Source organism: Melanaphis sacchari, unplaced genomic scaffold (genome assembly GCF_002803265.2).
Source record: "Melanaphis sacchari strain LSU unplaced genomic scaffold, SCAv2.0 Contig1988_pilon_pilon, whole genome shotgun sequence".
Lineage (NCBI taxonomy): Eukaryota > Metazoa > Arthropoda > Insecta > Hemiptera > Aphididae > Melanaphis > Melanaphis sacchari.
Window position 1 is genome coordinate 714,557 of NW_020270968.1, and position 72,089 is coordinate 786,645.

The 72,089-nt window shown below is 25.3% G+C and overlaps 4 protein-coding genes across 4 annotated transcripts; 3 read left to right on the top strand and 1 right to left on the bottom strand.

Annotated features, from left to right (window-relative positions):
- The first annotated feature begins 14,790 nt into the window (after positions 1 to 14,790).
- On the top strand, positions 14,791 to 38,355 carry LOC112592866 (MAGUK p55 subfamily member 6). Its single transcript, XM_025337026.1, has 12 exons — positions 14,791 to 14,887; positions 17,393 to 17,514; positions 34,419 to 34,568; positions 34,631 to 34,801; positions 35,387 to 35,620; positions 35,711 to 35,809; positions 35,965 to 36,123; positions 36,402 to 36,612; positions 36,723 to 36,925; positions 36,987 to 37,118; positions 37,198 to 37,272; positions 38,179 to 38,355. The coding sequence occupies exons 1-12, from the start codon at positions 14,791 to 14,793 to the stop codon at positions 38,353 to 38,355; spliced, it is 1,830 nt and encodes a 609-aa protein (XP_025192811.1).
- Positions 38,356 to 53,667: 15,312 nt separating this feature from the next.
- LOC112592870 (plastin-3) lies at positions 53,668 to 61,271 on the top strand. The gene is made up of 11 exons (XM_025337033.1): positions 53,668 to 54,117; positions 57,901 to 58,065; positions 58,144 to 58,406; positions 58,547 to 58,766; positions 58,839 to 58,993; positions 59,056 to 59,161; positions 59,477 to 59,690; positions 59,805 to 59,943; positions 60,291 to 60,430; positions 60,689 to 60,942; positions 61,024 to 61,271. Exons 1-11 carry the CDS (start codon positions 54,025 to 54,027, stop codon positions 61,201 to 61,203), a joined length of 1,929 nt encoding a protein of 642 aa, XP_025192818.1. The 5' UTR covers positions 53,668 to 54,024; the 3' UTR covers positions 61,204 to 61,271.
- A 2,758-nt stretch (positions 61,272 to 64,029) lies between these two features.
- On the top strand, positions 64,030 to 65,842 carry LOC112592884 (general transcription factor II-I repeat domain-containing protein 2B-like). Its single transcript, XM_025337045.1, has 3 exons — positions 64,030 to 64,115; positions 64,297 to 64,574; positions 64,725 to 65,842. The coding sequence occupies exons 1-3, from the start codon at positions 64,030 to 64,032 to the stop codon at positions 65,840 to 65,842; spliced, it is 1,482 nt and encodes a 493-aa protein (XP_025192830.1).
- A 3,612-nt stretch (positions 65,843 to 69,454) lies between these two features.
- LOC112592885 lies at positions 69,455 to 70,728 on the bottom strand. Its single transcript, XM_025337047.1, has 4 exons — positions 70,636 to 70,728; positions 69,988 to 70,401; positions 69,745 to 69,862; positions 69,455 to 69,654 (listed from the first exon to the last, which is right to left on the bottom strand). The coding sequence occupies exons 1-4, from the start codon at positions 70,726 to 70,728 to the stop codon at positions 69,455 to 69,457; spliced, it is 825 nt and encodes a 274-aa protein (XP_025192832.1).
- Between the last annotated feature and the right edge of the window lie 1,361 nt (positions 70,729 to 72,089).

Below are 72,089 nucleotides of genomic sequence, written 5' to 3' on the forward strand. Positions count from 1 at the left end.
AATATAATAGGTATACTAATATACGTGTAGTTAAATAAGTTTTACTTAATTATATAAATATTTGTTTTGTGTTTGTATCTGTTAAATAAAAAATATTAAACGTATTTGTTACAATTTCGTGATATAATTTAATAAGTAAAACAAATTAATATACTTCATACAAAATTATATTAGATTTTGTAGAAGATTAGAACCTAGGGAGCGTAGAGCTCTATATCTTAAATGTATGTTAAAAATATTAACTTCACCGAAATTTAATGGATGTCTGTCTATGCTCACACTCTATGCATAGCATATTGGTAAAGCGTGTCTAAAACTAACAAAAACATTTTGACCACCAAAGTTAAATTTTCTCTTGTGCGAGTAACGCCCCAACCGAATTGCATTTATAATGAGTTCCACCAAACTTAGTACAATATAAGTGCCCTATAAATTACAGCTCTTAATTTTATGCTATTTAACTTCAAAAAAATTAAATATATTATACTTGATAATATCATAACCAGTGCTCAAAACAGATCGTAATGAATTGGAACAAATTTAAAAAGACGGTATTCACTGTAGTCATACCAAATTTTTACCATAAATTTAGAAGAAATATATACATAATATGTATTATATCGTTTTTATTTTGCTAATAATTTAAAAAAAAATCCAATTTATTCTTTCGCGCGTATTATTTATGTTTTTGTTTTTGTTTTTAGTTTAATAATTAAATATTATTAGATATTTATTGATAAAAATAAATAAATAAATAAAAACTTCATAACATAGATACAGTTTTCTTTTATGTAATGTCACAATTTCGAAAATCTGCAATAAATAATGTATTCATGAGTTTGTCTTATATGTGAAACGAATTTTTTATAGAATTTCTTTGTTACCTATAAACTATTGTCGTTACCGACATAGATCCACTTTTAAAACTCTTAAAATTGTAATCAAATATATACATTCAAGATTAAATATTCCAATTTTTTCAAATTTGCATTAAAATTGCATGTATTAAACTTCTTAAATTCTCATAAAGGTAAAAATATTACTTGTATTTTTCTCGTTAGGTTTTATGATATTTTAATTACTAATTGAATTATTAAAATTTTTAATTGTTAATGTTGTATACATTTATAAGTCATAAATCCCTTAAAAATTAAAATATCGTAAAAGAATCAACAAAAATAAAATACAAATAATATTCTTACCTTTAAGTCTTATAACAGGTTAAATATTAATACACACTAATAAGCAGTTTTAAATTTTAACTTTAATGTGTCAAGTTAATTTATTGGATAACTAATACGTGATGATTTAAAATATGCAGACACGATGCACAAACACATTAAATTATAATATAATCAATTGTAAATATTACAACAAATTGTAATCTATTATCTAATTAATTATAATGAATGGTCTATACAGTTGAGTTGTAATAAAAATCAATAAAAACTGACATCTATACTGTACAATTCCAGAGCAGTTACCTTCTTCCCTCTTTTTTTTAACAGTTTTTGATATACCTATCATGATGTACCTTGATATATTGAATTGTGATGATATATCTGTACTATTTCAAACTTATATCGATTACTTAGTATTGTTTTGAAAAAAATAATTATATTTTTTTAAAGATATTTCAATTTATTCATAAATCAAAAAATTCTTAGTATTATCAATTTAAAACAAAAATAATGTATTAAATAAAATACATTTTGACATCAAGAAAAAAGTATTTTTTTATAATATCTACTTCCTTTAATTAATGTTGTCAGTTGTCACTGACTGAAATTTTTTAAAGGCCAAATAAAATAAAACTTTTCTAGTTTTCTAGTTTACAATCATTTTTAGGAAGACATATTAATTATTGAAAAATATGCGTGACAATACATAATTTCTGAATTAAAAATGTTACGGTGATAGTACCTATTTGACATAATATGCTACAATGCTACATGAACAATATGAGTATTATGGTGATTTTTTTGATCAATAGGTCATAACTAGAGATCAGATTTATATGTACAAAAAAATCCACAAAATATGCACTAAAAATAAAATTGAAAATATTTTTTTTTAAATGATGTAAAAAACAAGTATTAATTATTTAATTATGTTATAAAAAATAATAAAAAAGTATTTCATCATCTTTGCCATTTAACATTCTTTATCTTCAATCTATAAAATATTAACCCACATTAAAAAAAAAATTAAAACAAAGATTGATCTATGTTAATATATTATATATAAGTATATATTGCATATGAGTAGGTATGTCATCTTATCTTTGGCAATAACGACCGGTCGTAATTTTATCGATATTATGTGGCTGTGAATGTGAAAATACGACAAAAAATAAATATATCTGCTGTAAATAATAATATGCACTATAAAACTACTAATATGCATTTAATGGTAAAACCGTTGGAATATGCAAAATAAATTAGTTTTATTTTAATAGGAATAATCTAATTCGGGGACAATTTTCATCAGATTTCAAATACATATATGTATTTGCATATAAATCCGGTCCCTAGTCATAACTAAAAAGAACGAATTTCTTCTTAATTTTTTAAGTTATAAGTTATAGCTTATATCATAGAGTTGCGTTTATGCAAACATTAAGTTGGTAAAAACATATTTTTGATTTTTGAATTCATTTATTCTATATTATGTTATACCATATTAGCTCATTAGGTGTGTGCTGTGTATTAGATATTATTTTTATAATTTATATTCGATTACAATAACATAATATTAACCATGGAAACCACTTCCTTCACTTCATTACCTCTTCTAACACTGTTCCACCTCTATCACGATCGACATCAGATAGAGTACAGTGCCAGATATATTACAAAACGAAGTCGGAAATCCATTGGTCACGGAAACGGTTTGCCTTATTAGGTATCATCCACCATCGATATCGGTCTTACCTAAAGCGACTACCTATAAACACATATAGTATATAATATACAGAGAGGGAGTTATGACGCTTTTCCGTTTTCTTATACGACAGCATCGTATTAGGCTATCGAAAATCATAGCTCACTCTGTATGTCCACAAGTCATGCGTAATACATTTAACTAAATAAAGGTACTAAAATATTATATACAATGCAGTTTTAAATTTGTGTGTGTATGTGTGTTTGCCTGTGTAAACTAAAGCCGTCGTAATATTAATATTATTATATATTGCACGGGACGATGATGTTACTATAACTTACATTTACCTATATCGGCTACAGAGCGATTTGTTTACTATTAGGTAACAAAACAAATTTTTAATATCAATTGTTATGTTTTAGTAGAATTTAAAGCAGATATTTATAAATAATAAATTAAAACTATAATTTTACAGGAAAAAACTTTATTTTTTAATATTTTAAATTATTTTTAACGACAAACTATATTTTAATAGTATAATTAGAAGCAGAATATTTTTATAAGCGTATTCGTCCAATATTCGATCAAACAAAATAAATAGAAAAAAAACAAAAGAAAAGAAATCTGCTTCTAAAATTAAAAAATGTGAGATGTCATCATAAATCAATTAAAAACAAAATAATTCGATATGTGACATAACATTTGTATCGTGTACGATATATGTACGTATAAAAATGTATTTTAACAACAAAAACCTACTTGTAAAATAAGTATAACCTAATGGATCACTCGGTATATCACTCGTATTTATGTATAGGTACAACGCGTAGTTGTCAGACTTAACGTATTTACCTATTAGTGTCGGTAGGCAATAGCCGTAACCGCGCGTTCGAATCGTCGTTTTTTTGAACATGTAAAAAAAATTGCTTATAAATAATGAAAAGAAGAAGAAGAAGAAGAAGAAGAAGAATAAGAATAAGTTCTATAATAATGTTATAAATAGGTAAAATGGTAGGTATCTAGTCTAGTTCTAGTAGTGGTATAGTAACAGATCGTACTACACGCGCACGATAGTGATACGGTTATAACTCGTGAATATTGTATTGTTATTATCTGGCAGAGGGTTGACGAACGACGACGAATATTCAGCGGAAAAGTGTCAGGTGACGCCGCCGCAGTAATATTATATTAACATAATATTTTTATTTATGTTTTGGCCGCCGTCGTGCGGAATCCGTACAACAGCGCAACCACGGGCCGCCACCGTGTGTGTGATTCGCTTTTTCATCGTCGTTATTGCTATTGTTATTATTTAAATCCATATTCCAAACCGAGGGCACCACCGCCGGGTGGATATTAAAATCGTTTTCTGCCGTGGACATAATGGTCTTTCCCCACGTAGGTGCGTCGTCCACACGCCACTATTGCACGGATAAACTGGGTAAGTAGGTACAAACAAACTATAATATTATTAATTATATTTACATAATATGTTACTGCGACATTTGTGTAAGACAATAATGCATTGTTTTATTATCAAATATTAATATATAGGTATACTTCAGTAGGTATAAATCGAGGGTCTCATTTTAGGATCTTCCGAGAACGCAAAAAAAAAAAATATATAAATAAATAACCAATAGTCAATTATAATTAGGACCACTCACAAAATAGAAATTATAAGATTTAAGAATGGCCAGGTGGTTTGAGAAGTCATTCTACTGAACGAAGGTGTCAAGCGTACCTCGTCATTGAGTAGTTAACTATGATAAAAGTATTAGATATTCATTTAGAAGAAGTATACGGATTTATATGAATAGTTTGCTTTTATTCTATTAATTCAAAACGAATTTAATCAAAAGATTAAAAAAGAATAAATTTATATTATTTTATTTTTTGGGCTATAGTTTACTGTTTAATACATTTTATAATTTTTAATCTTTAATTAGTGTATCAACTACTTTTATTACAAAATATATTTATAATATTTTTGATTTTCAATCTCAAATAAAATTGAAATCAAGTATAAATAAAATTATTAAAGCTATTTATTATAACATAAAAATAACATAATTAATAAAAATATTTTAATAACCGATTGTACAGTTAATAAATCAAATTTATAGTAATAACATTTTTTTTTTTTTTGTAAGTTGTTTTAGAGTTGTATTGCCTTATTTTTAATACTTTTTTGCTATATTTGAACATTTCTAAGGATAATTTAAAATATATATTTATGTTTTAAGTAATTCATTTTTCTATAATTTACAAGTAATAAAATAAGTTTAATTAATTTTTTTCAAAAAAAGTCGTTACAAACTTACGTTATATATTGGATAATAAATTTAGTTATTATAATATTATTTCTCTTTCATATACTATTATAACCAAGCACTTATTAACTTGTAGCAAATATTATAATAATTAATGGGTACCGACGTATCGTAGAACGGTTTAAATAGGTTCGACCTACTATAAATAACTTTAAAGTTATCTAATTATTTTTAAAATTGCATTGTATATATAGTAATTAAAAATATATGTGTGTATAGTAGTGAAAAGTTTAAAGTTACAATGAATAATAATTTTTGAATTACAAAAAAAATGTTAAACATTTTTTTTAACATCTAATTTCGTTGTATTTAATTTAAATTTTACGCGTTTATAAAAATAATATAAAAATATACGTACTTTTATTTTGAGGTTTTCAAATTCTTTGATTTATCTTTTTATTCAAATTATTATTTTTCTACTTTCTATTGAATTATGAAAGTCAATAGTATTGTCATAAAGATTACAGATTACAAATAATTACTCCCTAAAGCAAAATAATAAATATAATAATGTTTAATATTTAATATAATTATAAATTATAGTGTTTTATTATCATAAAACAACAGTTTAATTTAATATTATTGTTATTATTTTAATGTTTAAATATTCTTATTAAGTATATTACAGTGTATTAATACAGTATCATACGAGTACATGTCCTAAAAGTCACATATTGCACTTTGTATCATCGTAAAAAATTAATATATGTAAATTCAAAGATTTCTTACAGTAATTAAAAAAATTTCATTTAATCGTTTATTGTATAGTATAAGTTTTAAATTGCGTTTTTTTTTTTAATAAAAAAAAATAACGTTACGCTGTTTAGTTTTTAAATTTTTAAGATAGTTATATTCGAGAAAATATTTATTTTTTTAAAAGCTTTTAAAAAAATGCATTGAAAATGAGTAAAAATTGATAAGTTAAAATAAATTAAGCTTTTGATTTTGTAAGAACAACATTTATAATATTAGCATACTTCATAGTACGAATCACATTATGTAATCAATATACATTTGTAGGTGGGTTTTTTCATGACAATCTATAAATACCTAATTATTTATAAAGCAATTAAAGATTACAACTGTTAATGATTACAATTTAAAATAATATTAGTAATCTTTATTGATAGTTTAAAAAAAAATATTGGTAAGTTAAAAAAAAAAAATATGTTTAATTTTTTAAAAAGTGACCTTATGTGTTATTTATAGCACAAAGTTGAAGTTTTTTGACTAGAACTTTCTCAACATTTTTTATGCTTTTTAATCTACCTGACCTATTTTGATTATTAACATTACCTTAAAGTAAAAATTAAGTTTTTTATAACATAAACATTTAAATAAATTTTGCTACTAAGCTAGGTCAATATATTTTTAGTCATATAAACCTATACATTTATGACATAGGTACTATTGTTTTTTTACACTACTATTCAAATAAATCGATTCATCGAAATGAGTACCTATTTATTTATATGTTATAACAGTAATGGTAAATTATTGTATGTACTTAAAAATTATCTCTGGCCAGAGTTTTGCAGTTAACTAACCTAAAGATGGCTGTTTTCATTGTAAAAATATGTTTGTTTTTAGATCATAGGCCTTCAAATGCTTTTTTTTAAATTATAATTAAATATTAAAGAAAAACCCATCTATCCATATCTTTATATCTAATATTTATAACATGCTTTCAGCTTTTTTACTGCTCCAATGAGTTTTCTGGTATGGCTTCAAATAATCACATAAAGTATCATAATCTAAACTTTAAGTAACCTTATGTAATCTATAGATAAATTTTTGAGAACATACATATCACGCTTTGTCATAAACATAGCTACGGTTGAATGACCGTATTCATGTAACGTGTTTAATATGTTGAACTGCAATTTTTGTAAATTAAATTGATATTATTTTTTTAGTCATATACTTACTAATATCTACTTGATTTTCATATTTTTTTCAACTGATTTAAAAAATATGATAAAAATATACTATAAATAATATGTGAATAAAAAATTAATACATAATATGAATTTAGTATTATTTTAGTTAAAAAACCACATTTAAACATCGATTTGTCATGGAGATAATAAGAGCGATACTATAATCTTTGAATACGAATAAATTTTAAAATAATTGAATTTTGTTTTATTATAAATTCAATATAATTTTTACTTTGTTTTAACTACACATAAATTAAGACTAGTGTATTACTGAGGAAATGATAATATTATGTTTTCTAATAATATCTAATATTATAATACCTCAATTTTTAATAATTCTGAAATGACCATACATTAACTTGATGAATTGCATAAATTAGAAAATTGCTGTAACTTTGAGTTAAAATAATTTTTCTTTTATGAATTTTTTTAGTGTAAGTTTAAATATCAGTATAATTTACAAAAATTGCAGTTCAACATACTAAACACGTTACATGAATACGGTCATTCAACCGTAGCTATGTTTATGACAAAGCGTGATATGTATGTTCTCAAAAATTTATCTATAGATTACATAAGGTTACTTAAAGTTTAGATTATGATACTTTATGTGATTATTTGAAGCCATACCAGAAAACTCATTGGAGCAGTAAAAAAGCTGAAAGCATGTTATAAATATTGGATATAAAGATATGGATAGATGGGTTTTTCTTTAATATTTAATTATAATTTTAAAAAAAAGCATTTGAAGGCCTATGATCTAAAAACAAACATATTTTTACAATGAAAACAGCCATCTTTAGGTTAGTTAACTGCAAAACTCTAAAATTTTTAAGTACATATAATAATTTACCATTACTGTTATAACATATAAATAAATAGGTACTCATTTCGATGAATCGATTTATTTGAATAGTAGTGTAAAAAAACAATAGTACCTATGTCATAAATGTATAGGTTTATTGATGTCAAAATTCATTGAAATGATATATTATTTCACATTACAAGTCGTGATTAATTGTAGTTGTATTTATAATATTTTTAACGCGTTTAACTTGACATGCTGCCTTTTTAATATTTATTATTCCAACTCCCAGGCCCGGCTAATATTGTATATGCATTACTTTGATTGTGATTTTAAATGTACAAATACGAACTACGGAGCACTCTTTCCGTGACGGGCTTAGTTTACAATGTAATAAATAAGTTGGCGTATGGATGTTTCTGCTATCTGTTATTTTTAAAATATGTCAAGACCTCAAAAGTATTTAAAGGTGTATTTATATTTTAATTGATTAGATATTTACATTATGTAATCTAAAAATATTGTCAAAGAAGCAATTAAACATAGGTACAGAAAAACAGTTTGATGAAATTATATGGCAAATTAAAGAGAATATGAATGTTGTAATCTTAAAAAAAGCTTCATGAAAAACTTTAAAGTCGTAACTTCGACACCTACTGTACAACAGAACGACATCCATTTATCCATCTTTTTTTAACTATAATTTTGTTCAAAAATAGTTTTAATTTGATCTCTTTAACTGTGCATTTAATACTTTTTAAATTCACAATAATATAGTACTATAAATTTGTATTGTAATTTTTATTAGGTATAATTTATTTAAAGAAAAACATTTTAAATTTGCATATTTTGATGTTAATTGAATATTTTTAAGATAGTAGCAGAAGGATATTTATAGATATTTTTTAAGCATTATATTATTTCCAATTTTTTTATTTTTTTTTTTTGAATGCAGAAATTTAAAGCCTAATTTAATGGTTCAACTAAACTTTATAAAGAATTTACTATGTTATACTATTACCCGATTATCCAAGAAAAAATGACCAAATATTTAATATAAAATATTGTGCTCGGTGATTCGATTTGACGTGTTTGAATTACTACTTTAGATAATAAAATTGATAAATGGATCGCTAAAGCTAAGTGAAGCACTAAACATATTATCGGCTTTTACACCAACGCACAGCGCTCTCTAGATGATTAATATATTAACTTGGCACAATAATAAGCACATTATTTTAAAACAAAATTGTTTTAATAATAATAATAAAGTATCATCTTTATTAATTTTATTTATTAATTATTAACATATAGTTTAGTATGATAATTAAAATTCATCCAAACTAACTAATTTTTCTTATACTTGTAAAATCGTAAGTATTGATTACTAATTATTTGATGTTTTTTGAAAGTGACGTTTTGTAACATTCTCTCACTGTGCAGATATTATATACAAATTATAATAATTATATACGTCGTTGTACGATATACTAATATAATATAATTAATAATTATATAGAGAAACACACATTAGTTATTTAATTAATCACGGATTTATACTTAAGTATTTAAATACAAAAAAAGGCGGGTATAAGGGTTCTGATTTGCTTTACAGTAAGTGTCCATTTGGTAGTTTAAACTAAAATGTATTTCATAACCTAACGATTGTGTAAATAAAATATTAATTTTGTATATTTTTGAATTTTTTTATTTCCCGAACATTTTTTAGTTTTAGAATCTTCAACATTTTTAAGACATTTTTAACATAATAATCGATAATCATATTGTTCAAGATTTATAAATATCAGCATTCAGTATGCCAGCTAATAATACATATATTATAGATACCTGTGTTTTAGACAAAAAACTTAACTCAAATAAGTTATTAGACATTAGTATGTATTGCTTTTATTATTATTTATTAAATACATCAAATATTTTTATTTGGTTTTCAGATAAAGATAAATTCATATACCGTAATACCATACTCTTATTTGTTTATAAATAATTTAAATCATTTTCAGTATAATTTATAAATATTATTTAATTGAAAAAAAATCAACATTTAGTATTTTTTTTTTTTTTAATTATACTTTAAAAGAACACCTATGTTAGTAACTTTTAGGGTATAAATTCATACATAGTTAATAGGTTTTAGAGCGTATAATTATCAGCTCTTGTAATAATTAATGCCTAGTCATTAGCCACATAGCTATTGCATAGGTATGAAATGCAATTGCACATATTGCTAGCATAGTAATATGTAACTCATTATTTCCGTCAACTCGTTACACTTCATATACCCTTTTAAATGTTTCCGCTGAAAATTCTCACCGATTTCTGTGAACCACTGAACATGTTTATGTAGATTGATTACTATTTTATTAAAGTTGTAATATGTAAATTGTTATTTTAAACAATTTATTTATTTAAATAAAAATTATTTGCATTTTACATACATTTTTAAAATAATAGTGAAATTATTATACACGAATGGAGTTTTTATGATTCACTTAAAAGTATTAAAATGATATGTAATAAGCAATAATTTTTCAAATTTTACGAAAATAGTATATGTTTTTTTTGTATACATATTAATTACAAAGTAAGAGTAAGATAAATTAGTAAAATAAACATAGCATATGTACTTAATGAGAATATTATAAAAAATATTATAACCCAATGAGCAATGATTAACAAGGCTTATTAGTTAATTTTTATAAAATAACATAATATACTTTATTGATTTCTACCTAACATAAATGCTAGTATTGTAGAATAATATTTTTTTAGATTTTTAACGGAGCGATAAATGTATGGATTTCATTAAGATGTGTTTTTTTTTTTTTTGTATAAATGTACACGATTTGTGGTCAATTAAATACTTCAACTTTCAATAATGGGGATGGTTTTGAATATCAATTTGATCTAGTTTGTACTTTACAGAGGTGAAATTTAAAAATTCTCAACACTTATTTTTATAATTGAGAAAAACAAACAACGATTAAGAAAATACATAAAATTGTCACAAGATGTTTAAATTATTGTTTTTTATTAACAATAAAATTTTCAAATTCTTCAGTAAAGCTAAATTGCTAAATTAATTTCTTATGATAATTTTAAGTTCAAATGTTTACGAAATTTGATATTCACCAGTTAAATAATTATTTTTTCTCAAAAATTTTTAACTTTTTATTGTATTCAAAAAAAAAAATAATAATAATATTACAGATACCTACTTGAAATTTTCATTAAATATTGATTTAATTATATTCTTTAAACGATACTATTTCCAAAACAGTTTAACCTCTTTTTGAGTTATTAATAATAGGTATAAGAAATTTCAACTTTTTTTTTTGTTTTTTTCTAATCAATTTCGTTTAAAAACTATTCGCTAGGTCAACATTTCTGAAAATTTAATATACAATACAACAAAAGTTATTTTTATATTTGTATAAAAATATTAAAAATACATGGGCACAATTTTTTTTATACAAGCATTTAAGTTAAAATTTCGACGAAATTCGTTAAAACCGCAAAAAAACTACTAACTATTTTATAGTTAAAAGTTCATAAAAACTTTACTTTTGTATATTAGTTTTGAAAATTTAGTACAAGATTCTTCATAAGTACTTCATACTCAAACCATAAAATCTAAATTACGTATAAAGACAATATTATTCTTTATTGACATTTTATGTTTATTTTGAACTTGCTAACGGTATGTTAATTATTTTATTATAATTTAAAAATATTATTTGAGGAAACTTAAACTTTTATATGTTTCATATCATAGTTAAGAAATTCTCAAAAAAAAATTTCAGAAGATCGTGTATATATTAACATAAAAATAAAACTAATTTTTGACAAAATCGAATGATAAACCATTAGGTTTTTTTAAAGATTGTTTTGAAAAATAAAATTTTAATTTATCATGGCAGTGATTCTTTAATCCATAAATTATAAATATATACTTTCTGTGCGAACTCACAACTCGTATTTACCTTACACTCGTAAATAGTATATAATGTCTTGATTTTTTACTGTAATATTGATATCAATGATATCACAATGCTGCACGCACATATTGTTTTAATATTATACGTGTACTTGTGGAGTGTGCGTTTATGGTTTCAAAAAAAACTAACAGATGGTTAAATGGTTTGTAAATAGAAAAGCAAGAACAACGATGCGATATCGAGTTTAATCTGAAATGACAACGATATCGTTTGCAGAATGCAGACGATTTGTTTTTATTTTACCAGTAGTATTAGATCTGATAGTGGCGGTAATGTTAATGACGTATAATTAAAGTAAATCTTTAATAAAAAAAAACTATATACCCGCTCATAGGCATATCGAATATACGAGTAATTTATAGTATAAACTATAATATATAGTAAATACTTATAGAAATGTAAATAACGTTTTATCTTAAAATAATTCACAATATTTAGTCAAATAAAGAATATTTAAAAAAGTATATCATAATATTATTTTTTTTACACTTTATGTTTATGATAATTAATATTTGCTTTTAATTTTTCTAACTTAACCTAACCTAAATCCAGTCATAGTGGGTTTTTGTAATTTCTAACTTTCTTAAAAATTATACACAACCAAAAATATTTTATTCTTTTAGCAAGTTAAATGTATCTAAATATACATTACAATTAAACATATATATTGATTATTTATGTTTATTTTTTAGATGGCGTTTTGATCTTCTAGTTTGTTTTTAGATGTTTGGTTGTAAACGAAATTTTGAGGAATAGATTATATTTTCGTTGTTTACATACAAACTTTAATTTATCACTATAATTTTAATTATTCGAATTAAAATACAATATTTATTTTGCATACAAAAATTATGATAGGTAAATATATTTATATTTATATATATATATAGAATACGTATTTGAAATTTGAAAATCTTTTTTGTATACCTTATCTTAAATGTGTTCAATACAAAATGTCGGAGAGCTGGCTCTGTTATATAGAATAATTAAGTTTTGAGTCTTTCCTTGTCATTGAGTTAGTCACTGTAGTTTGCCGTGTAAAATGTTTAAAATGTTAATTCGATGATAAGTTATTTTTATAAAAAAAAGATTCTGTTGAAGAATATGACTATGTGTTAGTATATCACTTACATTTGTGAGCATATATTTTATGATTTATTTATATTACTATGAGTAATTTATTTTTTGTATTAATAATAACTACAGTACCTACTCAGTATGACAGTATATTATTATATTATTTTGTAGGTACATTTTGTTTATTGAATGATAATATATGTAACATATATAACCCTAATAATGGAATGTTCCATGTTCAAAGCTTCTGTAAAAATTAATCTTTTTATTTAATAACAACAAAATAACTAAAATTGCTTGAGAAAAAATCTTTATTTTTTTTTATTAATTTTGTCAAAACTTCAAACACTTAAAAAAAAAAATTGTGCCTAAGTGCCCTAAGTAAATAATTTTTATATTTTTAACTATTTAAATGAGGAACCTTGTCGTTGTCAAGCTTTTTGATAGAAAATAAAGTTTTGACATAAAACAAAAAAACATGTCAAACATTTCAAACATTTCAAATATCAACAAATAATTCAAAACGAACCAAAATATTTGAAGTAAAAAAAAAATTAGTTGTTATTTTTGTAAAAAAATCAAAAATGTCCTACACTTACAATTAATTTCATATAGGTACAAGTTAAGTAATGGGCGATTTAAACGACAGAGCATTACTATAGTATTCTTTAGATATTACGCGACGCGTAGAAAATGTGTGATCGCTTCGGAATTCGTAAATAAGTCTGGTGTTAATCCCATTCGATTCCGTTAGGTTGGATTTTACCGAAGGCTAAACTCTTATAAGGTACCTAATATTATATTATAGTATGTTAATTATTAAGAGTATACCTAAAAATAAACTGTTTCGGTTAGTCTTCGTGCGTGATAATCCGATAACATAGTTTATTGAACACGCCAAATAGGAACAGTGATCAAAATCGTGAGCGTACCCACCGATCGTATATGGCTTTAAATAGTACGAATTCGTTCGGAGAAAATCGGTCTGTAAACCGTTAAAATTCCGTTCAAACCCCGTTCGGAGCGTGGCGTTATCAGGACAGTCGTTTCAAAACGACGGCGGACCCACCTCAATCCTTTCCGTCGGCTACGGTCGCGCGAGATCAAAACCCGCGCGCGCGTCGCTATACGTCGGACGCGGACCGCCGCGGTCGGGGAGAAGGAACGATCAGCATTCGAGTGGCGGCCGCGTGGATCCCGCCAAACCGGCTGCGGCGGCGGTCAACGGCGGACGAGTCCTGTCCGTGTCGGCGGGGAGCGGCGAGGTGCTCGTCTGCCGCCGCGCTCGTTTTCACCGGTTTCTCCAATACTGTATACCCTCCCCGTCCCACACGCGCGGTCACCACCGGAGCGCAAAGCACACACACGCACACACGCACCGGCACAACCGGTAACGGCGACTCGACCACGTCTACGTGGTGTGCACAAACACGCACGCACGGTCGCTTTTCGGTTCGGTTCGGTTGATGTTCTTCAACGCCGCCGCCGCCGCCGCCGCCTCGTTCGGGCGCAAGTCCGACCGTGGGTAGAAACCAGCAGGTAGTCGGTGCACGTTCGCCGTGGCGCGCATATCGTACGTACGCCGCCGCAAGTGTCGTCTTTACCTCCGCGCGCGTCGTTCGCAACTTGGACGCCGACCGACTGACGTTTCGGCGCGGCTCGGTCTCGTTGTTCGATAATATTATATTATATATTATTTAGTGCGCGGTCCTAGTGACGTCGTGTGCGAGATTATGGTGTTTTTCGTCAGGAACAAGTCGGACCGACGCGAACTGTTGGCCAGCATGGCCAGCGTCGATCACATATCGTCGCACAAGATCCACGACAACGGTATTTTTTATTTATTAATTTCTTCTACTTCTTTTTTTTTTTAACGGAAAACGTGTACAGATATTTGTACACCCCGTCGCCTCATAAACTATCGTTTTGGGCTCATGCAGGATCCTCGTAACAGCTCCCCTGCAAATGACGTTTAGGAGATTATAATATTTTAAAAATGCGTCATAATTCGCAATCGTTTTCTGAATCCCGGTAGGTAGGTACAGATGATATAAGTATGTTTTTTTCTTTCGCGCCATCCAATTACAAACTTGTTCGGTGTGCTTCGGTGTGCAGATTAAGGATCGATGTTTTTTTTTTATCTGTTTAATTAATTTTAGGTACCTAGACAATTTACATATTTTTATTTTCGCTTGTTCGAGTAAATTTTAATCTTTATGATAGAAACTTTTGAGATATCGTCCAACCATAGACATACTGAAATATATGAAAAAAAATAATGTCTATAAAATGTATTAATTCTTCTACCCAAGTCAGAGATGTATTGTATAACGTACAGAATCTATTAAACGTGGGTGTTTGAATTTTATTATAATCTTAACGCGTATTACTACGACGAATGACTAAATAATTTAGTTGTATCGAACAATGTCTCTTTCTAGGTACAAAATTAAAATAACCTTTTTTAGAATTTATAATTTGATTATTGTGTGAATTTGAATTTGCAAATTCGTTGTTAATTTTATAATAACATTTCTATTTCTTTTTTAAACATATTAACATATATCTTTTTGTTTTATACAGTACATAAGTTATTAATTGATTACCATCAATAAGTCTTATATGTGTTGGTTCTAAACGTCTAATCCTAGAACACGCAATGATGAAAAACAATAATTTTTCGATCCTTAAGTCCGTTGAATCATTATCAACGTTTAGACAAATAAACAGCAATTCATACTATATAATTATTTTAAAGTTTAGGAATCGCCGAATTTGTGTATTCGTTTGTAGTGCGATAAATTGTCATATTTTGTGAACTACTCAAGTTAAATGTCGCTTAATTGGCTATCTACAAATTACAATCCACGTATTTTTTAATTTACGTATACATTATACAAGTATAACTATTAACTATATATATTATACAGGTATAGTAAAACCTATGCTAAGTAAAAAACATGTTTCGTAACGTCATATAAGATTATGGTTATTACTTATTATTCTTGTACAAACATTGTTTTCAAATGACAATAATTACTTACAGATATGAGTCTAACTTAAGTATTTCTGTGTGCGTTTAACTTAGTTGTTTTATGTCACTATAAAGTAAATTTATAATGTAAAGTTTCAGACATTATTATTGATAAATTATAGTGTGTTTTGTAATTTTGTAATTATTGATTAGATATTTTTTAATTTTTATAAATCATTTCTGTTCATGTTTTTTTCATAGTTTTGATGAATCTATCTTAAAATTAATAGCAAATAACATTATAATAGGTACATAGGTAATAATTATCAAGAGAAATTTATTTGAATAGCATTGTAAGAAATTCTATGTTTTTAAAATTTTATCAAACAATAAATAACTGAAAAGGAGGTAATGAAATTGTTTAGAAGCTATTAGTTATTAGTTATTACTAATAAGTTATTAGTAATAACTATTTATAAGAATAATATTATTCATACCTATTGAAAACAATAAAAATAGTATTTGAGAGTGGTGTTTAATTTAAGATAATATAATCCAAACATGAACTTATATTTATATATTTATTTATTTATCTTAGTTCACGGTTTCCCAGCTTTTTGGAGTTGTTTATAATTTAAAGTTAACCTAAGATTATAAGATTATGTATTGTATACATTATATACACTATACAATAGGTATTACAGTACATTAGAATTTACATTTTATCTATAGTTATAATATTTTGAATTTTGTATTTAGTAATAGGTATTTAGCTCCATTTACATGGTTATAATATATCTTACAACATACCTTAAAATATTGTAAGTTTTATAAAATATTTAACCGTGTGGACGAAACTTTACAGGATTAATAAGAGGTCAAGAGGATAAATGTATTGATGAAAGTAATTATTTACGTAAAACGATTATTTATTGCAAAAGCACGTGTTTTTCCATATCATGTTTACTAAATAGATTATTTGTTTGAACTAATAATATTTAGTGAACATTATTATCTTAAACCATTTTATCTAGAAAACCTATTATTAAAATCAGCCGTTTCACTGCCCCGCCTTGTACAAACTATAGATACTTCATACTTAAACATATTTGCATACCTAATTAAGGTTTAGAAAAAATATTCATATTGACTGAATAATGATTTTTTTTCTTTTTTTTTTTTACTTTATAATAAGATTATTATTATTGATGGAATAATACGTAAAAAAGACGTTTACTCATGAAATTGTTCAGAAATTCACCACCATAATATGCATACATGCAATATACTTGTTAAAATTTATAATAATTTATTAATTCATGATTTAATTATTAATTTAACAATTTTTTTTCTTGATACAGCTGCATTTCAACATGTTCGTGATAATATAGACGAAATCAATTATCATGTGAAAGCTAAAGAGACTGATATAATATTTTTGAAAACTTTGATGGATAATCCTACTGTAGAATCATTAATTAAGGTAAGTTTAATTTATTGATTTAAAAAATAAAATATGATATTTTAATATTTGGATGATAAGTGTTGATATACCTAAATATTATAGTAAGAGCATTTATAATTCACATATTATTGATAAAAGATACGTAGTACAACACTATCTAATCCGTATTAATTATACTGAAGAAAACGTTTAAATTTAATCTTATATGACAATACATACCTAAATTAAAATGCTAACTTTTCACCAGTTCAACGAACACTGATATTTTCATTGGTATTTATACTGACTGTTTTTAGTATTATTGTACGCTTATCTACTTACCCCTTATCACTCGTAAATAATGTTAAGTATCATTAATAATAAAATACAACATCTCATTGATAATTTTCTGTTGTTTTTTTGACTGTTCATTCCGCAAGACTTCGTCGCTTCGATTACTGGAAAGTAATACCATTGAGTATATATACTCAATGGTAATATGCATATTAATAATAAATAAATTAATATTAATATTATTAATAATACACATATACTGTATACTATATAAACTCAATAGTAATACACATAAAATTGACCGGAAATAACATATTCTATATACCTATAGTTATATTATTTCGTTCATTTTTTTTTCTTTTTATAATATTCATGTAAGAAGAACTTAAAGGTATCAAATTTTCAAACATAACTTATTTTATGAATTCATTTTTTAAAATACCAAGATAAAATATGTTATTCAAAACCATCTTCATAGTTAAAAATTAAATATTTGTATCTCTCCAAAAGGCGATGACTGATTACAGATTAGTGGTATAATCATATAATCAAGAAGGAACATAGCGTAGATAGTATCAGGGCTCGGGAAACCAAAAATACGTTTTTCTTTTATTAATTTATTATTTAAAATTTATTTTAATTAAATGAACCTTAGTAATAAGCGTAGATAATAGGAAATTGCCAATTAAATTTTGTGTGTACGAAGTATTTATTGCATTATTATAGTATTTATTAGAAATTTAAAATGTATAAATAAAAACTTTGAAATGTTTATACGTATTTTAAAATAGCCAAGGTATGGATACATATTTTTAAATCATGATTTCTTTGCCATTTTCACTCAAAATAATAAATGTACATCTATATATATATATACTAGTAATGGGCAACGACATTAATAATTCGATACGATATTGATATCTTGGCAAATATTCGATGCCGATATCGATTAATAATGTCCCAATATATCGCGATTAAAAAAATTTGTTATTATTATATTATTTTATTTTTTCAAGAATCGCATTTTATTTTAAAATTCTAAGGAACCTAAGCTATAATAAATTAAATTGTATCGTTATACTAATATGTACTAATAATATCTAGGTATTAAAATACAGCATTAATAGAGTAAACGAGTTAAACTTCTTAGTGTGATGTAAATTTGATTAAGTGAAAACGAAAAAGGCATTTCGATATCGCGATAGATATCGGTAAATTTTGAACGATATCGATATTTGAAATTTTATAGTTGCTCATCACTAATATATATTACTTTATTATGCTGCCTACTAGTTAATCTTCATTAAATTATATACATATTGTACATAATAAAACATGTAATAATATTAAAAAGTGTATAAAATAATTTTAGTAAACAGATGAATACTTACCGCAAGGTCTTTTGGATATTTGTTTCCCTTTGGGTTTTGACATTTTTAATTTCAGGCTCCAATTTTGAGTTATACCATAATATACAATAAAAAATAAGTAGGTAAAAAAATTTATTATTGTAAAATAAAACGAAATATTTTCGTTCGAAATTCAAAATAAGCTATTTTAACTTTTAGGTTATGGTGACTTAGATACTTTTTAGATATTACTATATTTTCAAACATTTCTCTAATATAAAACATATTATTGTCCTTAAAATTGTTTAAAGTTGCATACAAACATTCTGAGCAGTAATGAATGTATTCATTTTATTATGATGTATTTTATTTTTACATATTATTATTATTTTTGTTTTGTATAAAAATTAAAAAAACACTTTTTATTAGTAGAAAAAAAGTTTTAATGTTAAACATTGAAAATAATATTTGGTTTTAAATTAGTTACGGTTATTGATACTTAGGTAGGTCAGTTAATATACTATAAAATGCTTAATGCTTTTCAAAATCATAAAAAAAATTAATGTAAAACAGTAATTTTTACACAAAACCAGTTTTTGACTTAATTGATTTTGTTTTAATAATTTTTTTTTCTTTTTGTTGTTATTCGAAATTCATTATTATAGTCTTGAAATTTTTACCGAATATTCATATAGGCATTCAACGTTTTATAATTTTTTATGCAAGTTGACTATTTTTCTTAGTTAATTATACAATACATTTGAAATTGTCAATTTTTTAATTTGTGTTGATATCATTTTTTTTTTTTTTAATTGCATTCATTTAGCATAAAGTCACATGTGTATCTTATAAGAGATTAATGTTCAAATATTGACGACATTAGCAATTTAAACTAAAAGTAACAAATTCTCCTTAAAATTTTTTTGTTATTTTGTAAAACTTGAAACATTTTATTATATAATTTTCAAAATATTTAGATTAATTTCAAGCATTTTAAAGGTTTTTTTTAGAAATTAAGAAATTATTTCAGTTTTTCTTTTCATAATTAATGATTAAAATGTTTATTTTTTGTTTAAAAGCTTAATCCTATAATACAAGATTAACATACGTTTTTCTCATAGCAATTTAAAACTAACAAAATACACTATGAGTACAATTTTTTTATTACACATAAATTACACTGATCTACTTAATAAAAAGTTGTTCACGAAATCTACTTTAGAGCAGAGCAATTTCTTAGTTTTTTTTTTATATCAAACGACATTATTTGTTAGTAGTTAGATTTTATTTTATTTGTAGAACGTACTGCGTGTAAATGGGTATCATATTTGTCTTGAGAAACTTTATAGGTCATTTGCTTTATTTATTTATATTATAAAAGTATGACTAAAAATCTATTCTTTATAGTTATTTCTTATTAACGTTGTATAATTATAATTATTAAAACCGTATAAATAATATTTTATTAAACCTATCTAAATTTCATGTACCTATTACGAAACTTTGGAAGGTAGGTATTTATGTAAATTAAATAATATTATTTTTATTATTCATAAATGTCCTAAATATTTTTTTTTTTTGTTATCTCATAGATAGTGCACTAAAAAATAAGTTTGTGTATTTGTGTAGTTTACTGCATTAATAATAGTCAATAGGTAGTAATGTATAGGTACGTGTTTTAATTTATTAATTTTTACTTATATCGTATAATAGAATTTAATTTAATTTGTTATTATAATCAGATTTAAATTAAAAACGATGTAGCAATATTATTATATTAACATCATAATAGTTTTAAATACCTAAACACAATTCATCATATTTTATATGTTAAACGTTAAACATACTATTTCATACATATATTTTAGATATAAGTATTGTAAATATAGATACATGTAATTTACATTATACATACGTTTTCTTACATAAATGATTTTATGGTTATACCTATTGTACGTGTTCCCACGCCCCAAATTTAAATATCTAAAAGTATTTTTATATTTTTGTAAATATTTAGCACGCATTTTTATTTGTAGTAAATGTAAAAATATATTTATATTAAAACGTACGTGATTATATCATCTATATGTTTTTAATCAAATTAAACATGTATTCTTAAATTTCACAAATGATTATTATCTTAACAATTATTAATACATACGTTTATGTTACAAAAATTGTTTTTGAACAAAGTATTATCAACGCAATGTCTAGCAAACTAAAATAATATGCTTAGACAATAAATACAATATAAACTATGTGATAGTTTTTAGCAATAAAATTTGACCAAAAATCACAATTATGATTTATTAATTGACTCTAGATATATTATTTTATAATTTTTGATTGAACAAATAAAGCTGAATGCATTTTAGATTTTTTTTTTAAAAAGATTGTTCCATTTTTAATAATACACTATATAAAAAAAAACTCATTTTTAAAAAATTCTTAAATTTACGATATACCCGTTCTCAATTATTTTTAAGTATAATAAGCATTAATTATGAATAATATCGAATTTGTTAAAAACTAGTTTTGAGTAAAAACTTTCGTTTTTCCCTAATTTATTTGTTTATTTTTCTAATTATTTTGTAAAATTATCTAAACTTTAAATTTTGACCTCTAAAAAGTAGATTTAGTTTGCTGACCATCATAAAAAATACTTACATTATTATAAAATTAATACATTTATCGCTCTACTCAGAATTTAAAATTTGTTCCATTTTCCAATATAAAAACAAAAAAATAATTCTATTTCTGTTTTTTCTAAAACTAATTATACATGCCATTTTTATAATTTTTTAAATGAGACTTATTTTACATAACTCAAAATACACCAATCTTAGGCGACACTCACTGACATTTAAGTATTTTTTATTTATAACAATGTATTTATCATCGAATTTTATTAAGGTGTAGAATCAGTGTAGATATACATTATTCACGGAAAGGGATTGACTTTAAACTATTCATAATAAGCTGACATAAAAAACAATTTTGAAGTTTGAAAGTTTATATATTATAGTGCATATTATTGTGCATTTTTAACTTTTTTCTACAAATACATACTGTTAACATTTATTGATTCTTATTGTATATTTTAAAATTTTACATAGTTTTGAACCCAATTTTAATGAATGTATAGCTTGCAATTTATTTATATTTATATTTTTGTAAAGTACTTACTATATATTGTATATAGTATAGACCTCTGATAGTTTAAATTAAAATGCCTTAAGATAAATTGAAAAATTATACACTTTAAAAATGTCATCTCATAATAGTAAAATATTCATAATATTATGTAAAAGTCTCCACTGATTATGTTTTTAAATAATATAAAAATAATTAATATCAGTATTCGTATTATAATAAGGGACGTCGCCCGATTGCGGCCTGTCCATAGTAGGTAGGAAATACTATTTAAATGGTTTAATATTTGACTAGATACCTATTTATTGACAAATTAATTGTACTTCATATCTCTTTTTATTGTAAACAATTTATTTTATTATATTCGTTGAGAAAGAATTATATTATAGTATACTTGTCATGTGTTTAAATATTATTTTTATTTATAATTATTTTATAATAATTTAGGTATATCGACGTACTTCATAATATTATAATAAAAGTTTGAATTTCAAACACAAATACGTCCAATACACATTTATACAGTATTTAAAATATTGACTTTATTTTATTAATTATAAGGTATTTTGTAAACCAATGCGTCTTTGGACGCAATCGGGATACTTATATTTGGGATAAAATACGACTACCTGTATTCGGGCCGCAATCGGGCAACTCTGAAAATAAGTAATTAAGCCCAAATTTGAACTTCTAATATCTTTAAAAAATAATCTTGTTTATATTTTCCATCAGAAACCACCTTTTAAAATTGAAGGTCGAAGCATTTTATTGACTAATTATCACGTAGATAAGTAAGATCTCTGCTCAGAATCTAAAATTAATATTTCTCTGTTATACAGAAAAACAACGAATCAAGGATATGATTTTTTTGCAGTTAGTACATATTCTTATTTTTATTTTTTAATTGTATTTATGAAGCTAATATAACAGAATTTAAATAATTAAATTTGATATGATTTAAAAAAAAAAATGTATCAACTTAGACTTAAGAGGCAACTCTAACATGAAATAGGTCAGAAAAAAAAGCTATACTCAGCCCAAAAATATTTCTTTTAAGGAATTTTAAAATTAATACATTCCTTGATCCAATTTAAGTATAAAATTTCAATATCGAGATTCATTTAAGACAATTTTTATGACTATTGTACGTAGAGCAACCTAAGTTGTTTATTATAATTAGACATTAGTTATGACTTATCTGTAAAATTTTGGGTTTTATTTATGACATTAATATTTTAACATAAATAAGTAATTAGAAAACAATTATTTGAATATCAATATTTCTCAAACATAATTATAATTTTATATTTTGTTATTAGGATGTTCTATGTAATAATTAAATCTAAAATAACACTCTTCATCGTATTAATAATCAATCTATCCCAGTATTTTTATAAACGCATATCACATGTATTTACTACCTTTGTATAAAAAGTATCTACTTTCGAAACTAGCAATTGAAATATAATATACAAAGAAACCATACGCATAAATAATAAAACAAGGAAAACGTAGTTGAGAAGGATACGCTATAGTTATATATGTAACTTCTTGAACTTCTTTCATACTTACAACGGCTATTATATAGTCGTTTAATTCAAATACCATGTTTTTCTACGATTTGGTTTAAAATTTACATTGGTAGACGAGTTTTTTTTTCTTCGCAAATTGTATAATGTTATATTGACTGTTATATAATACTTAAATAGATGATTAATAATTAATAACTTAATAATAAATTGTATTAGTTGTGATATGGACGTATATTCTTATATTTCATAATATGTATATTGTACTCGTACATTTATACATTATATTCAACTATAAAGTTTATGGTTGTGTATTGTATTTAATAATATATTAGTTATTTATTAATAAAATTAAAGATTAAACTAACTCTCTGGACTCATATGTGAATTAAAAGTAAAATGCTAAGTAGGCATAATATGAAAGTTCGTATTATCATTCGGTTTTATTTATATACCTATGTGACATATATGCATAAACATAAGTATAATATACTAAGTAAGATATACTTAGTATATATTTTAAAATCCTGAGTGGCGGTGAAAGTTTTTCTTGGATAAATATCATAGACATGTTCGCTCACTCATACAATAACACATTGTTTGTTAACTGTAAAATGTATAGTGCAATACACCATACAAAATGTGTTGGTTTTACAATGTACCTATTTACCAGTTTTTAAAACCATTATTTGTGTCTGATGATCCTTTTTATAGTAGAAAAATGTCTTCTATTTTTAACTTTAAGTATAGTTTAAGGTAATAAATTGGATCTAGTTAGTATTTTGAAAGGTCAAAAGTAAAAATTCTTTGTATTAAATGGTACGTAATTCTTCAAAATCACGAAAATGTAAAAACTATTTAATGTTTAAATATTTATCAAAATTTAACTTTATGACCTAATATGTATGAAAATTTAACACAAAATTCTCCATACATTTATTTTTTAGAATTCAAAAAGAAAGTTCAGTATAAAGAGATAAATACTTTTTATAAGCGTTCTAAGTTTAAATTTTAGTGACATTGAATATTTAAACGTATAACTCATCTAATAACGATTTATACATTAATGGTTTTTATTACTGTATTACTATATACCAAAAATAAGTAAAAGGTTGGAACTTAAAACATTCAACTATTGATTAAATTATAATTTTCTATAAACAACAATAAAATTTCCAAAATATTCAGACCAATTTTAATCTATTTATAAATATTTGAAATTTTTTAATTTTTTTTTTTTCAATAATTTATGTTTAATAAAAACTTATGAATAAAAAATCGTTACATCTAAATTTAAGGGTCCTTATAAATTGCCCATACTGTGCTATTTGAAAATATCGAAACTTAATACATAATTTTTTTTCTTGAGTGTTTAAAATTAAAACATTAACAAATATTGTATATCTTAATGAGAAATAACGAATATAGATATTTAGTTGTAATTAAAAAAAAAATGTTTTTTATAGGGACTTTACCTTTCCATTATACGTATATTATTAATTGTTATATACACAATGCAAGTTTTAAAGTCTTTGGATTAATTTTAAGTTATGTATAACACACACCAATTATTTACACTACCATTCTGTGATATAATAATAACTATCTAATATATACAGTTTATTTTTGAAAAAAAAAATGGTTCAACCTACTGTATTGCTTAAAGTAAAATAATAATATAAATTTATAGTTAAATATCCTCAGAAATATAAGCTGTCTCCGCTCAACATGAGCAGTTTGTTTTTTATGCAGTGATTAAGTTCAAAATTAACACATGCATTATACTATGATGTTACACTTGACATCTATATTGTACCAGACTAACTTCATGGATTTTTTAAAGAAATTAATTTAATAATAAATTTATAATTAAATATCAAATATGAATTATGGTAAATTGAAAAAAAAATAATAGTTTTGAATATTTATATAATGAGTACGAAATTGTTCATTATGAAATATGTGTGATATACAAAACTATATTTAGAACATTTGCATTGATTATTTTTAAATTTAAAAGTATTAATTATATTTAAGTTATAATAATATGTACGTTTTTATAAATTTTATTAAAATTTCCTATTTTTTATACTTTTAAAATTGTATTATGAGATAATGTGGTATGATATTATTGATTTTAAATTCAAAATAGAGCCTCGATATCCATATTTTATAAATATTTTTTAGGGCATAAAAAATAATTAATAACTTTTGTAGATCGCTAGACATAGTTATTTTTTGAACACAATGTATATTTAGCTATTATGAATGAAGATAAGCAAAATAATAAAATAGTGCCTTGCCTAGTGTATAAATCCAAATTATGAATCGTAATTTTTGTTCTCACATTGTGTAAGTTTTATACTTTAAAAATATGTATTTTCAATTTTTTAATTGCAATATGTTACAGTATTACACTATTACCTAATACTTAATAGGTATAACTTTACTATAGAAGTATATATTTCAAACGTAATCATGTGATGATATAATTATATTTCTAAGTAACAATATTACAAAAGTATTATTTTCATTAAGCTTATTTTTTGTTTATTTTAAAACCGAGTTTAAATAAACATTGTATAATATTTAGTTATTACTTATTATTGCTGAGAGAATTTTAAACAATACATTCATTACTGTTCAATAAATTCATCTGTATTTGAATAAAAATAATTTATTCATACCTATAAAAAATAAGAATGGATATTTTTAATTTAGGTTAGGTAGAGGAATTTGTTTTGTTTATAACACGATCAATAATATATTTGGACATAATACTTTATTTCAAATGTTTCTGGAGGAAATTAATTGGAAAAAATCTCTGTGCGTTAATAACTATAGCTACCATGTTTTTATTATTATTGCGTAATAACCAGGAAAATAAAATTTCTATATAATATCGTTTTTAAGTTCTGCAATATTAAAATAGATTATTTTTTTAAACGTATAATTAGTGTTGATGCATATGATTAATTGGAATTTTGTTAGTACCACTTTCTTGCTTGATAATCATAACTCATAAATGTTATAGTTAAGTACTAAAATGCTATTAAAATTGTATTTATCAACGGTTTTACCTACTTTCCTACCCACAGATAATTTTATTTCGTAAAATAAATAAATGAGTTTGATATATAAACATAGCAATAGTATAGTGGCTATTATTGTCAATTTAAACCAATTATCAGTTTTTATTAAACATTTTTAGTATTTTATTTACTACAAATGTTGATATATTAATATATATACAAGGTGTATTAGGTACCTAAATAAGATTTTTTCATACACAAAATAGTATTACATTTATTATTAAATATGCATACTTTTTAAACATTTAAGATTTCAATATTTAAATTAATTCAATCAGAAATGAGATAACACAGAATCAGCCACTATGAAGATAGTTCTTAAAACTATATTTCGTCATAAGACAGTAAAATTATTGACCTACTAACTCAATAATATAAAATATACTAAAAAATGGTTTTTCAAACTTAAATACTTTATCGAAAATTGATAATTATTATAATGTATTAAAGCCTATTTTACTCAAAAGTAGTTTTTGTGCTAGCTGAAATATTGTTTTATAAATACCTATGTTAAAATATGTTAATTATTAAAGGAATAATATATATTACGTATTGTACTACTGTCTGATGAAACGTATTTACTATTTACTTATAGATACAGTATACACTTTCCCACGATGGTAGTGTTCGAGAATTTCAGTTTTTATGAAATGGTACATTTTATATGTATCCATATTTTGCTTGAAAAAAGTATTTTACATTTATTTTACAACTAGCTATCCCCGTGCAAAATTCATCCATATTGAATTTGGTTGCTTAATGCTAATATTTTTTGGTTTTCTAATTTGATGTATAGATGATATTTTTGACATATCAACTTTACATAGCTGTCCCACCAAGCTTTGCTTTTTTGACTATTTAATAGCAGCATTTTTTTTTAAATTTTTTTTATTTTTATTTTTTGTTGAACGACCTAACTTTTATTTTATTTTTATTTTAGAATTTGAGATCAAAAACTAACAACTCATTAAATTTCAATAATATTAACTAAAAACAACATAAAAGTTTGTTCTGTTATACTAAATCAACTATTCATTAAAAAACCAGTTTATAATAAAAATAATTATTAACAAAAATAAAATATCTTTATGTGCATATTTTCTAATTATTTAAAAAATTAATAACTCAATTATTTTCCATTAACTTTTAGAATCAGAAATAGGTTTAAAATCTGCTCCGTGGTGAACTCTTTCGTTAAAAATAATAATAATAATAATAAGATAATCAGATGAGTAGTTTCAGAAAATACGTGTGACGACAATTTCCATTTTCACATTTATATATAATATATATATAGAAATATAGATAGATATTTATGAATTATTAAGTCAGCGGTTAACCACAACAGAGAAACATATTAAAGTAGATAGTAGTCAGCATAGATAGATACTTACTGATACTTTTGTATAGTGTTAACTTTCGAGTTTTTTCGGTTATTTACTCAATTAGTGCTAACCAACGATATATTTATAAATTTATAATTATCAACATCATTGATTTATAATTTACCAGTTAATTATTTAAATTAATTAAAAAAATTTTGTATATAAATCATTAAATTGGTATACTAGCATTTTAACATTTTTTCAATAAAATCCGAATTAATTTTTAATTCATATTCTTATTAAACCTCAATTTCATCAAATAAATGTTTGTATCATTAATTTAATGCAAGCCTTAAAATTAGTATTTTTTATGCATGTGTATTCTTGTAATAATTGATTTAAGTACTATTGTATGCTATATTATAAATGCTATTATCAAACGAATCTTTGGTCCTCAGCGTATATACTACACCTTTACGGTACGATTATTTAAATTATAATAATATTATTAACTGATTGTTTCTAACAAAATTTTAGTGAAAATAATTTTTTATTAGTTAAAAGATATATTAGTTTATTGTATTTATTTTTAAGTAGGTAAAGTATTTATTTTTTTTTAACGATTTCGTGATATTTTGATAATTTCCTTTGGATATCGTTAGAAAAATAAGCAATTATCAAACATTCAGGGCGGGAATTCGAACAACATGATGCGTCATTTATTAGATAAATATCTAGTATAAACTAATATAAATAAAAATAGTAGTTATATTATTATCTTACTCACAATACTACAATCCTATAATAGTAATCGTAATTCAATTAAATCAATTAAACTCTAATAAAATAAAATTATATATAAACGAATATTTTTACTAGCCTTTTTAATTTTAATCTGTGTTTTTAATATGGACGATTTAGTGTTTATACATTCATATCATGATGGTATAAATATTAAATGCTTAATTTACAATGAAATAGATTTATTTTATGTTTAAAATACATACCTATATAATATAATCAAAACTTTTTGTTATAAAATGACATTGATTATTGGTTGGTCGATCTTACGTTCATGATTGACTATTAATATATATTATATGTAAACATATTTTATGTTAAAGATACATGATGTTTAGTATTTACATATATTTGTATTTTTTGTGATAAAATTGTGTTTATTAACGTCGATCATAGGTACATTATATAAAGTTATTGGTATAATATTATAAAATTTTATTATTACAAATTCAAATATATTTACTTAATATTCAATAATATTCATATACTGTGTAGGTAGTAGGTATTTTCACCAGAATTAAACAAAACAGTTGAATATGCAGTCTAAATTATGTCACGTACTTAAGAGCCGGCTAAATGAAGTAGGTATATCACTTTTATAACATGAAGAATAGTCATATAAATCGTATAATACATAGATATTAGGTATATATTCTTGTATATATAATCTTAAAGTCTCAAGAATTGAGAAGTTCAGGACTTCAGGAGAACATTTTACTCTTTCTATTACCCTCAATCTACGAGCTAATAACTAGATATAGAATATGAATATACTGTGATTAGTTTATAATACGTAATATATAGGTACGTACATGCTACAAAGGTGTACGAGTTAAATGTTTATGATATGTTATACACGGTTGTTGTTCGTCAATATAGAATTATTGTAATATTATGAGTTATCTATTGTTGTCGGTTGTAGTGAGCTCGTACACAATGCGTAAAAAATGATGATCATAATAATAAGAATGAAAAGACAAAAAGAAAATTTGACGACGCGTACCTGCAAAGCTTCAGTTGTGACTTGTATGCTGTTGGGTTCGAAACGTGAACGACCGAAGTCAAAGAATCTCTGTTTGGAGACCCTGAAAATATTTTAATCACGTTATTATTATTACAACTACTTGTATACATGTCTATTATTATTATACACGATGACATACAACAGGTGTGGAAAAGGGGGGGGGGGGGCGGACGGGCGGCAAACCCGTAGTTGAGAACAATTCTTCATGTTTTTAACCGGAATCCGTTAAGAAACGAAAACCACCTGTATACGCGCGTTTGTCTCGGCATTCATATATGTACGTGTAGGTCGTGTTTGAGATTAAAAAATAAATAGCATTTAGGTAGGAGGAGCACGTACCGCCGCCACCACAACTTATTCCACCGTCGTCTACCACTACTCCCGACTCCGAAACTCGGCCCGTTTCTCCGCTCATTCGTTTTGTTTATTATTTTCTCTATCGTAAATCGACGTAACACAATCTTAATGCGGTATCCTGAAATGCAGACGGCAGTCAGTGTATCAGTGGTTCGTACGGTCGTCCGTACGCGTTCCCGCCAATTATAAACTAGGTACAATGCATAAATATTTTATGTAGTTTTTCATATTTTTAAGACAAAAAAAAAAAAAAAATTGATTACCGCGAATTGCTCGACTGTAATTTTGTTGGATAGTAATTAATAATAAATCGTTGATCGTCAATTATTAAAACATCGTTAACATCATTTTCGCGTTGACCCGAGGACGGCGTATTACAAAAAATTATGATAATTATTATTTATTTATAATATTATATTATATATAAATATATTCACGTTGTATTCACACGACATTGTCATTAGTCACGTAAATTGCGACGCTGGTCATCGGTGAGGAGAGGTACACTCGGGCAACATATACATATTATATCGTATTATATTATACACTGTCGGTTGTCCTTCCTAGTGCGCGTGCGCGAGTCAGTGCACGCCCGTCAACGGAACGCGTAGTGTTGTTAGTCGTCGCCGACAACCGTTGTTCCTGAGCAGTGTGTGCCGTGTACGTGTAAGAATTAGTTGTGTAATACGCCTTCGACGTGTGTTTTTCGTCCGCAACTGATGGAATTTGGAGAGAGTCCGTAACGGGTAATGCTTGTATACTTGTTTATTGTATTATTTTATTGTATTCGTTATTCTGTTTTGTCCCTGCCGTTCGAGTTAACCGTTTTGTAGTATCCTATGACGAGATTTTCATAATATTATACCCGAGGTAAAGCCAACAGCGTATTCATTTTTAGGTTCCTCTCCCCTCTTATTCACACAACCCCACCCCTCTACTCGTGTGCGATTTACCCAGTACAATTGGACAAGATTTTTTCATTTTTATTTTCTTATAACCGATTGAAAACAGTTAACGTTATATTATTATGTTATCGAGCTACAAAAACAATCACAGTGGCGCCCAAAATGTTAGCAATTCTGGCAAAATGGTGAATACATTTTTTATTACCAGTTGTCAAATCGCCGAATTACTTGCTATCTATGCAATTCTTTTTATCGTAGAACTCGTTTGAATAGTTAAACGATGTTACACTTACGCGTCTTGTATTCAATTGATGATGCATTATTAATTTGATGACATTATATTGCCTCGAACAACGTCGAAATCTCTACAAAACTACGTACGTGGCCTAGAGCCTATTGGTTAACGCCTACAACATTAGTATGCACTATGCGCAAGAATTGTATATTGTAATGTCTAACAATATTATATCATTTCTATGGGTATACTCATGAACTGTTGAGTCTTAAGTATATGTATTAAGCACCTTCAAGTATGAGTAATAGAATTAGAAAATATTTCGAATTTGATTTATTGGCGTAACACTGTTTTACGCTGAAGTCCCAATTAATCAGAGATCCTAACTCTCTTAATTTTTTTTAATAAATAGTTTTAAACTTTAAAACATTAATTAAATTAATATAAAAAACTTATAAAATAAAAAAAAAATGGTGGCATTAATGTTTCGCAGATAGTCTAATATATACTTAGTAAGTATATATTATATACCTACCTGGCTACCTATATATCTTTAGTCAGACAGTCAGTGTTTGGTTTTGGTGAACACCTGTTCGTCATCAGCTTCTTCGTTGCTATATTATATTATCGATGTTGTAAACTTGTAGACAATTTCTGGTTTTGTTTACATCATAAACAGTTGTTGTCATTACGCATAAAAACGAAGTAGTGCCTCTCTTTCAGAGTGGATACCTGTTTACTTTTCGACAAGGTGCGGTAGGGCAAGACATCGCCATGACCAACTGCAGTTATTTGTTATTTACGAGGGACCTAAACGCATTGTTTATCAGGATTTTGTCGTTGTAACAACTTTAATCGGACGTGGTTTATACATGTGTCGACTGCGTCTTATTAATTCATATCATGTATAAAATAGTATATTAAAGTATCAATTTTAATTTTTTTATTTTTACATTAAAGTAATTTGATCTAATCTATTATTTAATTTAAAAACAAGTCTACTATCTATAGAACATATTGTTTTGAAACAAGTTATAAAAATTTCAAAGTATGTAAATGCCCTGGATAATATTCTTACCTTTAAATCTGAGAATATGCGAGGTATACGTGAATTACGTGAGATTATAAAATAAAATAAAATCAATGAGCTAAAATCACAAATTTTCGGAGAAATAGACATTTTGTTTCTACAAAATAGATGATTGATTTTAATGGTGTTTTAATGTAAAAATAATACAAATTTGTTTTTGTTTTAGTAATAAAAACTGCATAAAGAATATGTAGGTATACATTTTACTGTTTAGTATAGTAACTACAAATTGTATTTATAATATCGACATAACGAATTATTTATAATGGACAGTAATTTATGGGTAAATTCTAAATGTTAATATGCCTACGTTTATTATACAATGTTACCTGTTATTCGTATGTGATAATTCAATGGCTAATCATTATATTATAAATTTTACAAATAACGGTCCCGAGACAATGATATTCCAATTGATCGTACATTTAAGTTATTATATCAATGTATTCTTAACTGGACATTATAATACTATAGAGTGCTGTGAGATCGTCGTGTTTTTTTAATATTACAGTCCTTGTTATATTTTTTAAAATTCATTCTATGTTATTCACGTGCGTCATTCAATCAATTAATATATATTATATTATAGTGATTTATTATACTATGACTATAGCCTCAGTTTGATATTTTTTCTCTAAACACGATATTTTACAAGGTTCTGCGAACATGTCACGCAGTTGCGTTCCATTTTTCTCCCCACTTATTTCCTAGATCGAAATTAACTCATCGCATTAATTTTGTTTCTTATATACATGGGTGTGTCGTCTATAAAATAATGAATTAACGTTGAGATCGCGCTTCACCGTTACTTACACGCTCTATTATACATAAATTTTACTTAACGACTCTCGCGTTAACATCCACTTATATTAATAGCCAATAACTATTTTAGTTCATATGGAAAACTATATACCGCTTACAATTATTACTAACTCTTTCATTCAATTCTTCGTCAATATTCTAAAGACAAATTATATAATATTGTGTTCGAAATAAATTATATAGAACTATAAGTCAATGTAGCTTGAATCACAGCCTACCAAAAGAGTATATAAAAACATATAGGTACTTGTTTAGCATCCATACTAATATAATATAATATATTTATATTTGATAAAATATGAAAAAAACTGTGTTTTTAACTATCATTAATACTAAGAACTATAGTAATTCTATACCGTTTATACAGTATTTATTCTGATATTTGGTGTATATAATAAACGCAATTATCTAATCTATTGATAATTTGAAAATAATTGGTAAACGTAACAAGCCATCTCATCTCGTGTCATTAATTAATTATTATAATTATATGTCGTGGTTCTACCGTGATTATCATACTTACTAACATTTTATGAATTATAATCTATGAGTTATGACTTATAACTCATGTAAAATAATGTGTGCAATAAGTACGGTATGCTAGTACAGTAGGTATTGAGCGTATAATTTGTTTACAATTTTTGAGTTAGTGTGCGTTATATTGTTTTCATAAACCTAATGTGAATATTGTAAAAAGTATTATATCATCAAAAACTTCCTTCACATGTTTTGTGGACATATAAATACCATCACATTACCATGGAAACACTAATGTCGTATTGTATAATTGATAATTTACTTCGAAGAAAATACTATACATACCCATTTTCCTACTTTAATACACCTATAATAAATACTATCGTCCTTTCTTCAAATTATTTCATTATTGTTAAAATATAAAATATAATAATAATTATTCTTAAAAACCATGTGGAAAATTAATGTCACTACACGTTTTATTGTACAGGTTCATAACTCTTTGGAGGAATACGAAACGTGTGTACCAGTAGCTAACAACTCTAAGCAAACTTTGATCGAATTGTGCCATCACTGTACGTCATCAAAACATCCAGTGGCCAAAGATTTACTCTCAATAATTACCAAATTACATTTTAAGGTCAGTTTCGATTATAACACATTTTTATTAATTTTTAAAAAAAAATTTAATGTTATGTTTAGGCCCTTTTAGAAGTACATGATAAGATAGCTTTAAAGAGACTAAAGAAAACATTAGATACCTCTGATTTACCTCCAACACCTCCCTCACCACCTCAACTACAAAACGGAACTAAAATGTCTTCACAAACGTACAAAGTAATTGGATTACGGAAAAAACCTGACGAACCATTGGTGAGTGTTAACCCATATTATGTACCTATTTGTAATTATTTTATTGGTATGTCCCATACATAATACATTCATATTGTAAACTTTGAATTAATTTTTTTTTTATTGGTCTTAAAATTTATACAATTATATCTGCTTTGACAACTTGATCATTAGCATATAAATTAATTTAAAAGTTGATTTACTTAGAGCAAAATTTAAAAATATCATTGTTTTTTATTTATTAGTTATTAGCTTAAAATAGATAAACTTATATGCCTGTGTATTTTCATTTCAATCCAAATAAATATTATAAATAAATAGATGGTTTTAATCTATTTTTTATTATATCTCATATTGATAAAAGAATATTACTATGAAATTCTCATTATAACTATATTTAAATATATTAATAGATCAATAAAATACTAATGTATACTAATGCTCAGAGTTTTGGTTTTACGTTATTGATTTATGAATGAATGAGTGAGGTAGAAGTAAAAGGATTAAATTAATATTAAATTTCTTTTTAGTTATATGTATTATTTAAAAATAATTTATATATTTTGTACAGTAGAAAGAAAATAAAATGCAAATTTCTTTATATAGGGTTTAACTGTTGAACAAGATGAAAATGGGAATCTCATAGTAGCAAGAATATTAGCCGGAGGTACAATTGATAAACAAGGGTTGTTAAAAAAAGGAGATGTCATATTAGAAGTGAATGGTGAAAGAGTTGAAAGTCCTGAAGATTTATTAAATGAAGTTAACCGTAGTAAAGATACATTGCAGTTTCGAATTGCTCCTGGATTTTTTCATAAAAATACAATCCAAACACAACAAGTGAGTTCAGTGTTTACATTTGAAAAAATAATTCATATTTGTATTTGTTCTAATTACTAATTGTAATTTTGTTTTTTTATAATTATTCAGTGTTATATGCGAGCATTGTTTGATTATGATCCAATGGAAGACACTTTAATTCCTTGCAAAGAAATTGGTTTAACATTTAAACATGGAGATATTCTTCAGGTTAGTTTTTAACATGCATATTTATAAAAGTTGATTATTTATATTATAATAAATTAGTATTTATGCACAATATTTACAGAATTCTTAATATATATTAAGTTATAATTATTGTTAGAAATCTAAATAGTTGTTAAATTTGTTATGCACACATATAGGTTCTGGATCAAAAAGATCCTAACTGGTGGCAAGCAAAAAAAGTAGGTGACAATGAACTTCCTGGATTAATACCATCCCAAGAATTGGAGGAAAGAAGAAAAGCTTTTGTAGCTCCAGAAGCAGACTATGTTCATAAAACTAGTATTTGTGGAACTAGAGTACGTATATTTACATTTTAATATTATAGTTAAAGTATAGTCTATAACTATAAATTATGTTATAATTGTTTGTAATGAACATCACATATTTAATATTTATTTGATCTATATACTTATGTCTGATTCAAGATAAAACAAATATTATAAAATTTTAAATTGTAATTTACGCTTTAAAAGATCTATTACTACATAACATGGTTTTTAAATTTTTATATTAGGTTCATCATAAGTTATGTTCAAATATTTAATTTTATAATAATATTGAAAAATTACTTTAGATTTCTAAAAAAAAATGTAAGAAAATGTATCAATCAAAATGGAATGGTGAATTTGATAAAGCAGAATTGATATTGTATGAAGAAGTTACGAAAATGCCTCCTTTTAAGAGACGTACTTTGGCATTAATTGGTACAACTGGCGTGGGAAGACGAACACTTAAAGGACGTCTAATTAACAGTGATCCTCAAAGATTTGCAGGCGTTATACCATGTAAATATAGTTTTTAAACAAATTTATCCTTTACCATTGATTTAATCTATTTTATATCATTTAACTATAAAAGTTGTTGAAATGGTTTCATTGTATATACTTATTCGTAGATACTACACGACCACAAAGAGAATTAGAAGAAAATGGTCAAAATTATTGGTTTGTTGATCGTGATCAGATGGAACATGATATTAGAGAACATAAATTTTTGGAATATGGGGAAAATGGTGGCAATTTATATGGCACAAATTTGGATTCAATCCGTGATGTTATCAATCAAGGAAAAATGTGTGTTTTGGATTGCAGTCCAGTGGTATGTATAGTATAATTATTTTTAATTTATGTTTAATTATTATTGAAACAATTTATTATAGGCTTTAAAAATGCTTCACAATTCTTCAGAATTTATGCCTTACGTAATTTTCATAGCAGCGCCTGGTGTTGAGGTAATGAAAAGTCTGTATGATTATTCAAGAAACATGGGCTATTCTAGTCGTACATTAACAGTAAGTAGAAAATATGAATATATTAATACTGTATGTAGTACCTGTATGTATATATATTGTTTTTATTTTATTAATTTAGTTTGATCGCCAAAGTTCCATTAGATATAGTTCTAGAAGAGCCCGTACATTAGAATCTCTTGCATCGATTTATGAGGTAATTATTATTTAAATCAATAAATAACCAGAATTTAATTAAATTGAAGAATAATTTTATAATTTTAAATTGGGCTAGTCAGATCTTCTTTTAATTAAGTTGTTTTTAATGTCTCATCATTTTGTAGTTAAGATAAAGTGTAGCAATAAAAAAAATAATCTCATAATTTAATTTGAAATGAGCTGAATTACACTTAGTTTTAGTACAATACTACCTACTTTATAATTTAAAATCAAACAATTAATACCTACTATTGATACTAAATCATAATTTATTAAATACATATTATAATCATAATATAATTTACCTATATGTTTTAAAATTTTTTATTTTCAATAATATTTGGATTATGTTAACACCGTCCGCAATTACAAGTTTAATGATAAAATTATTTTTCAGATTTCAACTGTCCAGTTAATGATACTGTTTATTATTTAAATATACTTATGTACTTTTATACATTTATGTAATACTATATTTCATCATAATTAGAAGTATTTAATTTTATCTTTAAGAAAGCAAAGTAATTAAATATGTTTTATCCATAAAAAAATTAATTATTCAGTTGATTTATTAATTGCATATTAACCTAAGCCCATTAGTTTTGTTAGTAAATGATTTAAATCATAAACAGATATCAATATGGTTAAATATATTAAATATGTACTGTACATTTTTTATACATTAAATATTGAAATTTATTATATTTCATTATTAGCTAAAATTTCAATATGATATTCTCAGTATTTTACCTAGTCTATGAAACTATTTCAATGATTCATTAAATCACTTACTTGGGACATGTATTTAAATAATATAATATTTAAAACAAATTCATTGAAAAATAATAAACATTTAGGTAATGAAAATATTGAATTTTTTTTTAAATCTATTTAAATGTTTTAGGAAGATGACGTTAAGAAATCATTGGAAGAAAGCGCTTGTTTACAACGTATGTATGAAAAATACATAGACCTAGTTATAGTTAATGAAGATTTTGATATGACTTTCCGTAAAGTTGTTGAAGCTTTGGAAGTTATATCTAACGAACATCAATGGGTACCTGTAAATTGGGTATATTAAGATTAAAAAAGGTGTAATCCCTGTTACTTTTAAAATAGTTATTAAAATACATTTTAAATGTATAGCCATTTTTATAACTTTATCACCAAGCACTATATTATTATAAGTTTAAAAAATGTATAACTTTAAGGCTATAACAGGATTTATTTAAATTAATTTTTTATTATTAACTATACATAAAATTGGATTTACCAATTACTTTGCTTATTTGGTTATTGTTAAGTTCCTGCAAATAATTATAATATTAATTTATTATTATTGTGAATATGTATTCCGTCCTTTTTTTTTTTTTTTACTTATAATTGACAATTTTTTTTTGTATTGATAAAATTTATAATAAATTTATAACATACACATGCGATAAGTGAAATTTTTTATATATTTTTATTTGATTTACTTTTAAATAGCTGTCATGCAATTAAACTTTCAACCAATTCAATAAGTAATAGATAAAATATTATATTTCACCGTCAACAAAATATCTACCAAGTTTGATTTAAAAACCATTTAAACTTTAAAATACTATATTTAAATTATTGTAATGAAGTTATGCACATATCTAGTATATTTAGTATAAAAAAATTAATTTTTATTTTATTTTATTGCGAGATTTATAAATTGAATTTATATCTAATTGTTTTGTTTTTATCGGCCTAGATTTTTGTAAAATTAAAATATAAGACTACCAAAACTTGGAGCTTCTTTCAAGACTGTCATGAGCGTTCTAATTTAAAAGTAGAAAGTAGTGCGCTTTTCAAATCATATAAGTTTATAAGTTAGGAAGTTTAGAGTGGAGAAAAAAATATATACATTCACGTTAAATTTATCAGTTTAATAATTTTGAATTCAGTTAGTAATTTCTTATAGTTTAAACATGGGACTATTTCTAATTTTATATTGTCTTTATAGTAATTAGGTAATAGATATCAATATAAATTTAAAATATATACCTAATGGACTATTAACTAAAAAATAATACATTTTTTTTATTTTTACATCAAACTAAATTATAATTTGAGAACGATTTATATTTCCAATAAACTTATTTATTTTTTCTCATAGGTTGCAAATAATTGAAACAATTTATTATTTTATTATTATTATTATTATTATTTTTTTTTTTTTTTGAAATAAAACATTAGAACTGAATATTGTGTTCATTAAAAATTATAATTATTAATTATATTTGTATATTGTGTTGTTATAATAGTGTGTATTTAACCCATCAATTTTATTTGATAATTAAATAATATTTTTTTTATATTAACAAACACATACATATACATTGCAAATAATTTTCCATTTTATTCAACTTTACACTATAACTATTTCATATTGAATGTTATGAATATAATAATATCTATATATTTTTTCATAAACTTATATCAATTTAAATATTATAATATTAATATTGTGCAATCTTCACATATAGTTATACAATATAAATATTAAATATATTTATTTATTTGTATTAGAAAATATCTTCACTAATTTAGTATGTAATAATGTTGTAGACTATAGTTTAATGACATATCATACCATTATAAGTATTATGATATAGGTAGGTAATAACTGCGACCATAAGGTATGCCTACCTATTAATGTATGTAGTAACGTACCTTTATGTATTGTTAAAAAAGTACTATTTGTAGTACAAACAAATTAAATTAGATTACTATATTTTGTAATATGTACATTCCGTCCAAAATTGTAATCTCATATTTTTAATAAAAACATTTATGTATTGTTTAATATTTCAATAAATTGTGCTGTCGTTTATGTATTTTATTTATTTTAGTGTAATATTTGCTGTACAATTGTTGCAACTCACAAGCCACTTAATCCCAATCGATTAAAAAATACTTAGTAATAATTAATAAGTCAGAAGAGAGTGTATTGGCGTAGAAAAATATTGAATTATTAATTAATAATTATATTTAAAAATAAACAATCACTTCAATTGGCATAACATAAAATGTAGTTCAAATGATCAAATTACATTTTTTTAGCACAAATAGTACTGTCACTCAAATACTATAAATCCTACATACTTGAATAAACGCATTGGTAAAGTATGTAATCTACTGGACACTTTTAAGTTTAATGTATGATCTACAGAGAAATAAAAATAACTATAGGTAAGTATGGGTTAAAAATTATAATTTAAAATTTATAAATGAACAATAATTATTATGTTAATATTAAAATTAATTTAAAATATCCTAAAAATAGTCAAAATTAGGAAAAACAGGAACTTTCATGCAAATCTAATATTTTACAAAATTGATTTTAATTTTTACAACTACATGTTTTTGTTATCATTTACTATTTAAGATTAAATTTTCAAAATATTTCGACTCTTTTTTGGTTTTTTATAGCTATAAGAAATTTCTATTTCTTAAGTTTTTTCCTTTGAATGTTAATTAAAAATTATTCATTTAGTAGCAATCATAGAAAATATAATACAAAGTTTCTCATAAGGATTGTTAATTTCTTAATTAAGAAATATCGAAAATCTATATTCATAATATTTTTTTATAAGCGTTTAAAGTTAGAATTTTAACGAAATTCGTTAAAATCTTAAAAATGTACAAATCATTATGTAGCTAGAAATTCATAAGAAATTTTTATTTTATAATTTAATAAAAAATTTATCAGAAGTAGTTCAGATTGAAACCATAAAATCCAAAAAATATACTTAGACATTTATTTTTATAAAAATTTTAAGTTTAAATATTGTAGACAAAATCAATAATTTAAACAATATAGATATTTATTACTTTATTTTTATTTTTATTTATTCTTCAAAAAGATAATGTGCCTACAATCTACATATTCGTTGTTAACAATTATTTTGTTTAAATTTAAAAATATTTTTTACTAAAACTTAATACTTTTACGTATATTTTTATATTGTTATGAATTTTATCATGCGGAATTACATTTTTGATTTATTTTAAAATATTATCTATTTTTATATTTTACGGTATTTACATAAAAATAATATTTTAAGTTTAAAATTATACAAATTAACATATTATAATAAAAATATATATTATTAAAATAATTAAATACTTATAATATAATAAATGTATTATTGTTAATTTATTTAGTAATAATAAATTAGTACATTTTTACTGTCAAATTGTAAATTGTCTAAATGTTGCCCCTTAAACAATAGCAACTAAGAGTTACGCACTGATTTTAAGGAATTTGGTATAGGCAATTTTCTAAAAAATACATAGTAAGTGACCACTATATTATTAAAGTATGTATGTAATTGTATGTAAAAAAAAAAAGCAAAATGCTCTCACAACGTGCATTTCGATAACACGCTACACGGTTATTAATTATTTTATTTATTTTGGTTGAAAATATTGATCTCCTTCAGTTATGTTAAATAACCTATTCGTGATCTATGTGAATAGTTATCCAAAAAACAATAATTAATTATTATTAATATTTATTTAAATAATTTCGTTACAATTTTAGACATTTATTAGGTAAATAAAAAACGATTATGTGATAAATGGGAAAAGCGATTTTTAAATGTTACTCAAAAATTTAAATCAATGTAAATATTTTTGTTATTTATATTTTAATTACTTATTTAATATTTACATATTTTTACATTTTATACTAGCTCTCGTTTCAGTATTTCAGTACAATCCGGGGTAAGACTGAAACAGTAGACTGTTTCTGAATTGGTTCTCATATAGAATTAGGTATTTTTAAAAACGAGTAGATTCGGTTTTTGTTTATCCTTGAAATGCTACTCTGGAGTTTGGTTGTATTGCTTCTCGTTACTCACAATAAAATAATCAAATACACATAATTTCTAAATTATATTTTAAAATGTTGTTTTATATCAAATAATTGATTGATTTTAAAAATTAATTTGTATGTAAGGTATAATTTATAACTGAACAAATTTTGATGATAAATAAAAATGTCTATATGAATGTATGTCTAACACGACTATGTGGTGTTTATCGGTGACAAATTTACAAAATATGGCGCAAACCATCGTTTTTAAGATAGAATTTTGCAACCAATCGTTTGATGATATTTACACTTAGATTTGAAGTTAAGAAAATTGAATATTTTACTTAAATTGTTATTTTAAACTTTAAAAATAGGTTTAAATTTATTTTTTCTATAAAATTTTAAATTATGTTGTTGTTGAAAAATGAAAGCATAGATTCCTTGAGGTCATGTAAATGTATGTTGATGGTTAAGTACCTACTATGTAATATTGTAATACACAGTGTATGAGTGTAACATTTATTTTCGTTCATATATTTATTATTATGTATATTATATGTTAATGTATATATAATATATACATAAATGTTCCAAAACAAAATACTAAGAAAATAAAACATTTATTAATAAACCATTAATTAAGTATTTTAATGCTACATACATAGTTGAAATGAAAAACAACCGGTCAAATATAATTAGAAAGTTACAAATAAGATTTAATTGTCGGTATAAATTTGAAGCAGATTTTCTTTAAATAGTTTCATAGTGTATGTGTCCCATAAACGTATATATCTATAATATAATTTTCCAGTTACCAATTTTTTTTTCCTGTTTGGTTTTATTTTAGTATGCTAAATTTGATAGAAACGTATAATTTTTGTGTCTTAAATATAATAATTAATAGTCAATAATCAATAGAATTGCTCTGGAATACTTTTGAATGTTCAGGAAATAAACAAAGTATAGTAGCTTTTTTAAGTTCCAAGCTTTATGTATATGTATGATGTATGTTAATAACATTGTTTATAGAGTCATCGTTTTTTGTGGATTTTTTAAAGATTAAAATTTAAAAGCTGTTCTTAATTTAGCAAAATTAATTTGTTTACAAATACGCCGTTAAATCGTATTTAACTAATATAAATGACTCACTTTTCTGGTAGAAAACCCTATCTCCTTGCGTATGTTTCTAACATGTTGACAACATGCTTTATAAGTTATCACATTTCCTTTTTAAAAATTCGCAATATTGTTGTTGCATAAAAGTACCATCATCGATTCTTCGTGATTATGATATTTTTTAAAACTTCTTCACATAAGTAAGTAATTCTCACTTGAATCATGTACACTGTACAGTTTATAGTTAGATTATTCAAACATATCCAAGTACCTATATCTACCATATTTATTATTTACAAGGTCTTTTTGGAGGCCAAACTTATAATTTTCATTAAATAACAATTTTTTCCCCCTTTTCTACTCAAAACATGAACCCTACACTATGCGAAATATGCAAAAAAAAAAGAACAAATAATATATAACGAAATATTTAGATATTAGATGTACAAATAATGGTCTGTAGTTCGTTACTCAGTGTTCAGTACTCGTGAATGATTGCTTATCAATCTTGATTTTAAATTATTAATATTACCTATTATTAGAGGTATATGTAGGTATATATAAACAGCTGTATACACATTATATGTACTTATATCATAAATATTTTACACATAAAGTCTATTGATAAACGTATATTCAAATGGATCGACAGTCGACATTATCTTAATCGATCGCGATATCTACGGTATCCGGAAACTTTTTGGGCTATGTCGATTTTCATATACATATTTTATTGTCTTGATGTGTATTAACAGGTGACTAAGTATTCTCAAATTATAATAACAGTAAATTCCATGGCATCATCGGTTCTTCACCAAACAAATTAATTGGGCCACCTTATCTTATCAATAAAAAAACATTTGAAATATCTTCTATACTTATTTTAAAATATTATACTATAAAATTTATGGTTGCAGGCATCATCATTGGATTCAATAATGATTGTTTTTAAGGAGTTAAATGTAGGCAATTTTTTAAAACATATGATTAATATGTTGTGCAAACGTATGCGTTGGAAATAAATCATTATAGTGGAATGTAAGAATGTAGCGAAAAAGAAATAATATAGCGCTTCCACGTGTGCATATATAGATGTAAATAACATGTTTCACGAATATTAATTATCTTCTTCTTCTCTTGGCATGTCTACTCTCTAAGAGTTTTTACCGCCATTATTACTCTTCGCCACCTAACTCTATCTTGTCTTGCCTCTCTCCAGTCTTTCACTATATTAATTATATTGTTGTTGTTTTTTTTGTTTGTCAAAAAGTATCAATACTTTGCTAATTTTATTACAACCTAGTAGTCCGATAACATTTCTAAATTTATCTCGTTGTTCCATATAATAGTTTTTTCTTTTTACATATATTTAATTCAATATTATAATAATAAAATAAATATTAATACAATTTTAATTAAAATGTTGAATAAAAAAAAATACAATTTAATATTTATCCGATTTAGAGACTATAGTAATTATAATATTCGGCAAAAGCTGATTATAGTAAATAATATTATATAATATGATTATATGAAAAATATATAAGTTATTTTTGGTTAAATAGTAGATATAGAGTGCCCTTACCATTGTGTAGGTCATTGTCATAAATGTATTAAATTTGAACTCAATAATGATAAACTACTGCATACGAAATCCATTCTAAGAATATTTAATAATTTAATTCTATTAGTATTTAGTGTTGTAATTAGTTTGTTTATTAAATATTAGTAGCATGATATGTTAAATTTATTTTATTTCGTTTTAACTACCTGTATTTTTAATTATTTTAATATTATGATTATATTAGTTTATTATTGTATCAGCATAAGTTAAAGTTAATATCGAATACAACATGTTCTAAAATAACATAAATAAAAGATAAGCAGTGATATTAAATGAATCTTAATACTTTGAAAATTAAATTGTATATAAAATATAACGCAAACAATCAAAAGCTTCATGATGATAAATATATTTTTTTTTTATTTCATCAAAATAACAATCGTTATTTTTTGTTTAAATATTCAATTTCATTAACATTTTAACGTTTAAGTTTAAATATCTACCAATTAAAATTTTGCATAGATATTTTATATATTTTAACAAATTATTAAGCCTTTTTTTATCAAAATTTAACAATTCGAAAAATATTTGAAATTTTAAAACATTTTTAAATAGCTTAAAATCTTAAGGCTAGTATATCAATTTTTTTTTAAATTGTTCATGGTAAAAAATTATGATTTAAATATTAATTGAATGTTTTAAGTTTTTATAATTAATATTTTTTAAATTATAATTAAATCATACAAATAGTCTGTACGCGAATCGTTATTATTTATCATATATTTAAATATTATCCAACATCATCAAGATTTGAACTATTAACTCTCATAATTAATTAATGTGACTTTAAATTTTGTGATTTTGGTGAATTTCATTAAAATTTAAAAATAGTGAGACAGGATTTTCGATTTTTTAAATTCTTGTAAAAGCCACTTATGAGTCATATTATGCTAAATATTCAAGCTTTTTATTTACAAATAAAAAATATATCATACATAATTTTAAAATAATAAAAATAGTAGAATATTTCAAATGTCTATAAATAATACTAAAAAAGACTATATATTATATTTACAATATTTTTTAATTATTGTAAGAACAATTATTATAAAAAAAAAATATTCTATTAAATGTTAATGTATTTTAGTACTATAAACATACAAAAAGAAATGTAAATTATCTTAAAATAGGTAGCACAAAAAGAATAAAAATATTTTGAAAATTAAATAACGTCTAAAAAAATATTAGAATAAATAATTGAAGAGAATTTAAAATCTTTACGTTTACTTGTTTTTGAATTGTAAATAATCCATTATATTTCAATTAGTATTTTAGAGTTAATGTTTTTACTTTTTACTCTCGCTGTACCAACTAGATTCAATTTTGTACCAGAAACCACCTTCAATTTTGAAGATTTAGGTATTTTCATGTTTTAAAAAGCAATGACAAATAAATTACTTTGTTTTGTTCATAAACTGCATTATAAAATGAATAAATTCATAGCTCTGTCTAGAATCTAAAACATTCGGATATGGAGTTTTAGGTCACGGTAGAACTACTAACTACCTAGTACCGACCATAAACCAATATAATATTTCTTGAATCAATAAAATGCAACAGTTATTACTTATTAATCATTAACTTATAATACTATCATATATTATAATGATGTCTATAACAATTCGCTAAAATTGAACTGGATTCGAATTCGTCCTTAAAAATCCCATAAAAAGTTATGATTTGCCTATATATTGTTTTTATACTATGGGAAATTAATCTTTAATAAGTGCTTCTGTTTCAAAAGCATTATTTTAATGTATTTTTGTATATATATATAATTGTAATTTGTATGCAAAATGCAAAAATAATAAATTATAAATTTTAAATGATATAAGCAAAAATAGAAAAACGTACTATTATCTAGATTATATAAGTTATAACATTATTATTATTTATAAGTGATCAGAGTTTATGACTTATGACTCATATAAATCATGGTAATTTTCTAGAAGGTTTATCAAAAATAATTAGGTTAATTTTATTTTCCTTAAAATATTAATTATAATAATAAAAATATAATAGTTGTTTTATCATTATGATTTAAGTTTTAGATGTGTTAATATTTTTATTAAATTTTTTGATTGATTTGAGGCTCTATATAATTAGTCTATAAGTTTGAATAGATATATAAAGCTAGAAAACATTATTTTTAAGCACAAATAATTTGAAACCAAACATCTATAAGCTGGAATGATTAATTCTCATTTTGAGCATTTAGATTTAACTTAAGTACAGTTTTTAACATGATATAATCAAATCCATACTGATTGTTATTAAATATCATGTAAATTACGAAATAGTATTTGAAATTATTTTATAAAAACCATATATTATGGACATAATATATTATGCAATGTGACTTTTATTTTTCATATTTTAATTATTGTATATAATTACGAGTACCAAGTATTAAATATCAAAAAATATTACCAACTTTCCGCTATAGCTATTCACATTATAATTTTATCGTTGAATGAAAATAAACGATTAGAAAAATAATACAGTTCGGTAGGTTAGCTAATTATATAAATTATTAAAACAATTACCTAAAATAATATAATATTCAAATTAATAGAATGTTGATAATATATGTATTAGAAATAAATATTAATAAATAACAAAGATATTTTGTATACTTCTATTTTATTTATAGCCATGTAAATTACGTTAACCAAGTCTTAGTAAATATATACTGAATACTAGCTATTAGTCATGACAACAATATAACTAATAAACTATAAACTATTTATTGTTGTACTCGTGCTGAATGTTATTTGTCTTGAGGTAATTTTTACCCAGAGCCCAGAGGTAAACTGAATTCCATAATAAAAAAAACAATATAATAATTTGTGTATACTAATTGCTTTTTTTTATACTTATTGTTTTAATATTACACATATTGGAAAAATAACATCGTTTAATTCTAAATTCTAAATTGTAAACTATTCAATTTACTATTTCTACGTAATTTACCTCTTCGTTTTAATGTAGGTAATATACATGATAGATTGATAGATACATAATATACTTAATGTATTATGTGAATAGTGTATTAGTACCATTATAGAGTTTGGTAGTAGTTATAGGCTATATGCCATATGAACCTTTTTTCATAAAGAAATGTATAGCTTAAATAATTTTGAATTATTTTAATAATTTCTTTTATTTAAAAATTAATAATTCCATAAACTATCCAATATTTAGTTAGTGCAGGAATCTGAAATCACCTATTAATATATTTAGAAGACCGCTTTAGAAATACAGAAAGTGTTCGGGGGCATCAAAATTTAATGTAGGTGCATATTTATCAAAAAAAAAAACTAAGGGTATAATCAAAACAATAAAATAAAACAAGTGCAGAAATCCTATTTTAACTCACAGAAATAACATAATTATATTATAGATACATAATTTTTAAAGGTATTTTAAAAAATTGTCAGTTAATTGATAATATAAATATATAATACGAGTATTATAGTTTTATTTATTTTTTTAATATTGGAAATTATTATAAAAAGAACAATACCTAACTTGTCGATGTCAAACCACTTTCAGATTTCGAAAGTAAAACCCGTTTGCTACTATATGGATGAAGTCAGGTCTTGAATATGAGTGTATGCTCTACTGCAGCGGGAGGTCATCGCATGCAATGAAATATTTTGTCCCTCCTGCAGTGGTCAGGACACTTGGAAGGTGTTTAGTATGTACTAAATATACTCTGGGAGAAACAAAAAAAAAGAATAAATAAACACATGGCGTAAACGTGTAACTTGTAAAAAGATCCTTTACTTGTTTATAAATATAATTTTTAATGTTTAGTAAATAGATTGTTATTTAAAAACAAATCTCACTCTGTCAGGGTTCTTGTAACGCTATTGTAATTTTATTATTTTTTATACATAATATAATAATAAAATAGTCACACGGTAAGCAAGTACATAGATTATATTATAGATACTTATACGAGTTTAAAAAACTCAATTGGTCCCTTTATATTTGCTGTCGGTTAGTTTCGTATTAAAAAAAAAAATGTATTAATAATAGTATAATAATTTATAACACTATCGTGTTGTCTAAAGGTTATTAATAATATTATATTATCTAAAACGTACATATATATGCTTAACGTATATTATTACACGAGTAATGAAAAATAATTTACTCGAGTTAGTTAAATAAAGTCAACAATCAATCTTAATAATGTTAAGTTATAATAGTCAATAAATAACACAATATTAAAATTTACTTCCTTAGAAAAAACAACTTAAAATTGTTTTTGTCAATAAATCATTATTTTGTTTATCGTTTGAAACTTTCAATGTATTATTTTTAAAGTTAATTATGCTGGTAAGTCAATATTATTAAAAATGTAGTGATAACTAGTGTAGTTCACTCTTGTTTTAAACTAGGCTTAGTTTTTTAATACATATAATATACTATTAAACGATGTACCTAATATATGGGTAGTCGTAACTTATAATACAGTATACCTACGTCCACGTTGCACGTATGTTTTGAGCTATCGTTAAAAAATTGTCGTGGGTAACACTTTATCGAAAAATGACTTGACGTAAAAATGCGAAACTCTTCAAGCCGTTTCCGAGAATATGCCTACATTATATTACCAGAGCGTTTATAAATTATACAGACAGAAAGCAGTCGTAAAACGCCCGCGGCCATGTTTTCTCAATAGCAGGATACACCTTTAAATTGTTTCATATAACATACAAAAAAATATAATATACCTATCTAATGGAGAAACAAACAAAAACAGACGAGAGAATGAGACACGCACGCTTCGTGTATAAAGTGTACTTGTATAAGTAATGCATGTTATTTATTTAGCCATATAGGCATAATATATATATATATATTATTAGAGATATATTAAGTGCTACTGCCGAAACACGAATTTCTCGATGATGACGATTACGGTGGCATCGTCATATTTCAAATATACCAATATAACAATAATAGGTAATACGTAACAACACGAAATATAGCTATTAGCTATATTAACTATATTAGCTATAATCCCGAATCGTCATGTACGCATGATTTGGTTGAGTGGTAGAACTACGATCGAGGAACTTATTTTTATTTAATTATTATATTTTATTTATATTTATATAAATCCGTAATGTATAGTATTATATGAATATTAATTTACAAAACGTTTAAAAAATACGGTACTACCTGTTTATTTAAAATGTCAATCTTTAACTTAATTCTTTAAAAAAAAAAAAAAATAAATAAAATAACTTCCTTTACTGTAGTAAACGTCTAAAAATATGACGTCTTTAGATATAAAAATAATAATGTATGTGATCGTAAAGTTTCAAGACAATTAGTTATTACTAGGGCCTAGATTTTTATGCAAATGCATATTCTACTAGATTTGCCTCATAATTATTCTCATAAATATCTTGACGTTTCGTAATACGTAGATTCTGCTATTAATTTTTTTTTTGTATATTTAACATAATTGTATCAAAATGCATAATAATTGCATATTTCTAGATAATTACATAAAATGTGTATATTTTATAAATACTGGGTAAATAAAATATTTTAAATTTTACTCAAATTTTGATATATTCATTCATACATGCCGATATTACTGACAAATAAAATTCGACCGAATAAAACAAAATATTTTTTACTTTAAGAATTCCAACGACAGACGTATAATGTCATATGATAAGAGTGTTATCTTAAATATATATACATTATTTAATGTAAATTGACGACTCGTTTGTGCATAACATAAACACTGCATAAAAACATATGTTGTATTTTTAAATTTGGACTTACCTAAAGTAATTGAATTATCGGACAAATTATCAATCTTCGAGTATTCTATATCAATATAAGTTTATCTTATAATAAAATTATATTATTAACAGAAGATTGCTATACCTCTATCAAAAATAATCGTTGTGCATTTAACATATAATAAAAAAACCCATCAATACCTTAATTATTAAAGGTATTGATGGGTTTCAAACTCTTAAATTTAAACAGTTGTTCGCCAGCAAGCGGTACTAATGTACTATTACAATTTACTACTACTAATTATGAATATCTAAGTTTATAATGTTTTTGAAACACGTCGAGGTAAAAAATGTACAAATGTTGATGTAGATGTATACTATTTCTAGAATAATTGTTCGGCTGTCACTTGCAATGGTTATGCGCGTTTGTCATTTTTAAAACTGTATTTGATTTATTGAGTACTACACTCACGGAAAATTTTTTATTTGTACACTAAAAATTTGTATCATCACTAAATTCACTAAATTTATTAATATAAGAAACAATTTTATTTTGAAACGTAAAGTTGAAAACGATTTGTTCTTTTAACCAAATAAAGTAATAGGTACACCTGGAATTGCAAATTATTGATAACTACAATTTTTCAATACAGCAACATGAAATCAATTAGAAGATCCATGTATGAAATCAGAAAAAATCCTTTTCAAACTTACCGAAATCTTTAGAAGCTGCTAAGAAACAATAAATTGATGTTTATCAAAATCTTAAAGGTAATAATGTTTGTTTTGTTGTGATTATGAAAATGTATTTATATTTATATGTAAAAAAAATTTGGAATTGCTACAAAATATAGAATACGTTTTTGGAGATGGGACATTTTCATTGTTCAACTTAATACTATTTATGTATCTATATTTATAAGCAATTTCCATGTTCTTGTGGCGTTTTGTTTTTTAAGTAACAAACATATTAATACTTACATCAATAAGTGGAAAACGTTACAAAATATTTCTATTAAAATAACTGGTAATATAATATATTTAAGAGAAATTGCGTATTGACTTTGAAAAAGCTACGAATAATACAATATTGCAAATTTTTTCTAACTACAAAATTGCATATTGTATCTTTCATAAAATCATAAACTTTAAAAAAAAAAGAGAGACAATTAATAAGGAAGATAGAGGTACAATAAAATTGGAAAATATTTGAAATTGATATAAAAATAAATCAATTAATCGCTCAACTTATATGAAGAAAATTGGACTTAATTGTCACCAATTCAAAATTAGTATAGAAAAAATTTAAAAATATTTTAAGAACAAATACAAATAATACACATTTGTCCGTGCAAAACAGATTGTCCTAACTCCTAAGTTAAAGTGAGAAGATGTTGTGCTCGATCAAATCGTAAAAAGGCAAATGTGCGCAAACGAGTTGTACTTTTATTACTTAATCCTAAAATATGTGTGCATAAACAATAATTGTACCAGATTTCCATATCCATCAATGTATTACGTATGTGCGTAAATTTAATATGTTAGAGAAAATGGAGTGCGTGTACGGCATCCAATTAATTCAGCCTAAACGGGATGTGGTCGACATTAATGTAACGGCCGATGACTAAACTTGCCATTTACGTCATTGTTAATATTTTGTCTTTTACTAAACATTTCTAGTAGAAAAACAATAATGTTTTGATAAATAATAAAATAGGTAATCAAGATGATTATTTGATTTTCTGACAAACATTATAACAAATTGATAATATTTTTGGTTACTCGTTTCGATTTATAATATGAGGTATCTAAGTAAGTTTTTGTCATACAAACATAGGTACGTCGCAGGGTGCAGACCATAATTGCGTACCTACCTAGGGCACCTATTCTAGTCACTAAAAAATATGTACTGCGTTGATCGTGGAGGAGTGGTATGATTTTTCTCATAAAAATTATACAGAAAAATGTTTGTCCGGGTTTGAATAAAAAAAAATATATATGCGGAAACGAGCTTCGTAAGATATTATGTTATCGATAAACAATAATTAATACCGGAGACCTAGTATAGTAAAATACGGTGAAACGCCGGGAATTACGCGCACATCACCACAATAATTATCATATATTTATTATATTTTTTATAAAACAGCATACGCGTAGGCAGGTAGGTATTACATTGCAATGACTGTTTCGTATCGTCATCCGTGCTGTGTATTCAGGCCATGCCGGGTTTTGAAAACTATTGAGATGACGTAGCGCCCGCCGTCGCCGCGCACGATAAAACGTGTGTGCTGTGTGGTTCACCATGAATCAGACATGTGATGACTCATGCACATAGTATTAATATTAAGGGGACTGAAAGCGGTGATTTTCCGTCTCTGTCGGTCACACGCGTGGCGATATTGTACCGATATAATGTATTACTTGGACCTGGTACATTTTTTAACGATGCGTAAAACCATTCTAAGACATTATTCTGATTTCTGAAAGCGGGGCTGTGAATACGCCGCAAAGTCCGCTTTAAAATCGACTCGCCCCCGCAATTTCGATCTCTTTAAACGGCGACAAAGTAAATCGAAAAAATCGCAACGCAATAGTTTGCCGTAGGTGGTAGGTACGCAATTATTATATTTTGGTGAGCTCGTAGCGACGTAGAATCTCGAAAACGTGAGTTAGTCAACCTCAAGCAGGTATGGGTAAACTCGGCGACAAATCCAAACGTATTTCCCGAATCGTTATCGTCTCCAACAGACCAGTCGCGGCCATCGGCGTCTTGGAAATAGAACACGTCCAAACGTAATGGATTCGTATTGTAATAACATCATAGTTATTATGCCTATCGTATCACGTATTCGATAGACAGAGACGGCACATCATCTCAACACGCATCGCTGTATAATATATATATATATAATAATACGTAGTCGCGACGTAAGTGTGCGCATAATCTACACGGCGGCTACTACTACTCCGCCCCGCCCCGCCGCACCGGAACCGTGCCCGTTCCTCACGACTGGCACACGCACGCACGCACGCACGTATGTAACACACCATCACATACCACAGACGTCGGACCGCGTAGTCGAGCAGCGAGCACTCCGATCGCCGTCGCGCCCAGTACACGTCGTCACTCGTCACCAGCACTACGGAGGCGCGCCTCATTTCCGCCTTGTCGTCAGCACGTTCGCTACAGGCCGTCAACAACTGTGGTATACTTACCGCGGCGGTTAATCGTCTCTGCCGGTTCGAAGTGAAACACCAATAGGGAAAATCGTTATGCCGTTCGGGCTCTAGTCGTCGCCGTCATCGTTGTCACTGGAAATCGTCAGTCGTTTTTGACCACAAGTGTATCCTCACCCATTCCCCCTTGCGTCCGGTCAGTGCCGAAAAATGTCCAAGGTCTCCAACTACGTAAAGGCGCTCAACGGCAGTGCGAATGTCACCGCCACCGCCGACGACGAGCTTAAGGAACAATTTTCCAAGGTAACTTATAAACAATAACCTATCTACTTGCTCCAGCTTTTCTACTCGAACGCTATATTATTATTTATGTTGTTCCCGATTGGTCTTTCACCTGACGGTGTGGTACCTGAGTAGTAATAATTTAGTCACCCGTCATTGTACTTACCTTTATCTTATCCGTAGGGGCATCAGATTTCCGCATTTATAGTCCGTTCATTGTGTATACATAATGTTAGGTGCATAGGTGATAAATTGTTGCTACTTGTTTTCAGTTTCTGATTATTTTAATTATTAAGTAATTAGGTATTGATTAAAATGATTCAAAATTTTTATTTTGTATAATATTTTGTTATCATTTCAATAGAATCAATAAATTCATTAATGTTTTATCATGTAATAAATAATAATATTTAAGTGGTCTATTTGACATTACAAGTTAATAGTAGGTTTATGTAAATGCTACAATTGAGTAGGTAGAGTACTGAACATTAGTCAATAATATGCTGATAAGTATTTTTTGTGTTTCTGATAAAGAATAATTTTATAAATTGATAATACTAATTTATATATATATTTACCAGTGTTTCTCAACATTTTTACTGTAGTAATCATCTAAACAAAAATATAATTTTTTAGTGACCCCTATGTATATATTTTATACACAAGTATAGATTTTAATATATAAGATATTATGTTATGCTACAATATTGACATTCAGATTTCAAGTATTATAATGGCAGAGTTGACATGATTATTATTATTTCATGAGATATCTATTTTGCAATTAATTATAACTACTTTATAATTACATGTAAATATAAGTTAATTTTGTTTAAATTACATTACTCAGGATTTATGGGGTATTCGTATTTAATTGTACAATAAACTATAAACTGATAATACAAAATTTAATTAAGTTCTATTAAGAATAATAATTTAATATTTTTAAATATAAGTGCTCTCTAAAGAAATACCACAATAATATATTTTCTTATTCTTGTATGAGTCATTAAAAAGTACATTAACACATGTAATAAGTATTAATAATTGATTTATGAGTAAAGGTAAAATATTCCTATCCCATTAAAAAAAATAAGTTATGACTAAGGCTTTAATTTTAATGAAAAATGCAATTTTTACGGGTGCTCTAAGATAATGCATTTTAATTATAAAATTTGATTAATATAAAATATAAATCATAGCAAAAACTCACAGATTAAACTACGTATAAGAAAGATTGGTTCTACTAAACAAAAAATTACTTTATTATGCATGGGTTGTAGAGAAAAAAAATTGAGAGCTTACATCCCTCCTCTTAAGATAAATCAATTTTACTTTAGAAAAAAAATGTTGACATTGTTGGATTACACGCATACTACACATATTTTAATAAACATATTTTTAATGTAAATGCATATAATTTTAGGTCCTATGTATTAATGTAATTGGTATGATTGTTTAAATTATAATATTTTAAAAATTTGTATTTTTTTACTTTTTAAATATTTATTTTAAATTTATATTTAATATTATTTAATTAATCATACTAATAGAGATTTTAACTTAAAATAAAAATGATAATGAATTATATTACATTGATTTATGTTTTTAATTTTCTCTTTTAAAGTTATGCTTGTGCCAAGAAGAAAATTCAATTACATTCAATTATGATAAGAGAGATGATAATAACCAATAGATAATAAAGTTCAAAAATAAAAACAAATACAAAATTAACAATTTATTTAGCATTGTAATATTGTAGTATAAGTATTATATTATTCTACATTCCTTACATGGGCTTTTTTTTTTTATCAAGGTGTATCATTTAATTTTTTGGATTTATTTTTCATTTAGTTTACTTTTTTCCATGTTCTTTTTGACTTACTACCACTACAACTGCTTCTATAAAAGTGAAATTTATATTTTATGTTAATAGATTTCTCTAATTTTTTCGTTCTTGTTTTTAGTCATTGTTAGTGTAGTTGTTGGTTGTTCCAAGGGCATTGTAATTTAAGCCATATCAATTGAATTTTTTATAGATGACATTTAAATATTTTTTTATTGTAGTGTACTACTTAATTATTAGTATTTAACATTAAATTTCTAATTATTTAAATTTGTGTTCAGTAATAAATTTTAAAATTCTATCTTAATCAAATTTACTGTATTAAAAAAAAATATATATCCTTTATTAATAGAAGTCTCAAAATAATTTGAGGCACGTAATATGATAAAAAGTTCTGAAAATAGATATTTACCGTCTATAACCAAATTATATTTGTAGAACTAGTTATCAATACTTTATCATAGGTAATACATATTAATATTCTTTAACTATTGAATAATGTTTTACCAGCATGTGTTATCATTATGTTACTAATATATAGTCAATTTCACAAGAAATTTCATATTCAGAAGAATCCATTTTACTGTAATTTTAATTATTTTAGTGAATTAACTTATATTTAGATTTAATTGTAAAAATATTATCTAGAGCCTTAGTTTTTTTGAAATTTTAATTTTAAAGCAGATTATAATTCTAAGTTTTTGTAAATGTCTTTCCTTTAAATTGTATAATAATTATTATATCAATGCCATTCTATTCATCAATGGCATATATATTAATCATAGAAGTCTATGATTTATGATAGTAGTCAACTAGTTTGATAACAGCCATTCATTTTCCAAAAAATTGTCATGTTTTATTTTGAAATTTAAAAATCATAAACAATATTATGTTAAATATTTTAGTCAGTGATTCGTACTCGTTTACTCGTAAGTGACATAACTGGTATAACTCACTTAATCAGCTAAATCCTGAAATCCTAGTATCTGTTCATCTATCATTAAAAATACTGATTTTATTTTTACAAATTGAAGACTTAAATTTCTAAATAGCTTATAATATCTACAATTTCAAATATTTTTTTACTGAGTAAAAATAATTACTATTTATTATTTAAAATTAATAATAAGTAATAACTATAGTAATTTAATTTTTGTAAGTATAAATATATTTTTAAGATGTACTAACAATTAATTCAATTATCAAACCAACCAATATATAAATATATTTATTTTATTGTAAGATTAGATATATTTTCAAAATTATGGACAAAAATAAAATATAAGTAAACATTTTTATTTAATTCCAAACAGCTTATGAATAAATAAAATATATTTAAAAAAATGTTTTTCTTTTATTATAAAAATATACTGTAATATTTCAACAAAACATTGAAGAATCCTTTTCATTGCCACATTTAACAAAAACAATTTTATCTTTAATATTCAAAAACAAAATAGTTTAACTACTAATTACTTTAGAAGATGACTTTCGTTATTAAAAAAAATTAAAACGTAATGACATGGTTTGTAGGTAACTCTTTTCTTTCTTCATATTGACACCCACAGTTGTGCCCTCACTTATTCTCAAATCTATTATATTTATAAATATATATTTAATTTTAACAATCATGACTATTCAATTATGCTTATATTTTTTGATTAACGATAGCAATTATTATAAAATTACAATATCTATTATTGTTATATACATAAATAAAAGTGATACACTTAAATATTTTATTTTTTCATTTATTATATTTTACCATATTATCTAAGTGTAATACTTTACCTCTTATTTTTAAAATTTTTTCTGGCTTTCTTTTTTCTTTATAATATAGTTTTATTTTGTCTAACGATTTATTACATTTCTACCATTATACATGTTAAATTTAATAATAACAAAAAAAAAAATTAATTTGTATTGAATAAAGTAAACATTTTTTTTATTTATTTTAGATTGATAAAAATGGAGATGGAACAATTGATCTTTCAGAATTACAAGAGGCTCTAGATTTATGTGGTTTTAAGCTACCTGCATGGAAAGTTCGAAAAATGATTGAAGATTATGATGGTAAAAGAACTGAAACAAAAGGAAAACTTGTATTTTCAGAATTTAAAAAGGTTGATTATTTTACTTACAAATATAAATATGAAGCAAAATAAAAGTTATTAACATTAAACATTTATATATTTTTTTAGTTATGTTCAGATTTAAAAGCAGGAGAAGTTGCTAGCTCATTTAAACAAGTTGTTTCTAAAAAAGAAAACTTAGAAACATTAGGTGGAATGTCTGATGCATCAAGTGAAGGAACAACACATTCTGTACGATTAGAAGAACAGCTAGCATTTTCTGATTGGATCAATAGTAATTTGAGTCATGATCCTGACTTAAAACATTTGCTTCCAATAGAATGTGAAGGGAAAAATTTGTATGAAAAAGTTATTGATGGAATATTACTTTGGTAAACATATATTTATTTTAAAAGCATTGTAGTATTATCTTAAACTTAATACTAACAATATAATTATAATGTAATTATAATTGATTTTATATATATACACTACAAGCATCATAATTATTTAAAATTTTGTTCTTTTTTAGCAAAGTTATTAATCATTCTTGTCCTGATACAATTGATGAAAGGGCAATTAATAAAGAAACAAGCAAAAGCAACCTTACTGTTTACAAAAAATTAGAAAATTTAACATTAGCACTAGTTTCCAGTCAATCTATTGGTTGTAATATTGTCAATATTGATGCTCATGATCTTGCTAAAGGAAAACCACATTTAGTCCTTGGTTTACTTTGGCAAATTATTAGGGTAAATATATTTTTAGCAATAAAACGATTAAAATTTAAAATCTAATTTAATAATTCTATTAAAATTATTTAGATAGGATTATTTAATCAAATTACTCTTGAAAACTGTCCTGGATTAGCTACATTGTTACAAAATGGTGAAAAAATTGAAGAGCTTATAAAACTATCACCAGAAGCTATACTTCTACGTTGGGTTAATTACCATTTGAATCGTGCTGGAGTTTCAAGGTATAATATAACACTTAGTTTTGTGAAAAATAGATAATCTTGAAATGTTTTTTTAATTTCAGACAATGCCATAACTTCCAGAATGACATAACTGATTCAGAAATATACACATACCTTATGAAACAAATCGCACCACTTGATTCTGATGTTGATATGTCTGCGTTAATGGTAATTACCAATAATACATTTTATAGTTTTATCTCATGAGGCCTTAGGAATAAATAAAAACAAATGTATTTAAGAAATATTTTCTTTTATTGATCAAGGTTTTTAAAATTAAAATTATATACAATAATGTTGTATTATGTGATTTTAATCCGGATTCATTAAATATTTTTAATTAGAATATATCTTATTAATTTAGTATTTAATACTTTATTTTTTGAATATTGTTTAATAAATAAATATTTTGGTTTCATAAATATATTTTAGCATTTATCTGAAGATATACATAATTTAATTATATATATTTTTTTTATTAAGGAACCGGATTTAAACAAAAGAGCAGATATAATGTTACAGCAAGCAGCTAAGTTAGGATGTCGTAGTTTTGTAACACCGGCTGATGTCGTGAATGGTGTTTACAAATTAAATCTTGCATTTGTTGCTAATTTGTTCAACAATCATCCAGGATTAGATAAACCCGAAGGAGAAATAGTAGGATTAGAATCAATTGAAGAAACAAGAGAAGAAAAAAGTTAGTTATTAATTTTTTTTAAAGAAATATACTTGAAATTTTAGTTTATTTTCACTATTTATGAATTTTTTTTCGTTTTATTAAAATATATTGATTTTTTAATTTTTATTATAACTTATAGAAATTGGATGAATTCTATGGGTGTTGCACCTCATGTTAATTGGCTTTATTCGGATTTAGCAGATGGTCTCATCATTTTTCAATTGTATGATATTATTAAACCAGGAATTGTAAATTGGTCCAAAGTGCACAGGTAAAATAATTATAAATTGAACTTATCTTAAAATCTTAAAATTTGATAAATATTGTTCACATACCATTCAACTTAAAGTTAAGAACATAGTTCTTGGTTATATATTGATTATTTCATGATATTTAAATTTTGATGCAAGTTTTAATATTTGTAATATTATATTTTAAAAATGTTCAAAATCAATGAACAAGATGTTCTTAATTTTAAATTTGACGATAAATCAATTCATTCTGATACTAATGTTATCATAACAGAATTAATTTAAAAACAAATAAATGTTAATTTTTATTTGTATTATTATAATATAATATAACAATGCAATTTTCTATATTGTGTTTGTATGATAGAAAATTTTCTAAATTACGAAAATTTATGGAAAAATTGGAAAATTGCAATTATGCTGTTGAGTTGGGACGTCAACTAAAGTTTTCGTTAGTTGGCATTGCTGGACAAGATTTAAACGATGGAAATGCAACTCTTACATTAGGTTAGCATATTCAATTAATTAATTTTGGTATAGTAGAAATATTATCAACATTATAACATATTTAATCTGTTTAGTAAATAAGTCATAACTTAATATTTTTGGTTTAATGGCAATATCTGCTGAGGTCACTACAGATGGAAATTAAATTGGATTGTTGTCTGTTTTTGATTTCTTTTGATTTAAAATATTTAGTTGTAAAATACTGAGTAAAATTATAAATTTCTGATGATTAAAATGTACTTTTGTTTTTTATTATAGCTTTAATTTGGCAACTAATGCGAGCATATACTTTATCGGTCTTAACCCAACTTGCCAAAACTGGAAGTCCCATGATTGAAAAAGAAATTGTTACCTGGGTTAACAATAAATTACAAAGTGCCAATAAATCTTCAACTTTGAAAGGATTCCAAGATCATGCATTATCTGATGGTCGAATTGTTATTGATTTAATTGATGCAATAAAACCAGGCACCATTAATTATGATATAGTTAAAGAAGGTGGTGATGCTGAGGTAATACTTTTAATAAAAATAATTATCAAAAAAATTGCTTTTTGAATATTTGATTACTACTAAACTGCATTATTATTTTAGGACAATTTAGCAAATGCTAAGTATGCAATATCAATGGCCAGAAAGACGGGTGCTAGAGTGTATGCTTTACCAGAAGATATTACAGAAGTAAAACCCAAAATGGTAATGACACTCTTTGCGTGTCTTATGGCCATAGACTATGTTCCTTATATGGACGTTACTGGAAAATCAGACTCTTAACTAAATTATGTGTTATTATTCTTAAAAATTATCATAACTCACATTTTTTTTTTTTATATTGTATTTATTTATATATAAATATTTGTAAACTATTTTTTATTGAACAATATTTTTTTAATTTTGGAATTTGACAGCATTTAAACAAAACATGTTGGCTGTCAATAAATTAAATGTACAATAAAATTTTTATAAATATATTTATATTGATGTAATAGGTATTAAGAGTATGTTTAAATCAATTTTTATTTTCCAAATATTTAGTATATTTGCAAAAAACGAACACTTGGCAACATTTGTTACCAATTTTTATATTTTAATCACTAATTTAACTTAAGATAATAACTTTTTGTCTTCAATCATTCTTATTTCAGCTATTAAATATTAAAACAAAAGTTTATTAAAGCTGAAATTAGTTGTAGAAGACTGACTTACCAATTAATATTTATATATTTGTATGTAAGTACATAATAATACAATTATTTTATGGGTGTTTAATAATTATTACTTAAAAATTAGAAATTAAAATATTATTATCATAATTTGTGTTTATATATTGTATTACAAATTAAAATTATTATTTTAATTAATTAAATTTATTTTTTATAATATTTTATAGTTTATTAATTATTACTAACATAAATAAAAGTGTACTTAAAATTCTAAGGTTATTTTTCTTAAATTTTTTGGTATTTTATTGTTTATACTTTTTTTTTAAATTTTATTTTATTGAAATTATTTATTTATTTTATTATTATTGTGATTGCTAAAATAAAATTATATAAAGTAACATTTGAATTTTACATCTAGTAACCTTAACTCTTTTTATTAACCATTTTAGATAGACTTAAAATACTACACAAATTACAATTTTTATTTTTATATTCAGTAGCTGATCAATCATAATGTGTTATTTATTTTTGTTACCTAATTATTTTTCTTTTATGTTAAATAAGATTTTTCAAATTTAATGTGACAGAAAATTTCATTATAAAATATTCTTATTAGGTAAAAATGACATTTGTAAATTATTTTAAATCATATAATTTATATTAATTAAATATTAAATATTTTTTTCATTAATTAAAAAGTGGTTTTTAAATTTGAATTGAAAACCTATATTTTTAAAATATGTTGAATGCATGATTTATTTTTAATGAATTCTGACAGGTCATTTATACGTTAATATTTTAAAAGCTGTTAACATTGTAACAAAACTCCAAATCCTGTTTGATTGTTATATTAACTTATGTTTTATTGTATCGATATTTTAAATTGTTTGACAATGGTTCGATTACAATATTCTTTTTTGGCCATGTTTAACAATGACATATATTTACTAATCTTTAAGAATTTTACAGAGAAAATATTGTAATGACTAATGAGTTAAAAATGAGGCGAGTAGATAAATGATGACAAAAAGCGTAAATAATATAATGATTTGAAGAATACAAAATCTTTAAGCTTTAAGCTAGAATATTTAATATATTTGTACGATATTCAATTATATAATTATTTGTTTCAACATATTTAGCTCATTACATGAAATTACCTACTTGACGTGGTATTTTGTTGGGGGTGAATACGAGAGTTTTTTCTTAAGAATATATTTCCGGATAATGAGTATCACTTACCTTTTTGCGGAATCTGTAAGTCTTTATCGATGTTGATTAGATTTTGACCAGGAAGTGAAAAAGTAGAGGAGATATACCAAAATTCGTCAACGATATTGTGATTAATTTAATTTATTTTTATTTTTGAAAGAACATGAGAAAAAAGAATATAACAATGTAAGCTATGGAGTGAGCGACTGAGCGCCGTTGTGTATGTGATGTATGCTTAAATAGATGATGATTGTGAAATGCCGCCTTTGAGTAAAATCAAACAGTGATTGCGGATGTCCCAATCATCGGCGTGAAGCGATAAGTGCTTAATGTTACAATAATTATAATTATTATGGTCTATGTATTAAATTAGTTTACTTAAATCTAAATGTATTTATTTTAATGATATATTATAATGTGTATATCATTGCATTTACCCCAGTTTTTTTTTTTTGTGTGCCTTTATACCCATGGTGATTACATAATATAAGAAAATCAAATTGATACATCTATGAATATTTTACTATACTATACCAAACATAACTATACTAGACTTATGATTTAAAACTAATAACATAATATTGTAGAAGTTAACATTTTTTTTTTTTATATGAACAAAAATAATATATATTTTGATATAATCATTATGCTAAATTATTTCTTACGGATTTTTTTTTTTTTTTTGTGATATTCTTGCATATGACTAAGTTGTGTTGGTGTCCTTATTAGATTGATAATCTTTTAATGGTTGGATACAATTTAACTTGTTTGTGACTTTTAGTTGTGTAGTTTGCAGTTGAGTGTCTGTGTATTATGAGTTTTATTTTGGTCGAGAATCAATAATGAATGTAGCTCTTCTTCGTTTTTTTTTGTTGTTCTTCTTTTTGGTGCATGCTGTGCATTATATAATGCGTAATGCTACTAAAAATTCCAGCTACTAGTTTTATGCTCTATCTCAGGGGCGGCCAAACGGTCGATCGCGGACAATTTCAAAGTCGATCATGTTAGAATTTATTTTTAGGGACACGCGCACGAATTGTTATCGAATTGTCGATAAGTTTTATCTGTTTAATTTTAATCTGGTTTCGTGTGTCAAATGTTTATCGGTCACGAATGTTCATTTCATTGTGTTCTGTTGTTCTGTGTTCTGTTGGTGTCTGTTGTATTTTAAATTTATAATTATGAGTGCACATAAAAAACAAAAAACTTATCATTTTCATCAAGAATGGGAAATGGATTTTTTTTTTACAATGTTGAAAGACAAGTGAATATGTTTGATATGTCAAATAACAATATCCACAACAAAAAAAGGTAATCTAGAAAGACATTTTAGAACTACGCATTCAAAATTTTATATAGATTTCCCTCCTAAAACTGAAGTACGTAAAAAGCAATTAGAAAAATTAAAACTTGAAATTGATAAACAACAATTGATTTTTACTAAACCAGTTTTAAAATCCAAAGCAGCAACAATTGCTTCATTTCGAATTAGTCATGTTTTAGCTAAGAATAAAAAATCATTTCAAACCGGTGAAATAGTAAAACAAGCTTTTTTAGAAGGCGCAGATGCTTTATTTGAAAACTTTAAAAATAAATCAGAAATTTTATCAGCTATAAACGATTTACAGTTATCTCGTAAAACTGTGACTAGAAGAGTAGAATCTATAGGACAAAATTTAGTTGAAATATTAAAACAAGACATCAAAGAATGTGTTTATTTTTCACTTCAATTCGATGAATCAACAGACATAACAGATGCCGCTCAACTATGTATATTTATACGACTAGTTTTTTTAAATTTTAATTCAAAAGAAGAATTATTAACTATAATCCCTATGAAAAGTACGACACGAGGTGTGGATATTTATCAAGCTTTTATTAATTTCGTCAATAAATCAAATTTATCTTTGTATAAATTAGTTTGTATTACGACTGATGGGGCTCCAGCTATGATAGGTAAAAATAATGGTTTTATTGCTTTGTGTAAGAATGATAATAATTTTCCAAATTTTATAACGTTCCATTGTGTGATTCATCAACAAGCATTGTGTGGAAAAATATTGAATACAAGTAGTATAATGGACATTGCTTTTAAAATAGCCAATTCTATACGTTCACGAAGCTTGCAAAGGCGACTTTTTAAATTACAATTAGAAGAAAACGATTCTCAGCATTGTGATTTATTACTGCATACGGATGTTAGATGGTTGAGCCGTGGTAAATTTCTAGAAAGGTTTCAGTGTTTACTTCCTGAAATAATAGAGTTTTTAAAATCCAGAGGCGATAATTATGATTGTTTAACAAACAATACATGGCTTCAGAACTTAGCTTTTTTAACAGATATAACGGCTCATTTAAACACTTTAAATGTTGAACTTCAAGGAAAAGATGGGACAATAATTGAGTTATTGAGTTCTATAAATGGGTTTAAATCAAAATTGATATTATTCAAGTCACAATTAAATGAATCTAAATTGAATAATTTTCCAAACTTAAAAGATTTTTTTGAAAAGCAAAAATGTACAGTAGCAGTGGAAATATATTGCTCTGAGGTTGAAAAAGTGTACAATGAATTTGAAAGACGATTTAAAGATATTCAAAAATTAGAGCCGATTATTACATTTATGTCTTTTCCTTTCTCCGAAACAAACAATATTGAAAATATTTCTACACAAATAAGCAATTTCTTTGATATGGATTCTACAAAATTTGAATCTGAAATTATAAAAATTAAATCAGATATATTTCTCAAAGCTCGAGGTTCTGAAACAAATTTTTGGAATTTACTGAGTGAAGAAAAATATCCGGGTTTGAGGAATGTAGCTTTGCAGATACATAGTTATTTTGGATCTACATATTTGTGCGAAACAGCATTTTCTCACATGAAAATGATAAAAACAGAATTTCGATCTACGCTCTCTGATGACCATTTGGAGCAGTGTCTTCGATTAGCAGTTAGCAACTATTCGCCAGATTACGACCAATTGGTCAACGACATGCAATGTTACACTTCAACAATGTCCAAATCAACAAAATAATATGTTAATTAAACTTATCTAATTAGATTTTAGAAATTATTATTTATTATTATATTATTTTTAGTAATTGTAATTAGTTAATAATACTTATTGTATGTTTATATGCACTTATTCAATAATAAAAAATTTTTCTATAAAAGTCGATCCTCAAAGGTGAAGTATATTTTTAGTAGATCGTGACCAAAAAAAGTTTGGCCGCCCCTGCTCTATCCAAAAGTCTAATATAATAAAGATATGTTTAGCTGGTGTTGATGCATATTAAAATTATTTGCCATATAAAAAGTATTCCAAGAATGCCAGAGATAAATTCTCCAAAAACCGTGAACCATCCTCACATTTATTTAGTTTGTTGTCTACTAGTCTGCTTATGGTGTTTTCATCAATTAAAGTGTCTAATTTTAGTTTCTGATCCATGATTGGTAAGTCCATGGTTTGTCTTCTTGCCAGATTTTTTTGTGACGCTTCTATTTCCTGAGGAAGTACTAGGTATTGTTGAAAAACTTTCATAATGTCATACGTATGTGTAAATTTCAGCTGTCATTAGGTGTTCAGGGCTTTTATAAGCCCATGTCCATTCTGTTGACGGTTTTAGGGTTTGAGGTGTTTTTATTTCGTTTACTTTTGATGAAATAGTGAACCAATCTCCGTCGAGGTAAAAGGCAGATGGTAGAAGGTAGTTACAATTAATTTCCGTTCCATATTTTTGTAAAGTTCTAGTTTTGGGAGCCATAAAGTATAATTGGTTATTATGTATTACTGGTAGTTCATTATAGCTTGTGTTTTTGTATTGTATTTCAACTTCGACTGCTTTACATTTTATTAAATATATTATTTCTTCGGCCTTAATAGCCGTAAAACCTGGACCTTCGCCCATTATGTATGCAAATTCAGAAAGGCTGTTTGTTGCTAAACTTAATTTTTGTATTAATATTTTTCTCTCTAATTCACATTGTTTCTGTAATAGGTCTGTATATAAAGTTGTAATTGATGATTTGTAACGGTTTTCTATATAAACTAATTTAGTGTTAATATATGCCGCTAAATCTATATTTTGCGGGGAAATATTTTTTGATTTAAAATGGTTGAAAAAATAGTGGATCTGTTAATATATTTAGTTGAGAATGTTCTGTTTGAATTACTGGTATGTGACATGCATATGTTTGTTTTATGTCTGTTAAGGCAAAAACTATTTTTTATCGCATTCGACTAGATATGTATGTTGATTTTTGTTATTGATCGATGTAACAATGGATGCTGGTCCGTCAAATAAATTGTAAAGTCATGGGTATCGCAGTCATAAGTGTTGAGATCCCATATTATTTCGCCTTTGTACGCATCTATACCGTATTGATCTGATAGTTTAAATTAAGTACCAGTTGGAAGTATGAGAGAGTTTTTTTATTGTTGACTATTGCCATACCTGTGGTAATTGTGATTTTGAAGTTTGCTTGTACAATAACGTCTTGCCATGTGCCTTTTTCTGATGTGAATGTGATACCTTTGTATTTTCCGTGCCTATCAACGAATCCCGCTATTGTGGTGGAAAAAAGTTTTGTTTCGTTGATTTTTAGACCTGTTATCACTCCATCAAGTGAAAGGTGAAAAGTTAGTCTTTGGTGTATTTCTGAGCAGCGTGAACTGCCGATTTCTGATATTTCTGTAAAGAAACCATTCTCTACCATCATTGCATCTTCTAGTATTGAGCATCGTGATATGAGATAGTTTGTTATGATTGCGCATGATTTATATGGAATTGAGTAAGTATCTGTTTTTTGTAATAATTTAATTCTTTGAATAGGTTGAATGTTGATTGTAGATGGAATATCACAGAAATCTACTTTGAGACTATTGAAAGCTGTTATGTTTATTTTAGGTGCACCACAGTCATATGCAATGAATCCGAGGGTCTGTTGTAGCAGTGTGGAGGTGATTATTGGTGTTAAATACATTTTGATACAGCTATGTATTAACATAATAAAAAAATAATATAATCTTATGTTAGATTTTGATTTTAGTTCAGAATCAGATCTAGGAGAAGGAGATTCTGCCGATGAAGATTGTGATCTTGAATTGTAATGAAAATCCTAGTGTACAAAATGAAATATTTAATAATGATGCAGGATTTAGAACTCGGGCCGTACAAAGGCAATCAACAGATTGTGTGTGGGCAGATGATCCATCAAATGCAACTAAAGTTCCGTTTTCTAAAGTTGCAGGTTAAAAAAAAACACGACCACTGGGAAATAAACTAATTAATTATTTTAGTATGCTATTTACCGATGAACTGGTTGAAATAATTGTGCAAGAAACAAATGTATACGCTGTAGAAATATTTTTAGCTTCTTCTGGAAGTTTATCTAGTAGAATTTCTCGATGGAAAAATACTACTGTTGAAGAAATGAAAATATTTTTAGCATTACTTTTTCATATCGGAACGATTAGAACAAACCGTTTAGAAGACTATTAAGTTTTTTCGCTCACACATGAGTAGAAATAGATTTATGCTAATTTTGAGAGCTCTACATTTTTCTCATTCTGAGTCTAGTACTTGAATTAATAAAATAGAAAATATTGTAAACTATTTCAATAAGAAAATGGAGGAAGTCTATGAACCAAGTAAAAATTGAGCTTTAGATGAATCGATGGTTCTATTTCGCGGCAGACTTGTCTTTCGACAATATATCAAAAACAAACGCCATAAATATGGAGTTAAGTTTTACATGCTAACAGAATCTTTTGGTTTTGTACACCGAGTAATGATATATTCAGGACAAGCACATGATATGTCTTTGGATCGCTGTCACACCGAGTACGTAGTTGAAAAATTCATGGAAGGACTTTTTTATAGTGGCCGTTTACTTTACATGGACAATTACTATAATAGTGTTAAATTAGCATATAATCTTTTGAGTAAAGAAACTTAATGCACAGGTACCTTGAGAAAAAATAGGAAATATAATCCTAAGGACATAACTTCGATGAAATTAAAAGTAGGAGAGAATGTTGGTAAGTATACTGAAAAAGGTGTGTGTGATGAAATGGAGAGATCGACGTGATGTACTAATGATTAGTTCTGAGTTTGAGAATGAGATTGTTGAGGTAACAAATAGGAAAGGACAAACAAAATTTAAACACCTTGCCATTTCTAAATATAATGAATATATGTCGGATGTTGATAAACAAGACTAAATGCTGTCTTATTATCCGTGTGAGAGAAAGATAATAAGATGGTACAAAAAAATTGGGATTCATTTTTTTCAACTTTTTATGTTAAACTCATATTACCTATTTATAAAACACGAGAAGAAAATAACATTTTATGATTATAAGCTATCAGCAGGCCCGTCGTAAGGTATTTCCGCCCTAAAGCGAAATTTTTAATGCTTCTCCTAAGATACTAAATTACATATGTACATGCATAATATTGCAATTAAAATGTTTTAATACATGTGTTGATTTACAAATTAGCAATACACAAAACCATAAACATAAACATAATATATACAACTTTAAAAAGTACAAAATACACGAAAATATAATATTATACATACTGTTAGTATAAACGAAAATACAATTAAGAAAAATATTTTTAATTATAATAATAATAATATTTTAAAATTGTAAATTAACTTTCCTTGCCTTTTTTGTTGCAAAATCTTGTATTAAATATTCCAAATTTAGTTCTTGTGCCAACTCTGCTTCAATGGATAAAATTGATAATCCAGTTAAACGTTCGTTACTCATTATTGATCGTAAATGATTTTTTACAAGTTTCAGTTTAGAGAAACTTCTTTCAGCAGACGCTACCGTCACTGAAATTGTAAGAATAATTCTTAAACATATTGCAATATTAGGATAAATTTCTTGAAGTTGATGTTTGTAAATATATTCAAGATTTTTACTTGGAGAACTATTTGATTCTGCTAGTTGACAAAATAATTTAATTTCTTCAAATAATTCAAATACATCAATATCAGAAGTATCATTTGAAGATAGTAGTATCCCTAAATCTTTGCAATGCTTAGTATGGTTTCATGCTCCCAAGATTTTAAAATATTTATGTCATACAAGAAACCAAAGTTAGAACAATGATTATTTAACTGGATAAATCTGTCTTGTAACGAATTGATAGCTGTATCTATTACAGTATTGAAGAAGTCTACTTCAAATTTTTTTTCTGGGTTATGAAGAGGACTATCATCTTTATTTTCATAGTTGAAATTAGTTTTCTTGAATCGTTTACGCACTTGATGATCTTGAGGGAATCCCTCCAATATTCCTATGACTGATGCAATTTCTTTAGCAGTTAATTTCACTTTAAAAAATCCATTCTTTCGATATTCTTTTAAAAACTCAATTACTTCTGATATACTTTTAACATAAATTTGTATATCAAATTGGATAGACTGTAGTTGTTTGCTAACAGGATTAACAATACTCAATATATCATACCAAATAATAATGGAACATAAAAATTTAAAATCACATATATTTTTTAAAAGCGCGTATGCATCTGCTTTTGTTTGAAGACCATGCGTTCCAGTTAAGTTTATATCATCCTTGATACAATTCAAAGCATTGTAAAGTTCTTCAAATTAATATCGTATTGGTCTTATTGCATTAATCCTCGACTCCCAACGCGTGTCACAAACTTTTTTCAATGTTAATTTGGGTAAAAATTTAATCAGAATTCTCCATCTCTCAGTAGACGCCGAAAAATACACATAAAGTTGTTGTATTATATTAAAAAATGAAACTGTATAAATATTACATTTCGCTGCATCATTAACTACCAAATTTAACGAATGAGAATTACACGGTACATAAAATGCTCTAGGATTAATGTCAAGTATGTGTTTTTGAACTCCGTTATGTTTTCCTCTCATATTGGAACCATTATCATAGCTTGACCACGCATATCATTTATATTTATCTCTAAATCTGAAAGCATTTTAATTATTCGGTCACTTAAACCAGCCTCGGTTTTATCAAAAACTTCAATAAATCCGATAAAATGCTCATGTATAACACCTTTTGAAATACAAACATATCGCAATATTATCGATATTTGTTCCTTGTGACTACAGCCAGGAGTACAATCTAAAATAATGGAATAATACTTTGCATCTCTCACTCGACTCAAAATGTTATTTTTAAATTTTTCACTCATTAAATTAATAAATTCATTTTGAATTTGAGGTCCTAAATAATGCACATGTAAGTGTTTATTTTGAATCCTTTCTACGTGAGTTTTCAAAACATTATCAAATAACGAAAACAATTCAATAATTTTCAAAAAATTGCCATTATACGGAGAATGAATAGTAGATGATGTTCCACGAATCGAAAGATTTTGTGCAGCCATGCAACGTAATATAGGGGAACGTGGGCAAAACGGGGCCATGGGGCAAAATGGGGACTGGTTAAATGTTAAGGAAATAATGAAAATATTAGTTTTTAAAACAGCTGTTTAGAATTGTTCCCTCATCCAGAAAACGTGGTTAAAGGTTAATTATTTAATTTACATTATAATATGAGTTATTGATAAAAACATGAAAAATGTGTTACCGCGACAACAGTGATATAAAAACATCTATTTTAACTTTAATTTTTTTTCGGCTTGAAAGTAAATCATTTTAACTTAAATAATTAATAATTACAGTATACGTATATACAAATAGTATTTTCATTAAAATTATACTTAATAATCGTTAGAACGTGTGCCAAAATTATCGAATAAGTATGTTGTAGGGGCAAAATGAAGTTTACATATTTAACTACTAAATAACAATATTACAATAAATATTAAAACCATGTGGTGCACCACGTACCTTAAATATGATTATGATGCCATGTGGTGCCCAGATCCATATTTAATAATATTAATGAGTTACAATGAAAAAAAACAAGTTGATCTGGCACACTCACATGAGCATCGCTAAACATACCACGAAGAATCAAACTTAACCTGCAGCCAAACCATACAAAAACAAAACCACGGATTATTCACCGACGACGATATATATAAATAAAATACCTCCTGCAAATATAACAACATTTAATAACCGCAACAGAAGATGACCGAACGATACATACCAATGTAAAAAACAGGCGTCATTCACCGAAAAACAAAATGGATGAACCACGTAGAAATGATGAGGAACAATAAAATGCATAAACCGAATATCAACAACATATATGAACAAGCAACACACCATGCTGCTTTGAGAGCGCCGAAAAAACAAAA

Bases quoted from the DNA above. Each gene is read 5' to 3' on its own strand.
- LOC112592866 (XM_025337026.1), top strand. From the start codon at position 14,791: ATGGTGTTTTTCGTCAGGAACAAGTCGGACCGACGCGAACTGTTGGCC. The intron at 35,621-35,710 runs GTGAGTTCAGTG...ATAATTATTCAG, and splicing joins ATACAATCCAAACACAACAA to TGTTATATGCGAGCATTGTT. The intron at 37,119-37,197 runs GTAAGTAGAAAA...TTATTAATTTAG, and splicing joins ATTCTAGTCGTACATTAACA to TTTGATCGCCAAAGTTCCAT.
- LOC112592870 (XM_025337033.1), top strand. From the start codon at position 54,025: ATGTCCAAGGTCTCCAACTACGTAAAGGCGCTCAACGGCAGTGCGAAT. The intron at 54,118-57,900 runs GTAACTTATAAA...TATTTATTTTAG, and splicing joins TTAAGGAACAATTTTCCAAG to ATTGATAAAAATGGAGATGG. The intron at 58,066-58,143 runs GTTGATTATTTT...ATATTTTTTTAG, and splicing joins TATTTTCAGAATTTAAAAAG to TTATGTTCAGATTTAAAAGC.
- LOC112592884 (XM_025337045.1), top strand. From the start codon at position 64,030: ATGGGAAATGGATTTTTTTTTTACAATGTTGAAAGACAAGTGAATATG. The intron at 64,116-64,296 runs GTAATCTAGAAA...ATTTCGAATTAG, and splicing joins AATATCCACAACAAAAAAAG to TCATGTTTTAGCTAAGAATA. The intron at 64,575-64,724 runs GTATATTTATAC...TGTATAAATTAG, and splicing joins AACAGATGCCGCTCAACTAT to TTTGTATTACGACTGATGGG.
- LOC112592885 (XM_025337047.1), bottom strand. From the start codon at position 70,728: ATGAGAGGAAAACATAACGGAGTTCAAAAACACATACTTGACATTAAT. The intron at 69,863-69,987 runs GTAATAGATACA...AACCATACTAAG, and splicing joins AAGTAGACTTCTTCAATACT to CATTGCAAAGATTTAGGGAT. The intron at 69,655-69,744 runs GTAAAAATCTTG...TTACAATTTCAG, and splicing joins AGAATCAAATAGTTCTCCAA to TGACGGTAGCGTCTGCTGAA.